A 72089-nucleotide genomic window follows, 5' to 3' on the forward strand; every position below is an offset into this window, starting at 1 on the left:
ATTGATTGCACAAGCATGGTGGGAAATTATACTGGGGTGAAATATTTCTCCACTACTGTTTATTCCACATTCATTCTTTGGTCATAAAACAGCATTCAGAGCATTTGGCTGTGATAAATAGATGTTTTTATTCCAATGGTTGGCCCCACCAATTAGTGTATTGTGCAGCATAGCAATATTTTGCAATATGCAACAGGTCACAATTATCTTGCACAGAAGTAGTGGCATGAAGAGTTGCATGCCATCTAAACCATGACTTCACACACTTTGTGTGCTCGCCCACACATATAATATCATAACCTTCATTGATCAAGCAGATATACCTACCTACGAGTAAGTAATACCTTGGTTGATGTAAGTATGTTTGGGGGGCATGTTCTTCTTTTGTCAATAGGCCACCTTAATGTCCTCTCTGACATCCTTCCTGCCACATTCCCAGTCACACTCTCCAAGCAGTCATGCCGCTGCTTGTCCTTGCCTGCCAATTTATTACAAGACTGGAAGCTCCTATTGGGCTCGTTTTTCTTGCAGCCAATATAAAAAACTATATTTCCCTTGCTTCTGGGAGAAAACTATCAATGAAGTCATAAAAGGCTTTAAACAAATAGCAAGCCAGCTAACCCATTAGTAATTCTGACTGGGATCATCAAGTCGTCTTTTCTTGCTGCTCATAGTCAAGACAAGTATTCAATTTTTTGTAATATTTTAACTTTATATTTTAATATCCTGTTTCAATTAATATTGTTCTCTTATACTTTAGCATGTCTTTTTTTCTCACTTTTAATTTGTATCTCTAGAATTCATCCTCCGAGATGGTGTGTCCAAAATAGTCTACGGAACTAACTCCTATTTAGCATTTGTTACATTTCAATGTGAAGCCTGCCTTACTCAATCTTGATAAAACTTCTGACAGTATTAGCTTGTGTTTGATTTCATTATCACTATAAATATGAATATGATGTGTTGGGTGTTGGGAACCCCTTTTAGTATCTTCTACATGACTTCCTAAAATGCAGCTGCAGCGGAGGCCAGTCCAAGGGTATCCTACAGAACATAGTTGCCCCTACTGATGTTAAAATGTCTGTTAAAGCTCTGGAGTCCGGGTGAAGATCAATTTGATGGTATACCATCAACAAGTCTATAACACTAAAACAAGTGACTTTACTCATCATACTTAACATTTCATTTGTACGAGGGAGGGATGTCTTTCGACCACATGTTCTCTTTCAAGTAGCGAAGGTGAACACATATGCACTAACCCTCACCACTACAATCTGGGCTACCCACTCAGAACATTCTATAGGCTGAATGATTCCCAAATCTGTGAGTATTTTAAAGTTCCATTTCCAATGGTTCCTATAAGAGATGGGATATGGGGCGTGGTTTGTGTGCTATGGGTTTGGCATTTGATTTTAGTTTTATTTTATGTTGGCATTCATGTAATAGTCCAAATGTGTCAGAAAATAATTCTGGAAACTTATTTTGTAGCTGCTGATGGATCTGTCCACCAGTAGGATTTTATACAGGATTATTAGGGTCAAGTGTAATTCCTAATTATTGTTGCTGCTGCCAACCCCAGAGACTGGAACTTTCTTTTCCAACATAAATCTTTCCTAAGGTTTAGCGAGCCTTGAATGAAATGCATATTTCTATCATCCCTACCATAGGAAAAGGGTCTTTGTTGTACACACTAGGAGATATGTCAGGGGCTTTAACCAAGGAATTGTGAGGCAAGGAAAACTATTTAAAGTGTTCTTTGTTGGTAAGAATAATGGGACGAGCACAAGTCTGTAAACATCTTTATGGATACCAATCCTATAATATATTGTGTTCAGGATAGATAGTGTTGATGCAATTGTCCACAGATTTGAATAAAAAAAAACTTTTTTGTTCACTTGAGGTCATCTTCTACCAATTTATTTTGGTTGTTCCCAAGATCTCTATACACTCCGGTAAGTGACCTTGTTTATTACATTTACAACATGTGACATTTCTGGCTTGACAAATCACATTGTTGGCTAAGTGATTGCACTGCCATATCAATACCATTTAAGCTTATGATAATCAGTTATTGGTATACATTAGTTAGGGAAGCCATTATTCCCTTGAATGTGGTCTTTACTAACCATATTATTTTTTATCTCAGAGATGGAGTCAATTGGTTTGTTTATCTCCTTCATACATTAAGCTGTATGTTCAACTGATTTAGCAATTATAATTTCGAGCAGATCAGGGTTTTTGGCTTGTAATTTTTCCTGATCCGATGTTTATTTGTGCATCCTACTAATTGATCTCTAACTAACGAATCAGATAAGACTCCAAAACCACATGATTTGTACAGACTCTTTAATACAGCAATGTAATCAGTAATGTGTTTTTCTTTTCCTTGTGCCCTAGTAAAGAACTTGTAGCCTTCTAAAACCACATTGATCTTGTCACCAAAAAGGCTTTCTAATTTCCTGAAGTCTATCTCTTTTCCTCTGCATTGTATGTCAGTATAACAGGTTCAGGAAGTGATTCATTCATTTTGTGACCATGTATGCCCAAATTATGTTACAAAATATGTTGTTTCCTATATGCGCTGAATTTTTTCCCCAGTTGCTATCAAATAGTGTGACCTATTCCTTCCATGCTAAGTTCAGCTCATCCATTTCATTCCGAAAGGGAGGTGGTTGTCATGCTAGCAGTGGCCATTGTGGGAAGGAAATGACAATTATACTAATGATAATAGAAGTGGTAACCCATGAGGTTGTGATGATTATTGCCTTAATTATTTAAGCACATATTGCTAGCAAATGACATTTTTAGAATATATATATTCTCCACCAATTGACTCTACTTACAGTGCACTGTCATGGTCGGTGCTGGCGTTTGGAATGAGAACCATGCCCCCGCACAAATCTTTTACCAAAAAGTGTATAAGCCACACTCCAGGAGTTTCTTTTGATAGATGATTTCTTTAAAACACCATCACAGAGATTTTGACAGCGCAGGTGGGGAAGGTGGGGAATATGAATTTTTAAACTGAATTTGCTCAGCACTACTTTTAAAAGCACAACGAGTCTTCTTGATTTTTAAATTCTACCAAGTTCTTGTGATTGCACTACTGCATGCGGGACTTGTGGACAGTGTTTCGGGTCCGCCGCGACCTACTTGGGCCGTTTGAGCGGAGAAACGCTGTCACAAATAAACGAGGCATTTCCACTCACTTCCGGGGCCACTGCAGGTCTAGTGATTGGCTTCCGGATCAGCATAAATACCGCCTGCCTCGCCGGACGCTCAGAAAACAGAGATCTTGACAGCGCAGTTGGGGAATATGAATTTTTTAACTGAATTTGCACAGCATTACTTTTAAAAGCACAACGAGTCTTTTTGATTTCTAAATTCTACCTGGTTTTCATGATTGAACTACTGCACGCAGCACTTGTGGACAGCGTTTCCGGTCCGCCGCGACCTTCTTGGGCCGTGTGAGCGGAGAAACGCTGTCACACATAAACAAGGCATTTCCACTCACTTCCGGGGCCACTGCAGGTCTAGTGGTTGGCTTCCGGATCAGCATAAATACCGCCTGCCTCGCCGGACGCACAGAAAACAGAGATCTTGACAGCGCAGGTGGGGAAGGGGGGGGGGGGGGGGAATATGAATTTTTAAACTGAATTTGCACAGCATTACTTTTAAAAGCACAACAAGTCTTTTTGATTTCTAAATTCTACCTGGTTTTCATGATTGCACTACTGCATGCAGGACTTGTGGACAGCGTTTCCGGTCCGCCGTGACCTTCTTGGGCCGTTTGAACGGGGAAACGCTGTCACACGTAAACAAGGCATTTTAACTCACTTCCGGGGCCACTGCAGGTCTAGTGGTTGGCTTCCGGATTAGCATAAATAACGCATGCCTCGCCGGGCATGCCGCTGGCACACCAAAGGCAAGCCTGTCTACGCCCTTTAGCGTCCGGACTGCGGCCAAGGCCAGAGAGGCTGCTGGTTTCTGTCCAAGAATACAATACACCAGCAGTGCGTTAGTGAAGTTAAACTGTAAGGAGGCCAAATGTAACGTCCAGCTCCACATTGAAGCTATGAAAGGACCACTAACCTGCTGTAGTTGTAGAAACACCCTTGACATCTCTAGCAGAAGCATCAGGCTTGTCCCTGTAGAAAAACTGAAATCATATAACAAACCTTTACATTGCGGCCTAATAAATGCAAGATCTGTAAGCAAAAACGCACTCTATATTTATGACCTCTTGAACACAGGAGAGCTAGAGTGTCTATTTATCACAGAAACATGGATGAATAAGAGCTCAAATCCAGACATTTTACAAGCTCTCCCACAAGGATACACATTGACTAGACAAGATAGAAGGGGACAAAGATGAGGAGGCCTTACTATAATCTATAAGCAGGACCAGAAATTCATTACTATCAACCCCATAGATCTAAAAGAGGCCGAGACCCTTTGTTTCTGCTTCCAATTAAACAGTAGTTCTATGTTTACGGGAGTTCTCCTCTATAGACCCCCTGGGCTCTACCCTAAAATTTCTCGACACACTAGGAGACAGTATTAGCCCCCTAGTAATGAGATACTCTAGCTTCACCATTTTGGGAGATTTCAATATACACCTAGAAGCCAAGGACACCCCCAACTCCAGACATTTCTGTGATATCTTTAGTACCATGGGTCTGGAACAGAAGAATGAGGGTCCCATGCATGACGTCGTACATACCCTTGACGGCATCTGCACCAATATGACTAGCCTATATGTGGACCCTCCCACCACCATTACCTGGTCAGACCATAAATTTATCCCATTTAAAATAGACCCAGAAAAGATTCAAGCAGGGAATCTACGAGGTCTACCAGATTCCACTGTGACCCGAAAGTGGAATAGGATGCTGGAACATCTGAGCTCTTGACAATGGCTGAAGCAAGCAAATCCACCTTTACTGGCATACCCTCTATTGACAATGATACATTTATTGGGTAGCTGACATCTCTGGCGGATAATTTAGCACCAGTTGTTCACACCAAGAAAGCCCAGTCTTATAAGAAAAAATGAGCCCCCTCGTTCTCCCCTCGATTAAAGGAATCACGGGGTAAATGCAGGAAACTGGAAAAAATTTTGAGAAGAAATTAAGATTCAGTTGATCTGATCCTTTTTAAAATAGCTCTTAGACAGTACCATCTCAATATTAAATTAGAAAAAAATACATTCTACTCCAATCAGATCAATCAAGCAGGAGAGAATCAAAAGACCATTTTTAATATTGTTCAAGCTTACACTAAGCCCAAAATACTTGACCAAGAAATCACACCCTCACAGGACTTGTATGAAAAAATTGCAGACTATTTTGAAAATAAAATCATTGATTTAAGGAAGGACTTCCCTGAGATCAGCCTCAACACGAATCAACCTGCCCCCTTAAGGACCACAGGGACATTCCCCTGTTTCCAAGAGGTCAGCATGGACCAATCAAGACAAGCTATTCTGGCCTGCAAATCTGGCTCCCCTTTCGATCCCTGCCCTCCCAGAGTACTTCAGTTACTTGTAGACATTATTAATCCACCCATTAACCAAATAATTAATTCATCCTTTGAAGCTGCCATTGTACCAGACACTTGGAAAATTGCAGCAGTAAAACCCCTCCCTAAAAAGAAAACCATGGATCCGGCCACACTCACCAATCCCAGACCAATTTCAATGTTACCCTGGTTGAGTAAATTGGTGGAAAAATTGGCTAACGCACAACTCAATGACTTCCTGTCAAAAGAAAACATCCTTCATTCAAAACAATAAGGTTTCAGACCCGGCCATTCAACAGAATCAGTACTGCTTCACACTACAGAAACATTAAAGCTAGCCTTAGATCAGGGCAAGGATGCAGTACTGGTTCTGTTGGATTTGTCGGCCGCGTTTGACACGATCTCTCACGCCATCTTACTTAACAGACTTCCTACTAGCGGCGTCACTATAAGGCGCTAGCCTGGTTTTCCTCTTTTATGGAAAATAGACGCAACATAGTTACCCTTGGTCAACACAAGTCCATAGAAAAACAGCTTCTTTCGGGGGTCCCCCAGGGCTCTTCCCTAAGCCTAACGCTTTTTAATCTTTATATGACACCATTACTCGGCCTGATTGATTCATTTGATGTCAGAGCTATTACCTATGCCGACGACACCCAGATCATCCTTACCCTTGATAAAAACTCTTCATCATCTGAAGAAAAGTTTTATCACTGCCTGACAGCTGTCATGAATTGGATGAATCTTAACCATCTAAAATGTAACAGGCAAAAAACCGAAATCATGCTTTTTGGGAAAACAAACCTCTTTGCTCCTAGCTTATGGTGGCCTGAAAACATGGTTCCACGGCAGAATACTGCAGACACTGCTCGTAACTCAGGGATCAAGTTTGACCATTCCCTATCATTTCACAGCCAAGCACTAACAGTGGCTGGCGTGTGCTTCCATACTATAAGAATCCTGAGGAAGTTTCTGGACCTATTACCTTAAATGCTTGAAAAACAGTTGCAGTGGCCTTTATTCTTTCAACTGGACTACTGCAACAGCCTGTATGCAGGATGAAATAAACTGACGTTAAAAAGGCTACAGGTAGTACAGAACACAGCGGCCAGGCTGGTACTTAGGTTACCAAGAGGATCTTCTACTAGAGAAGCACTCCAAAGATTACACTGGCAACCAATTCACAAAATAATTTTGTTTAAAGTATTAACGATCATTTATAAAGCAGCAAAATCATCCGACTTATCTCAGATCCAGAATCAGGCCATACATAACACAACGTCGGCTGCGATCCTCATCGGGCAACTATTTGACTGTTCCCAGCTACAGACTGAAAACAAAAGGAGGCAAAACCTTGGCGGTTCTAGGAACAAGAGCCTGGAACAGTCTACCATTACAGCTGAGAGTAGCAAAATGGGAACGCCTCTTCAGGAAGTTCCTAAAAACTTGGATGTTCGCTGCCCCAGACAGTACCGTGTTTCCCCTCATATGACACTAAATGGGAGCTCTGAGGCAAATCTTTCCTATGCTCAATTTCACTCCTGTTTCTGTTTTTGATACTTTGTTTTACAGCGCCAAGATGCTCCTTGGGATGATCGTAGCGCTTTATAAATACATTAATTAATTAATTAATTCACCAACGGGTTTTGACTAGCAAGTCATGATCACCGCGATCAAGACTTGTTAGTCGAAACGCGTTGTGATGGTGTGTTAATTCCTGGAGTGCGGCGCATAAACTTTTTGGCGTCCCAGGGCATCTGTGGGTTGAAGGTAGGAACTGGTTTAAAGGGGCTTTCCTCCCTATCCTGTTCAATTCCTCTTTCCAACGCCCTTTCCGCCATTGTCTTATTTCCGATAAGATGTTTATCACAATCTTCCCTCAAAGCATCAAGGGTTTCCAAACCCGGCAGGTCTTGCCCTGTCAAGATGTCTGTGGCTGTTAGTCTTTGGGGCAATAGTCTTGTGTCTTTGGTCGACGATCTTAATATAAAATATTTGTGAAGCTTGAGTTTCCTGACAAAGCAGAACAAGTCTATTCTAGTCTGAGTATACTCAAGCCGGTTACTCGGACAGAAGCTCAGGCTGAGACTTAGAAGTCTAATTTAGTATGAGTATACTCGAGCCGGTTACTCGGACAGAAGCTCAGGCTGAGACTTAGAAGTCTAATTTCAGTCTCAGATAGGTGTCTACTGGACAAATTGACCACTGTCAGATTTTCCGTTCCTGTTAGCGCCTGTTGGTTTTCTTCTTGCTTCTGTTCATCCAAGGTTGCCCTCTTCCTCTTTCTCCCCCCGCCTGCTCTGTGGGTTTTTCGGCGGGACTTTCTGGGGGTTTGTTCTTCCCTCCCCGTAGCCAGGACTGTCAGATGACCCTAAACTCGTCATGAAAATGGGGAGGGGGGACAGTGTTTCCTCTCCCTTTACTTCCACGTTGCCCCTGATCATCACTTGAGTCATTCTCTGTTATTTCTGATTCAGATGTCTCTACTCGCGGTCCCATAGCCTGCTGTGTCCTCCGATTCACTTCTTTCCTGGGGGCGTCACATTTTTTTGCGAATGTCAATACCCGCCCTTGCAGGTAGTCATTCTCATTGCGAGCATATTTCTCCTGTTTCCTGTTCTTAATCTTCTCTTCATACTTATTCAGCCTCAGCTTCATTTGTCCCTTCAGGGCCTCAACACGGCTCACATCTTCTTCCTTACTGAGTTCCTCTTCCCATGTTTTTATTTCAGCTAACGTATTATCCCGATCACTCCATGCATATTGGATCAAGATTTTTAGGGTCCCTTTACAGTATTGGGTGATATGTTCTGCCCAGTCAGTAAGGAGTTGGGGGTCCGGGTTTTCATAGGACGGTATTGTGTATACGCTCAATCCTCTAGGGACACGTTTATCCTATATGTAACTTTGCAGGCTAGTCGCCTCCCACCATTTCTGAACCTCACGTTTGTACAATCTCTCCATTTTGGATAAAATTTTGCTTAATTTATCATTCCGCTGTTGCGGTGCTGGTAATCCTTTGCTAGCTACCGCTCTTCCCTGTTTCTTAAAAATGTCCTTTGTCGCATCTCGGCATGTACTCTCACAAAACATGCTCTTACATGCGTTTTTATAACATATACCGAGTGTATGCTTTCTCCCCCCCCTGAGTGACGCCTAGCTGCCAATTCAGACTGCTGCCAATAGGCTCGGGCTCACCGCATTGATTTTCTATCAGGCCAGTGCTCCTCGATCCTTCTTCTAGTTTCTTCGGACTGCGGCCAAACGGTGTCATCTCTGTGCTCAGCAGTTGCAGTGGTGCTCCGTGTTAATATCAAAGCTCCAACACCACTCTTCACGGATCACTCCTTGGCGGGTGTAGTTGGCGGCAGTGGACAACCGCTAAATACAACCACTCCAATTCTCAACATTCGGTAAGAACTACCGCACTCGCAGAGGGAGGTACAGCATATTACTCTTTATTGTTCAACAAACGCGTTTCAGCTACAAGCCTTCGTCAGTGTCAATAACACTCCATGTGTCAGCACGTTAAATAAAGTTCCTTCGATTGCAAGCATGCATGTGTATAGAAAGGCGTGGCACCGCATTCCGCGTGCTCGCGGGGGAAATATCGCGCAAACTTACCCACGTGGTCGCAATGGGCGCGGCATTCTTGTTTTTCATTCATTGCTATGGTTCTGGGCATGCTTTTTCAATCATCTTTGTAATCCTTTGTTTGTTTGAACTTCTTTTTAATCTTTTTTACTCATTATCTATCTCTTTATTTTTGTACATCTATATTTTGTGTTTTTTCTACTTTTAGTCACTTTAAAACTACTTTTTTAAACTCTCTTTTCTTTTACTTACTTTCCCTATTTCCTATTTTATTTTTCTTTAACTGTCCAGGACCATGGAAAAGGGAGCTGGCAAAAACCTTAAGGGGAATGGTCCCGCACCCCGTAGCCGGCTCCCTTGCGGGCGCTTAAGGGGGGAGGCAGTAACTGCCAGGGAGATCTTCAGCGTGGTGGAGGTGGCCGCACTGGTTTTCTTTGTCCAGCGCCACCTCCTCAAGACCGTCGCGGCAGGCCCGGTACCGGTACCGGGTACGGGCTCCGGGAGCGTCACCAGCTATGGGGGAAGGTGTGCCGGGCCATGTATCGGGAGTCTGGGGTCCGGCGCACCTACAACCAGGCGACACACCGGTGGTCCGACATCCTGGACCGGGAACAAGATCTGCTCGACCTGCTTGGCGTCGAGATCCCTGGGCTTGGTGAGTAGTAGTAGCTATTTAACCCCTTCAGTGCTCATGACAAGGTCAACTCGTCATGGGTTTTACCTGCCCTGTGCTTATGACGAGTTGACCTTGTCATGAACAAAGGGGATTGAGTAAATGCAGCACAGGAGTGGAAAACCCCCTAGCAGCCAAGGTGTTAATCACTACTTTGTTTTCTCCTGCTCTGTGTTATGATATTGCAAATATTTGTTTTTTCCGAAGAGCAAGAATACTGCTGATTACATTGCAGGTAAATTATGTTTCAAAAGCTTCTGTGATTGCAGGTGCTCGCCTGCTCACTGGCGGTGCTACTATGCTTACTTGTTTTCCTATTTGTGCTTGTTTGGCCTGGGTGATTATGTATGAGTTTACTTTACGGAAGTGTGTAATGCTAGACACTAGAGATTACATTGCAGGTAAATTATGTTTCAAAAGCTTCTGTGAATGCAGGTGCTCGCCTGCTCACTGGCGGTGCTACTATGCTTACTTGTTTTCAATTTTGTGCTCATTTGTCCTGGGTGATTATGTATGAGTGTACTTTACAGAACTGCGTAATGCTAGGCACTAGAGACTCAAGTCCAGTCCTTCCTTTGTACTCCTGCCACTAAGAAGAAATAGTGTTGGCGGATTGATAGTTTGAGTATATTATGACTGGTTATTTAGTAGGATACTTTTTAATGGTCTGCATTCATGACGGACTGTGTCTGTCACTTCGCGTGCTGCGGAGTGCTGCCTGCCAGTCCTAGTAGAACCTTTTTGTAGTTGGTTTAATGAGTTACATAACTTTCCAAGTTGACGGTCCACAATACCAGCAATAATAATATCCTAGTAGACCACATCAGATAGGTCAATAAATTTAGTGCAATTGTTTTCTATTTCTCCGAAATAATTGTATTGTTTTTTTTAAATGTTTGATTTGGTTGACAGCAATCATCCATGTTTGCCTCTTTCTTTCATGTTGCACATCAGCTCCCCCCAGGGGCAAGAGGACAGAGGAGGAGGTAGCGGCGCCGACGGAGCAGGAACAGGAAGGCCAGGATAGGTCCGCTGAGGGCTCCTCTGCTGGCCCCAGTAAGTTTTCCTATTAATATTGTTAATTATACTTCCCTATCTTTTACAGCACCTATTTATTCCAAACGTTCCTCATAATTCTATTTTTTCCTAAATCGTCTTTGATCTTCTTGTAGACTGTTTCTAAATTCTTATCCTGCCTCTACTATGACCCTCAGTGCTACTACTAGATTATCAGTAGTCTGTCTGTGTAGCTAGCTAAGCTTGCATAGTTGGCAAAAGGTGTTAAACAAAACTCCTATTCAGTAACAGCTCTAGGCACTGGGTGCATTCCTCTGGGTTGTCCATAATGTCTATTGAAGTCTTCTCAATGTTTATGCTTTGACAATTCCCAACAATAAAATGTCAATGGCCACCAAGAATAAGATACTAGTTTACTTTTTGATTGGATAGGAGTACATACTACTACTGTTGCAGGGACTATTCTACACATACAGAACTATGGACAAGAAATAGGGCATTGGTGATAATAGACGCAGTTAGACTTTCCACATACCTCAGTCATAACAGAAGTTGAACCCCCAATCTCTTTACTGACGAGCTAGTGTGTCAGAGTCATTATTTAGCTCCCGAATGCAGCATTGATCCCCAATAATTATACAACCCAGAACATAAGACTACGGAGTCAGAGTCCCGACCTCTCAGAGTCACAGACTCATGCTTGCAAATTGCAAACATTTTCGCTCACTCACTCATGACCAAAAACCACAGAGTCTATGTAAGTTTTAAAGCTTTATTAAAAGTAAAACAACTAGCTCTGTGTGTACTCTGTACAAAATTGTGCATTAAAAACATTTATTAAAATTAACTTCATAGAAGATGAACGGTGAAGTCATGAAAACTCAATAGTGGCTGATTTACACAGTAATTTTAGGAGACCCCTCACCTGGTTGGAACTTAAAGTCTTGGTGGTGATGATGACGACTCTGACTAACATTCATATGATCTTGCTCTTGTTCATAGAAGGGAAGCTTCTGTCTGCTATGAGAAAAATGGTGCGTGTTAAAAAGCAAGCATTCATCAGTTGTGCCAAAAAGTTTAGCATCACATGTTATGGCTAAGAATAAATAAAAAACACCCTTCCCTGAAGAAAGGGAAATTTTTAGTTTAGACTAGAGAGTCACAAATTATTAAATTTGTTTATGTAGTACTAGTAACATATGTTTTCATTCCTAGACAAAATAGAGAGTGGTGTATATGGCATCTAAAAATATTAAATGTATTTTCTAGGCGTAACACCATCGGCACAGCCCACCACCAGTGTCGGGGCCAGCGCGTAGGTGGTCACTCCAAGTGCGGATGCGGTGCCACGGCCAGCAGGAACTGCTGTGGGGGATGCCACGGTAGTGGCGCGCTGTGGTAAGCTATTATATTCCTTACTTATTGAGATTGCAGAGTGGGATCTCTGCAGGGGTGTATATGTTGTACAGTACAAGTACACTTTACTGTTAAGAAGACTTACAAATTTAGAACTAAGTTTTTGTCAACCAGGTAGAAGACAGTCACCCTTGACTTTGCATTAGCAATAGCATTAGCGGTGGGAGTTGACGAGTAACCAATGGCCTCCTCTAAATTTGACTTCAACTCAGCTGTGAAAGTTTTATCGAGAAGCCATGTCAGATCAGAGATGAACTTGATGGATGGGATGAGCGAAAAGGGAAAGAAGGGTGTAAGGAAGGACGAGCGAGTTAATATTAATGACTGGCAAAGAATGATACGTGTTTTTGAATGCTGCCCGAGGTGGCTGGGAATCTGATGCATGGCCGGTTGAAGGCTGAAGCAAGGATGGGTGGAAGGAGAAAGAAAAGAGGACTGCCTGGGTGGGTGAAACGGAAACTGTATGTGTGCGCAATATATCCTTTGGTTCAAATTCAAATGCAAGTCAAGCACAGATGCATGGCTGGCACTTTACAAAATAAAAAAAAAAGGTTGTTTTTCGGTGACAAAAAGTAAGGTTTGTCCAGTTGAGACATTAAGAAGAATGATTGACATTTACTTTGAATGGATCGATGCCTGGATAGTATCTTCCTCATAGATAGCATAGGTGTATGTAGACAGAGTAGACGGTCACTGGATGAAGAGTGTTACTTTGAAGAGCATGTAACACCGCACATCTGTGCCAGAGTAGCAAAGCAGAGGAAAGAAGTTGTAATTTTTCAGAATACTACCATGACTAGTAACAGTAGTTTGCAAGCACAGCATATATCCGGCGATTACGAGGGCCACTCACTACCTTTGTTAATAATTTTTTTACAACTCTGTCATTCATGTGTGGCCTATCGGTGTTCACTCAATCAAAAACAAAGCACCTAAATTCACCTAATTTGTAAGCAATGTCCTGTGAAGGGATAGACGATCATATTATTTACCTTCTTCATTTTCCTTTTGTAGTAGTCAGGGGCAGGGCAGGGTGAAAGTTAAATTAATTGAGCAGTAGCCCTTGTAACAGAGTATGGCCAGTGCCACCCGTAACAGAAAAGTAAGAGCTTTACCACCTACATGTAATGGACTGGTAACAGTAAAGCAAGTCTGCGTCATCATGGCTTGCGTCTGTTTTTCTTGGGTGCAAGCTGACTGCGCTGGCATTATGCCGCCTTCCACAAGTTTACGTACTAATTTAGCTAAACAAGAGAGAAGACTGGTGTACTGTCTGAGTCTAATGTAGTGAATCCATATAGTGCTAGTAGAATTCCTGAAACTCCCACTAATATTAGAGCAGAGGCCGACAAAGTTGGAGGTTCGATAGATACATGCCACACAAATGTTATGTACTGTGCTTGCAAGTTGCTAGTGCTACTGTGACACAACTTTCTGTTGAATAACTTTGTGTTAATCTTAAGTATTGGACTTGGATACAGTATTTTTCTTTTTCTTCATCTAGATACTCCTTCTTCTAAACTATCTCGGAAGGAGTTGGCTATCGGGCCAGGCGCCAGAAGCTGTAGGCAATTGTCACTGAATATCGGTGGCTGGTGGCCCCGGAGTAGGAGGAATCGCAGTCAACATTGACAACAGCTGCATCCTCCTCCGCTGCCCCTGGGTCATACGGTCAGCGCAATCCTCCAGCGGTACGGCACCGTGGTCTGGCAGCCACCCGCCGCCACGGCTGAGCAGCGGCAACAACAGCTGCCCCCCACAGTGCCTGCAAGGCAAGGATGCACCGTTTGTCCCTGCGTGTGGTTTACCTTGAGCAGCAGGTGCCCAACTGTCGAGGCAGAAAGCCCTGCACAAGGCCCTCCGTCAAGAGCTCCGCGACCACCTGGCCACAGGACACCGCCAGCCGAAGTAGATCATGGAGAGAGACTGTCCCTTGCCCCTTTTTTAAAGACTTTTGGAGGGGTGGGAATTGGGCATTCGGGTTTTTGGACTTTTGATTTCATGGACATTAGTTGGGGTTAGGGAGGGGGGGTGGGTTGGGTCTTGCGGGATAGTTTATTTTTGTTAGGAACAAAATAAATATTTATTTTCTACTTAAACAAAGCATACGCGTTTTATGTTTTGCGGGGGAGGCAGGGTGGGGTTAACTCAACTGTACGTTTGTTTTCCTGAAACTTAACTGGCTGCTTGATTCTAATTGTCTAAGTAATCTCCCACATTTCTACAAAAGGGCCACTGACAGAGTTAGTGAATTCAATTGTCCTACTACTTTACTAGTACTACCGTCAGTCTCTCCTCTCCTCCTACTCCATTATTCTTCCTCCCACAAAATGCTTATCTTACCTGTCATTATTGTTTGAGAATAGGGCTAGGCACAGGGCTGGCTGCATGGCAAATGGCGATTAAGGTTAGCAATGGAATCCTGGATGGATGAAATGGCATCGTTGTGGTGGTAGTAGTAGTGGTACACACTGGCAGTAGCAGCATATGAAAAAAAGGAAATGAGACATTGAATGGCCTGAGAGGAGCATTAAAACAGTACGATAGTACAGTACACAAGAACAGTGCCATAAATTAAATTGTAGCCTAAGCAATGCTAAAGTATTCAATCAAAAGTTAAGTTAACTAGTAGTTGCGTGGATTATGGCTACTACAAAAACTAGTACTGAATGACACAGCAGTGTAAACTTTCGTCACATGTAGGAGGAGGATGTTGTTGATGAATCCACTCGATGGCGACATGAAATTCTGAAATGATTTTCAAATACTCATTGGTGTGTGTCAAGCAGAATAGGAATATATCCTCGGATTCCTTCGCATGCCTTTAAATTGATTTTCTGTTGCTTTGACCTTATCCTCCCCAGCAAGCGTGTGGAATTATTGCGGTCATTTACTCACACACTTCAATGAAAACCACACAGCACGGGGGAAGAGGGTTAGGGTTTGAAAATGGATGGGAATGGGAGTTTTTGGGAAAGTTTTTTGGAGAGAGAAAAAGAAAACACAGCATGGAGAAACAACAAATGAAGAAAAACAAATCTACGATATGACCATATCCATAAATCTTTTAAGGGACTTAAAGGAAGTGCATGCATTAAGTTGTTTGCTAAGTGGACGGTTAGGTTAATGAAAAGCAGTACAACTTATACTACAACTTACTAACTAGTACTAAACAATTAGACAGTACAGGGCTGCAAGAATTACGCAATTTCACTTGCATATCTGTCCTCAGAGAGAATAAACACTTAGTAGTACATTACACTAGTTTTACAAATAGCAAAGAAGCTTATCAAATAGCTTGAGGGATGAATTTGAAGCATAGAGCAAACGCACCGAGTCACACACTCATAGAAGTTCACAAGCAACAATAATAACATTATTTAAAAGATAAGGACAAGTGAAGTGGATACTGTAACTGTATGTTGTAGTTGTTCTGGTCAAATTGGGAAGGTGCATGCATCCAGCTATTCCTCTTATTCTCGGTACTCCTCCATTCCATCGGGCGCTCCGTCAATCAATCTTGGTGACCACACTGTCCACTGCCTGCCTGGCGGATGCGGAATTGCGGATTGCTATGGTAAGTAATGTGTTTCCCATCGCACTACTACTAGACAACATATTCCCTAGCATCAAAGCGAAGGCTGTAAGAGCCCATTCCGTTCCCCCTGCAAACCATTCTCCCACCACTCTGGCAGATTCTTCACCTGTCGCCCCTTCCCCCTTCCCTAGCCCCTTCACAATCTCCTCCATATCTACCTTGCCTATCACCCACATCACGTCACCCCTAGTTCTCCCTCATGCCCCCGCGACCCCCACTACCCCTATACATCTCAGCAACCGCATCGCCACCCACCTTACTGCGGGCGCTACCCCAATCGTATCCTCCCACACTATCACTCTAGATCCATCCGAGGGCATATCTTCTCCCTTTCCCTGCACTACAAATCTAAGTGTCCCTCCTCATATAGCTCATGCCAATAACCCCTCTCATCCCCTCCTCATCTCCCCTCTCCCTAGCTATCACTACTCCACAAATATGGCATACATTGAACTAGATCCCTTCAAAGTACACAGCAACACCCCCTCACATCCATTCTCCACCCAGCCCTCCGCCATAGACTACCACAAGGAAAAACCCACATGCCTCAAACCAGCTCACCTCTCGCCCCAGAACACCACACTAGAAATAACCCCTCCTCGTCGTAACACAGTTCAAGCCACCAGCATGGTAACTCCAACACCTAACCCTAGAATCGATGAGATACTTTAATCTCTTCAGCAAATAATAGGACATCCAAATGCTGCACGACCTGATCCGGCATCAGCCCAGCCCATTAACTAACCCTATGTACCGGAAATGCTCTAGCTCCCCACCGCAACTCCCCAAATGGAATACAGTACCTTACCCTAATGCCTCATCCCGCCCGATCAGGGAAAAGCGAACCCTTTCTACGAGTGAGCTCACTTCCCTGCTTCATTCCTACGAAGTCCCCTACCTTCCCTCTATTCCAACACACACAGAAAACACACACCGTCCCTAATCAAACCCATCCAGCCCAATGCTTCTAGAAGTGTAAGACATGCCCCCAGAGGTATTAACGAAAATAACCTCAAGAGAATACCCATCTCCCACGACCAGAGCTCCACTCTGACCAAGGCCCAGCTAAAATGTATCCTACTTAACTGTAGATCAGCATCGTGCCATGCCTCCGATATAGCTGACCTAATTTTAACTAATGAACCTGACCTTATCATCCTGACGGAAACTTGGCTAAAGGAATCATACTCACCCATCTTAGACATTTTAGTTCCCCCAAATAATTTCATCACAGGACTTGATCGCTCAGACAAGCTAGGGGGTGGCATAGCCTGCATTCATAGAAACAACCTCTCTGTTAACCGCTCCAACTCTCCGGTACTCTCCTCACGTGAATACCTCTGCCTTAACATCTTGAGCAATAACAAACCTATGTGCTCACTCCACTCTTTATACCATCCTCCTGGTGACAACCCTACCTTCATTGAGCACATCATGGATATTTTAGCATCAAATGTCGGTCAACAGATGACCCCGATCTTCCTAGGGGACTTTAACCTCCACTGGAACGATCTAAACAACCCTGAGGTCAATAGCCTCAAAGCTTTCCTGTCTGATCTCAACCTGTCCCAAATTTGTGATAGTCCCACTCATGATAAGGACTCAACACTTGATCTGGTGATCTCCAAAGCTGACTCTATTCAGCTTGAATCGATTCTCCCTTGCGGCTGGTCCGACCATCACATAATTACTTTCCATATCAAGGAAGTAGCGAAATTACTCTCTATCCAACCTATGAGAACAAAAATCTGTAGGAGAAACCTAGACAACATTAATCCTTCCACACTCACAGCCGCTAGCCACATCCTCTCGCCACCGCTGGAAGGACTTGATAATGTACAGGAGTTAACCAATCACTACTTTAAGTCTATGAACATGATACTCGACAACATAGCACCCCTTCAATTGAAAAGAGTCACCACTAAAGATTCAAACCCTTGGTTCGATGGTAGGCTAAATGAAGACCGAAGATCGCTGAGAGTAATTAGAAGACAATGGAGATCCGATCCATCGGTGGCCCACCTCAATTTACTAAGGAGCACCAGAAACTCATACTACAGAAAGATTAGACGCTCAAAAGCTGACTACATATGTAAACAAGTAGACCAAGCTAAGAATCGCCCCCAAAAACTTTTTGACATAATCAAGACTCAATCAAAGGGGGTATCCCACTCCCCCCAAGCCAGTCCGGAATCACTCTCCATTTATGAGGAGCTTGCTGCCTTTTTCACCACAAAGACTGAGAACTTAAAGACAGACCTATGTAACAACCCACTACCCCACACCCACACGCACTCTATTAACACGCTGACCACACCTGTGACCCTGACTAACTGTTCTTCAAAGTTTGACCTCAAGAACAATGCTTCCTGGGCCACCTTGAACCTCTACAGCAAAGAAGCCATCTTGAATACGCTCATGGCTCTGAATCCCTCTAAACATTTCACAGACCCTCTCCCAGCTACCCACTTAAAGGCCTTCATGCCACAGCTAGTGCCCCTATGGACTAGGATTATAAACGCCTCTCTTTTGCAAGGAACCATCCCCGACAACCTCAAAACTGGCCAGGTAACCCCCATTCTAAAGAAAGTTACAGCTGACCCATCAGACCTGAGCAACTATCGCTCCATTTCCAACATTTCGACCCTGGCGAAATTTCTCGAAAAATGCGTCCACATACAGCTCAGTAACCAAATCGATCACTTCAATCTGCTAGATCAATTCCAATCAGGCTTTTGATCTGGGCATAGTACTGAATCAGCTATGACCCACATCATAGGTGACGCCCTACAAATACTGGACCAAAATAAAGCTTGTTTGATAATCCTACTTGACTTATCCTCAGCCTTCGATACAGTCAAACACAGCAACCTACTAAAACTCCTAAAACATAGAATGGGCTTATCTGGAACAGTGTTAAACTGGTTTGCTTCCTTCATTCAAGACAGAACGCAGAGCTTCAAGATCAACCAATCCTTATCCAACCCCACCCCAGTCTCTTTGGGAGTTCCCCAGGGCTCTTCCCTTTCCCCCTACACTCTTCAATTTGTTTATGGAACCACTCACAGAGCTTCTCAACTCCTGAAACATCCAATATCACATCTACGCTGACGACACACAGCTCTACATTAAAGTTGACACTACTGAAGACATCAAGGGCCAGATATAGGTAAATCTGATTTACCGACTTTTAAATACCGAGTCATACCGATTCGGTATTTAAAAGTCGGTAAATTGGAAGGAGGCAGATGTAGGTAAAAAATTACCGAATCTGTAAGAGTCAGTATTTACCGATTCTGTAAATGCCGAATCTGTATTTCCCATTGATTCCTATGGGCCTTGAAGCCCATAGGAATCAATGTGAAATACAGATTTGTTATTTACAGAATCGGTAAATACCGAATCCTGCAAGGGTGCAGGGGGTGTCACTTTGACACCCTCTAGCACCCCAATTCTGGACTTGTGTGCAATGTGGCACACAGACATGCCCTAAGGGCATATCTGTGTGTCACATTGCACAGGTGTGCATGCACAGATGTGCATGCACACCTGAATTCGGTATTTTACCACCCAATAGGATTGGGTGGTAAAATACCGATTTTTAAGGGCCTGTGGCACTCTTAGGAGTGCCACCTACATGTGGTTTTTCCGAATCGGTAAATATACCGATTCGGGATTTTACAGATTCTGTAAATTTACCGATTCGGTAACTTTACAGAATCGGTAAAATATAGGCCCCCTACATCTGGAAACCCTAATACCGGTCGGTAACGGCTGAATTCGGCTGTTACCGACCGGTATTAGGGCTCCTACATCTGGCCCCAAATGCCTTAACTCAACGCTCCAAAAAACACAGATTTGGCTGGCAAACAACCATCTAAAACTTAACACACTAAAAACAGAATTCCTCCTCATCACTCCCCCCAAGCAAACAGACACGATCCGCGATTGAATGCAGCACCTAACTGCACTAGATGGTCAACCCTGCATTATTGATTCTGCGAAATCTTTAGGAATAACTCTGGACAATAATCTAAACATGCAGAAACACTTCAGCGCTGCAACTAAAGGAGCCAATTTTCAGATGAACACCCTGAGGAAACTGAAACGATTCATACCCGCAAAGGACTTCAAACAGGCAGTCCAAGCGCTAGTAATTCCCAGAGTGGATTATGGAAGTGTCGCTCTCTGCGGCCTACCCAGATCTACAACCGCTCCGCTAAGAGCCTCAATCAATACAGCCGCTAAACTCATCACAGGTTCCAGAAGAAATTGCCATATTTCTCCCGACCTTCGTGCACTCAACTGGTTACCTTTTGAGGCCAGAATCCACCTGAAAATCACCTGTATGACTCATAAAGCATTGCACCAAAAAACACCAAGATACCTAGCAGAGAAGAGAAACTAGTTCTATCAGGTGGTAGCAGAACAACCAGGAGTTCAGAGAACCTTCTACTTAAACCACAACGTTTCTCCAAGAAAAAACCTACAACCGTACCTTCTCAGGAATGGTCCCCAAGATTTCGAAAGCCTTACCGTTTGAAACTAGACTGATTCCGTCTGCTGCTTTCTTCAAAAAAGAAGTGAAAGCGATCCTCTTAGCGTGATTCACCTGAACTTTTTGAGATGTATACTTGTTGCTATGTTTAAGTCGCTAACTTTTACTCGGAATGTATATGCTTAAGTCACTATATTCGTATGAATTTATCATATCACCTTTTTGTGCCTTGTTCGCGCTATACAAAACTGTCAAAATAAATAAATAAATAAAATAGTTAAAAAATAACACTTTCTCTTTCAGAGGCGACACTATTACATACATGCATCATTTCTAAAGTGCCTACTCTGAGTCTCTGTTTCCAGGATATGAATTAGCACACAGCAGGCCAGGGCCATGCAGACTGTCAAGGCAGGCACCAATGAGTGAACCAACCTCCATGTAGCATACCTCTTGACACAGACTAGACAGAATTGTAGTTCTGCTGTGTTTGTTGTTGACTTGTTTACCTGTTTGCCACCCACGGAATGGCCATAGTTCTTCTGTAAACCGACGATGATGATCCATCCATCCGAGTGAGTGACTGTAAAGATATTATGTACCTTTGATCATCAAGACTTATCATCATTATCATGGTATTTGCAAACTCAATGTTGTTCATGCAGTCACAGTCTACACACATTGAGTCCAAGGACCTTTTCCATATTAAAAAATACGACGTAGTTGCCCCTGCAGTAGAAGTACAATTTGCATTAAACAAGGTAAAAACAGAGTAGACTTGAGTTACATTCAGTGTGTAAAAGATTAAATAATAACAGAACACATAGGATTCATTTAATACACAACAAACAAACAGCAATTGCTTTCATCAGAGCCAGACAGCCAATCTTGTCCAGTGCATGCCATCTCACCATTCATTCATACATTACCTGTTCCACTTTTTGTCAGCATTTTATTCTTAAGTGAAAGGCCACAGGGCAGCCTCTCGTGTCAATTTCAGAAGTAACAGTCAGCATAGTCAGTAATTCCAGTCCCACTTCTTTTGAGGGGACTCGTCTATGAAGCGACAGTTACTTCATTCTGCGTAATCCGGCCATCTGCCTTGAGGGAAATGGATAGGGGGAGTCTGGAGGAGGAGGATAGAGGAGCATGACTGAGTTGTGAACTTGTGAACTTCAGGAATGCAGACAGCAGCACCTTCAATTTGGAAATAAGACGAAGACAGTGCTGCTGATGGATTTGTTGTGATTAAAGTTTGTTGTGCTAAAAGTTGCAAATCAAAGAAAGACACACAGAAATAAAAGTCAATAAGGACGGAAAAAAAAAAAGTAAGTATTTCAAGCCTAGTTGTCAGGGAAGTAGAGCTCGTCCTCAAACTCTGTGAACTGAACATGGAGTAGGTCAGCTAACAGAGAAGAACTTCCATCACCTAAGTCGGTGTCCTCTTCTTCCTGCGTAGATTCACGTATTTTGTAATCTGGTGGTATGAAGCTGATTCATCTTGATCATTGTTAACCTCTCCACATTTTTGGGCGAGAGGTGGGTCCTTTTTGAAGTGACAATGGCATGAGCAGCACTGAAAACACGTTCAGAAGACACTTTTGTGAGTGGGCAAGCCAAATAATTTATAGCCAGCCTGGTGATCAGTGGCCATTGAGGCCTTTTCCCATACCAATACACCAATGGGTTATGATCAATGAAGACCTCTGTTGGGTCATCCAGATAGGCCTGCCCCATCCGCTCAAGGTCCTCCAGGGGTGCTCCAGTTTGCGTACCATCTGTTGCCTTTGCATCAACACTGGAACAAGCAAACGCTTGATGAGTTATCCAATCTGCTTCCGACAATATTATGGCTGGGCCTGGTGCAGGTGATGATCCGGTTGCTGGTGTCTTTAAATACTCTGAGGGAAAGTGACTGCCTTCGGCCACAGAAGTGGACCTTGACACCGGATGGCCTGCTGCTTCAGTAGTACTTGTGGTGGTTCCTTCAATTTCCTGATGCTCTTTTTCGAACCGAGTGGCTTACAGAGCTAGCCAATGTTTGTACTTTGAAACATCTTCTTCAGAAAAAGGAATGAATGCATTGCTGGCCAGTGCCTTTTTGTACAGTGGATCCAGAATAGTGGCACAAATGTAATGTTGTTGTGAATGTATGCCTTTAAGCCTTACATTGTCAACGAGGCGGCTTATTAAGCTCTCCGCCAACAGATATGCGCCTTGTTTTTCAGCATCAACGCAGAACGTTGAAGACACCGAATTCAGTTGGTGCTCTAGCATGCGCAACAATGGGATAGCTTTGCCCAGACTACAGTCCTCCCTGCTGACTTCACGGGTTAAGACCTCAAAAGGACGAAGCATGTCTGTCAGGCTTTTAACTAGGTTCCATTCCTCCAACTATAGCCTCATGTCTTTTATAGCAGCAGCCCGTGCGTTAAAGACATACTCATTGATTACCAAGTACTGCTCAAACCGACGCTCAAGCATGTAGAAGGTTGAGTTCCAACGTGGTGCAACCTCCTGGATGAGTCCTCTGACTGGCACTCTACGGTTACGTTGAATGATCCTCAGGTGCTTCCGGGCCTTAAAAGAATGGCTGAAATATGTGCAGATTCTTCGGCAGGTGGTCAGTAAGTTGCTGACTGTGTTTTCTTTTTTCAAGAAATCTTGAACAATAATGTTAATGCTGTGCGCTAAATACGGCACTCTGAAATAGCCACCATCATTCATGACCGTAACTATATTACTGCCATTATCCTTGGAAACATAACCAATCATGAGCCTTCTCGGCAGCAGCCATTTAAAGACCTTACTGTTAAACTCCTCCAAAATGTTTACTGCAGTATGAGATTTCTCCATGGCTGCTGTTGCATGTTTCCGAGTAGCTTGAAAAATTGTGACACTGTCATTACCTGCAGCTATCTTATCTCTAACCCCCGCAAAAGAGACCCAGTGTGCAGTGATGCACATGTAATCAACTGCTTGGCAACTGGTCCACATGTCTGTTGTCAGGTGGATAGTGTGAACAGCACTCTTCTGCAAAGCTGCCCCAATCACTTCCAGCACAACTTCATGTAGTGCTGGAACCGCAACTCTGGCAAAATAGGACTGGCTAGGAACCTTCCATTTAGGGCAGACTGTTGCCACAAATTCTAGAAAACTCACCCCTTCCACGAAAGAAAAAGGGAGAAGGTCCAGCGCTAGCATTTTAGCCAGCATTGCATTATACAGAAGTGCCGTTGGGTGGTTGCGTTCAAATGGCGCCTCTGACCAAAACATGCTTTTAATGGTAGTCTGGACTGTTTTCATATGTCATGATGATGATCCAGACTTCTTCAACCCAGTTAGGCTCATTGATGTACTTTTTCACATTGGTGTCTCTACCAGACTCTTACTGTGCCTCATAGATGTTGCTGGGGTAGAGGGTGTGGGCGCTACCACTGCAGTGCTGCTGCCAGGGATACTGTGTGTACCAGAAAAAATGTCAGTCGCTTCTTCACCTCCCCCTGAACTATCAGCCCCTCGTCATCATCAGATGCAATGTCAAAGGATACATTTGGATTTGTTGTACTTTTGGCTTCCGGGATCTTACTTAGTTGCATCTCCCACTGGATAATGTGGTGTTTTTTCAGATGACCTCTCTGGCCTCCTGTACCATAGTTGGTACCAAGTTTACCCCGACTAACTACTTGTTTACAAATCGAACAAATGACTAGGTTTTCTACCTTTTTGCTAATACTAAAGAAGTCCCAAACTGGGGAGTTGAGATTTCTGGTGGTGGTGGTGGAGGTGCTACTTTCAATGCCAGATGAAGTGGAGGATGGGTGTGGCCGAATTTGACTCTGTTGTGTACTTACAGTTACAGCAACACTACTTGAGGTAAGGGAGGTCGAGCAGGATGGAGGTCCCTGCCGGCCCTTCTGAAGAGAAAATATGGCAGCTGTAGGTTGTGTTGGTGTAGTAGTTACCTGTGTTGGAGTGGTAACAGTGCCATGCCCCCCACATCCTGCACAGCAGCATTTCGGGATAGGGTATAAATGTCTGTCTGCTGCATGCCCGCTGGGGCTGGAGTGATGACTGTGATGACTGGGTCGTCATCGTCAGACTCTTCATCAGCAGCAGAATACACCACTTCTACTGCTTCTTCATCATCACCCATAAGTAGAAGCCTTGCGGGAACCTTCCTTTTACCTAGCTTTGTTGGCTCATGGCGTGCCTCCCTCTCAGACTAAATTGGTGGCTGCCAATCAAGATCTAGATCATCAGAAGGAAGGGTGCTTGAAGAAGAAATTGTACTAGCCCTCCTTTTCCTTGCAGGGGATCTGGAAGACAATGGATCATCAGGACTCAGAGTAGCTTGCTCGGCTGATACCTCCGCATGAATCATGATTTCCTCATGTGCCGCTACTTCTGGAGGAACAAGCATTGTGGGCAGTTGTGCCTCTCCATGCGCCTCTCCATGCGCCTCTCCATGTGCCTCTACTTGCACCTCTACTTGCGCCTATACTTGCGCCTCTCCATGCGCCTCTCCTTGTTGCACCTGTGGTTGTCGTTGCAGCTGTGGTTGAACACTCGTCAGATGAGTTACACCCTGCGTTGATTGGATGCTACTTTGTGATGAGTCAATGCCAACATCACTGGTCGATGGTCAAAGAGCAATGAAAGTAGCTGCCTCTGAGGCACTCATGGGCTTGGGCCTAACTTGCCGTGGTGTCACTGAGACCAATGAAGCAGAGGTACTGCTCCCAGCTTGGTCCCCGGCGGACACCGCTTCTGCAGGCGTAGTTTCTTTTTCCCCCAAAAAGTGTCTGTCGGCAGACCAGTCTCCGTGGTAAGTGGCGCCACTTACTTCTTCTGCTCCTTCTTACTGGCAGTGGCACTGGCAACTTTCTTGGTAGAGGAGCTACGGCCACCTTTCTTTGGGCCCATCTTCTTCAGATGTCAGAACAGCAGGACGCAGTTGCACGAGTTGCAGAGTTGTCTGTGGCCAATCGTGATGTTGTGCACACACCGCAGCAGGACTTCTTCCTGGCACTACAACAAGTGATCATGATGAGGATGATTCCTGGTTCTTCTCAGTCTTTGTGCACCTAAAAGCAAAGGAAGCCAGAGGAACATCAGTTAAATAAATGTTGCATATGTCGTGCTTCAATTAATATTTGGAACTAGGCATTTATTATTATTAACACAACACACCCAAAAACGGAGAGACCCAAAATTAAAATTGCAATTCTAATCCAAAATGGATGTTTCAATTAATAGAAGAGAGACCACACAGAGAGAGTTGTTTCATGCACCACTAAGTACTCCTGGGCATAATGGATGAAAGCAAGGCAGACTGGGATGCAGGCCTATGCCACAAAGCACACTGGCTGGCTTCTAGACCCCCACCCACATGGCCAGGCCCTGGACCAGACCTCAAATGGCCCCCACCCACATGGCCAGGTCCTGGACCAGGCCCCAACAACACCCAAAAAATCAAGGACCCTCGACGCCACCTTACGGTGCACCAAAAAAATGACTAACTGTTGAACTTTGAAAGTTAACAAATCGCTGTGCATTTATCCAATTCTAATATTGTATTACTTTAGTGTCCCAAGGATTAATAGCACGCACCAAAAATCAGTATAACTTGAAACATGAGTAATTACGAGGACATCTCTAAAACTACTGAGGCCAGAGCCTCCACTTTTGCGTTTGAATCAAAGGATGTTGATCAAATTTACTCCCTAATCAGGGATGAACTCACACAGGAAACCACGAGCCGGTCAAAAGAGCAAAACATAAGACAACTAATTTATCTACTAAAAAGGAAAACCAATCAGCAACTCCACGCTAGTACTCTCATAAAATATCACCGGAATTCACGCATACCTAGGGGGCTAAGAATTGCACTCAAACCATCCCTTTGTAAACATTCCAAAAAATTCCAGGAGCGCTGGTATGAAATATTGAATAAATGCTCTTTAGACTTGATTCTCCTGATCATACAAGAATTATCCTCTATTCTGGAAGAATTAAGTATGGAAATTGAGGAAACACAGTCTGAATTATCCAAGATGCTGACGGAAGATGAATTAAAAACCACCTTAGAGGATATCAAAAGTCAAATAGATCGACATTCCAAAGAAATTAATGAACGGAAAATCCGGAAATTTAAAAGAGACACACTGGACTACCGCTTAGGAGAAGTATACACTTGGGCGGAGGTATATGCACAAAAACGTAAAAATCGTCCTTACAATTCAAATACTACGACATCTTCCTCAGACAGTGATACTAGTCAAAGACCACGGAAACCTCAATCGACCCCGGCACCACAGGAGCAAACAACTACTGACCAACCCACTACCAGCAAAACCACAGACACTAGTCCTTTTTTAGACCAGGGCCAAGCCCAAAAAGGAGACCCAGGAGAGGGTCAGGAAAAGGAACAGGAAAAGGACAAAGAAAGGGATGCGCCGACGACACGGAGCACGTCAGCTATAGCCAAGGAGAAGGAGAAAGAGAAGAAACTCAAAAAGACTCAGCCTCAGAACAATTAGTAATCAACATCAGTGACCAACCTTTGAGCCCGTATGAGTTAAGCCTATTGCAAAAAGGAACATCATTTGTCCCAACTACCACTACAAATAGTCTGGAACTTGAAGTCAGTTTTTTTAAACTGATGCGGAAACTTAGACTCAGACATTTTTTTGACAACACAATACCGGACCGACCGAGCATCGAGAAAGACCAACTGTTAGGCCTAAGACCCCACAGTACTTTTCAAGCTCCAACTAGCCACAAGACGCTAGACCTATTTGAAAACTTGGTGAAACAAGACCTCCGCAAGCTCAAACATTATAAACCCAAAAGAAGGAACACCACACAAAAGGATCTTGATACCTTGCAGAAATTGGCTTCTAATGACAAAATTATGTTTACGAAAGCTGATAAAGGCGGTGCGATCGTCATAATGAACATGGATATGTATAACAACAAAGTGACAGAGCATATCAATGATACAAACACGTATTGTAAATTGGATCACAATCCTACACTGGAGTACTCCAAAGTGTTAAAAAATATCATTGACGGCGCACATAAACAAGGTACCATTTCAGACCGGACAAAGAATTTCTTGGTGACACTCAATCCCAAGAGTCCCACATTGCGGATGACACCAAAAATACACAAGAATACCTATGACCCCCCGATGCGACCTATAGTATCGACGAGAGGGAGCTTACATGAACCGATTGGCCAACTTATCGATAGGTATCTACAGCCGATAGTACAATCGATGCAAACTTATGTTAGAGATACATCTCAGTTTTTGCAAATACTTCAACAAATTAAGCTGGATCCATCAGAAAAACTAATTATGTGTACTGCAGACGTTTGCAGTTTATACACCAGCATACCCCATGACATGGGTTTAGAGGCAATAGAGTCTGCTCTTTTTTTTTTTTTTTTTTTTTTTTTTTGGTGTAAAAACTTTTATTGATGTTCATCATCCATTTTACAACAAGACAATTACACAGTAATCATGACAGGAGAAAGGAACAGGATGTCCCGTAGTAATACACAGCTATTTAGCCGACAACCCTCCGGTCCGGCAGCAAAGGATGAGGACGATACGGCAGACCATTAGGAGAGAAGCATCGGAGTCATGAAGTTTTACTTTTTTTTTTTTTTTTAAATAGCATTTTTGTTAACTGTTTCATGTATAAAACGTTGAAAAACAAACCAAACAAAGTGGCTCAATAATAGTGCTTAGATGCGAAGCAATATAGAACAAAGACGCTAGTGGAACACACCGACCCCCCACCCAGGCCTAACCCCTCCACCCCCCGCAGAACGTGAGCAGGAGTTCCCATGATATGAGTACAGTATTAGTCTTGCCCCGTGGCAGCCCACAGGTTAGCCAATCATCTCCTCTTCATCTTCCGAGTCTTCGTCTTCAGCCTCCTGAAGCGGGTCGCACAGGTCCCCTCTATATCTATTCCAGGCCTCCCACACCCTGTTCCATTTCCTTGGGTTCGCTCTCACTTTGTAGACAGTTCGTTCAGTTAACATCAGTTTGTCCATATTTTGACACCATAGCGACAAGGTAGGTAACTCAGCCACCCCCCACCTCTGTGCCATATCACGCTTAGCCATCATTGTTCCAATTGTAACCCACTGCTGTTGTCTGAGGTTAAGATCAGTGCCCTCCCAAACATTCAAAAGACAGAGGCGCGGTTCGGGTGTGAGGGAGGTGTCAAGGGCCTGGGAAATCGTGCGCATGACCTGTTGCCAGTATCGGGCAATGAGAGGGCAGCCCCACAACGTGTGCAGTAGTGTGCCATCCTCCCCACATCCTCTAAGACAACGAGGGGAGTCAGCCCTGTGCATTTTGTGTAGGGTGGTCCTCGTGTAATACGTTCTGTGCAGTATTTTCAATTGTATGAGTCTGAACCTTGCGGAAACCCCAGCCTCTCTCGGGGATGCCACAGCAGCGTTCCAGTCCGTCTCATCCATAGCGCCCAACTCATCCTCCCATTTTTCTCGCAGGGTCTGTAGGGGGTCAGAGAGATTGTTCAGCAATTTACGGTAGGTGAGTGAGGCGGCTTTCGTTTGCATGTATTCCGTGAGGAGCCGGTCTTCTAGGGGCGAGGATTCCGGGATTGTGGTTCCCGGCTCCAACACCGCCAGGAGAGCGTGCCTGATTTGGACGTACCTATATGTTTCCGTGGGGCCCAGCTCATATTGTTGTTGAAGTTGCTCGAATGGTATCACCCCAGTGGACGTCCAGAGGTCCCCCACTGTAGAAATGCCTATGTTGTCCCATTGGGTGAACCCTTTGCTGGTCCTCAGGCAGCCCAGCTTTTTAGTGTCCCAAAGCGGGGTAAGCTTCGTAATGACTCCCTTCCACTGTAGCTTGGTGAGTGCCCTGTACCATAGGGTGATCGTGTGTTTAGTGGGGCCAATCAGGTTCTTGAGTAGACTGTGGTTATAGAGGGGGGCCAGAAGACTCTGTGTCCCGAGTTGGGCCCTATCCGCCATGTACGCCGGGTCAGTGTGTGGTGCATGGATCCATTGGTTAAGTACCTTATGTTGGGATGCCCAATAATAAAGCTGTACGTTCGGTAGCGCAATGCCACCATCGTACCAGCCGCGGTTCAGTTTGAGGTGCGCTATCCTCGGGGGACGCCCACCCCAAAGTAGAGTGGTAACCATCGCGGTAATCTTCTGGAAGTAGGAGGGCGGAATCACGACAGGCGCATTCTCAAAGACATATAGGAGGCGCGGGAGCGCCATCATTTTGAACAGCGCAGCGCGGCCTAAAAGTGTGAGCGGCAGGGACGACCAGTGCCGCACGTCTGCCTTCAAACGGAGGAGGGGGGGTGCTAGATTTCGATTGGTGAAGACGGTCATATCGTTAGTGACATGGATACCCAAATATTTGAAAGAAACATCTGTCACCACCAACGGACAATGTTCCGGGAGGACTGGTCGAGGGCCCTTCAGTACATAAAGGACCGACTTCGTCCAGTTAATTGTGTAACCAGAGGCCACACCGTGTTTGTCACAAAGCGCCAATAAAATCGGGACACTCAGTTCGGGTGCTGATACGTACACCAGCATATCATCCGCATATAATGATATCCTATCTTCCCAGGTCTCCGTCCACCTGATGCCCTTCAACAGTGGTGTCGTTCTGAGGATGATCGCGAGGGGTTCAAGGACCAACGCGAACAGCAATGGGGAGAGGGGGCAGCCCTGGCGGGTTCCACGCGCCAAAGAGATCGCACGAGAGATATGGCCATTGGCCGCTACGTGAGCTACTGGGCCTGTGTAGAGTAGTCGGATCCAGGATAGGAACTTCGGACCGAAGCCCATCCGGTGCAGGACTGCGAACAGGTACTGCCACTCCACCATGTCGAAGGCCATCCTGGCGTCCAGCGACAAGATGGCTGCTGGCTCTGTCAAGGAGTGTGCACGCGCCAACGCGCCGTGTACTCTACGGAGATTTAATGCTGTACTCCTGTGGGGCATAAAGCCGGATTGGTCCTGGTGGATCAGTTGGCCAAGGTGTGGGGTCAGTCGATTAGCGATCACCTTCGCCAGGATCTTCGCCTCTGCATTGAGTAGCGAGATCGGGCGGTAGGATGCACAACATTCTGGAGGTTTCTCAGGTTTTGGGATAGCTACTATCGTTGCCAGGCGCTGATCCAATGGCAGCGTTCCTGACTCACGACAGTTCTCGAACATGGCCAGTAGCGGTGGGCCCAGTGTGTCGGACATCGTTTGGAACCATTCGATTGGGATCCCGTTTGGGCCCAGCGCTCTGCCCGTATGCAGTGCGCCTATCGCCATACGGAGTTCCTCCACTGTGAGATCCGCTTCCAGCTCGGTTTGCGCCTCCGGCGTTAGCCCCTCCACCTCAATCTCTTGGAGCGCCAGTTCTGCCTGTTCCGGCGTGACCGCCACTTCTGGGGTGTATACTGATTGAAAGTGGTCTGCCAGGAGGTCAACTATCTTGGGAGGGTGCGTGTGAAGCGTCCCCGCGTGGTCTTGCAACTGTAGGATTTGCCTGCCTCCATCCCGTTTTTTGTCCAACCAAGCCAGCAACTTGTTGGCTTTGTCGCCTACATCATAAACTCTGCATGCCGTTGATTCGATCCGCTCTAACACCCTTCGGCGGAGAAAGTCGTCGTGTTTTAGCTGGCAGAGAGTCAGCGCGTGCCTGGTGGCCTCTGACGGTGTGGCCATGTGAGTCGCATTTGCTTGTTCCAATTGCAGTTCCAGTTCGACCATTTCCAATTTTTGTTTGCGTTTATGGTCGGCTATGGTCGAAATGGCCTGGCCCCTGAGTACCGTCTTGTATGCTTCCCAGAGAACCGTCGGCGAGGACACCGACCCGGAGTTCTCCTGGAAGTAAAGTTTAGTGGCAGTTTTAAGGGATTTTCGGATCGGGGGAGTTTTAAGATAGCTAGGGTAGATGGGAAAGAGACGCATGCGGGCCGTGGTAGAGCAGGACAGTGTAGCGAGCAGGGGAGAGTGATCTGAAATACCCCGTGGTGCGATGTGTACATTGTCAAAAGTGAGTTTACCGCCCCCCAGTGTGAGGAAATAGTCTATGCGCGACAGGCAAGCATGAGTGGAGGAATAGTACGAGTAGTGGCGATCAGTAGGGTGAAGCTGCCTCCAAATGTCTACCAGACCCTGTGCCTCTAAGAAGTCCCTGAATTTCGTTGGGCCAGTAGGAAGGGGGCGAGCCGGGAACCTGTCCATATCAGAATCAGCCAATGCATTGAAATCTCCGCCCACTAACAAATCCCCTTCCGGGAGTTCCAAAAGAAATTTACCCAGGGCCGAAAGTGCCGATGAATGTAGCGCCGGCGGGATGTACGCAGACACCACGTTGACGGGCACGCCCTCCCATTGTCCACACACCGCCGCGAAGCGGCCATGTTGATCTGTTTTTGTGGAGTGGTGAATGAAACGTGACGTTCTTTTAACCCATATCCCCGTTCCCCGGGATCCCGAAGTAAAGTCTGAGTGTATCAGCATGCGGTATCCTCGCCTATCCAGGGCTTTGGAGGCAACCCCCACTAAATGTGTCTCTTGGAGGAGGGCGATATCACAGTTCAGTCTCTTAATACATTGTAGGACCAGCCCTCTCTTCACTTTATCACCCAACCCCCGCACATTCCAGGACACAACCCGAAGCGGCGGTACCGCCCCCACCCCAGTGTCATGCGTTACTACAGCAGGTCGCGGGGGATCCGCCATATTGTGGTCAATCGTACAGTTGAGTGCCCTAGAGGGCGGGGCGGAGGCATAACAGATAGGGAAAACCCCAAGCCATTGTAACTAAGCGTGTGAGTGTACCGATACAGTGATCGAGGAGCAGAGGCAATATACCCGGTGTAAGGAGTACGGTCAAGCGTGAACACCAGCAGTTCCAAGACAAGAAGCTGAGCCAAACATTTCAAACTAAATAACCAACACAACCCCCCCATTCCCAACAACCCCACCCTCCCTGCTTCCCTGCTACACGGACTCCAAACTGCCCGCCACCCCAATCTAGCAGAGTGCTTCAACCCGCCCCAAAGAAAACACACAGTTACTTGCTCGTTGGGGGTGAGGAGCGCTCCGGAATCAGCGGCCCCTCATTCCCTCCACGGAGGCCCTCGGCCCAGTGTCCATGACGGTTCCAGCCACAGTACCAAACTTTTTACAGTGCACACACGTGGTCAAGGGTCCACCTCCAGACTCAAAGCAGTTTCATCGCGTATCGGAGAGCTTCTGCCACTGTTCGTACCCTCGGCCCCTGCAGCGGCGGAATCAGAGTGAGGCGAGCCGGTCTTAGTCCGTCCAGGGCGACGAGAGTGAGAAGCCGGACGCCAGCCGTCCAGCCAGTCTCGCGCAGTGCTTGGGTCATCAAAAAACCATGTCCTGTTTTCCGCCACCACCCGAAGCCTGGCTGGGAAGATCATAGAATATGGGAGTTCCCGTTTCCTAAGTTCTCTTTTAATGTCCAAGAATGTCTTTCGCCGCCTGGCCACTTCCGCCGTGTAATCCGGGAAGAAAGCCACCGTTGAGTTAAGAATTTTCACCGGCGGCGAGACACGTGCCGCCTGCAGGATGATGTCCCGGTCACGGAAGTTAAAAAGTCTCGCTAGGATAGGCCGCGGCGTGACCCCTGGTTTCGGTTGACCACCCGGGACTCTATGGGCTCGCTCCACAGAAAAGAAGGCCGACAGGCCCTTGGGTTGAAGATGGGTCTTAATGAGTTCCTCCACATAGAGATCCGTAGCCCTCACACCTTCTGACTCCGGAACGCCAAGAATGCGTACGTTGTTTCGCCTGGAGCGGCCCTCCTGGTCGTCGAGCTTGTCCTTAAGGTGCTTGTTTTCGGCCATGACCGCTTCCATGGCCGTCTGCAGTTCCGAGACATCCTCCACCAGCGACTTCGTGACGAGCTCCAGAGAGCCTACCTTTTCCGCCATTTTATGAAAGTTAGCGCGGATTAGGGTGATTTCTGTTGAGATGCAGCCCACCGTTGCCTGGACCTGTGTGAGAGCCTTCATGATATCGTCCAGTGTCGCCTTCTTCGGCCCCCCGGACTCGCCTGGTTTCACAGGGGGAGTTTTTCCTTCCGCCGGAGGGGAAGCGGTCCTGTCGTTGGTGAAGCGGTCAATACGAGTCTGGGTTGTGCCGCCTTTCACACCTTTCCCGGCCATCGTTCGGTCACGGAGGGAATACAGTTCGTCGGTCCGGTGGGGTGCCAGGTAGACGGGCAGTTGCCGCGCTGCTCCCGGTGCCGGATGGAAGGACCTCCGTCGTTGAGAGTTAAACTCCTGCACGGTGTGTCGGGCAAAGTATGGTCGGTGGCTTCGGTAGTTTGCGGCCACCCTTCCAATGAGACGTCGCTGGAGAGGACGAGTCGAATGACGCAGGACAGGACCGTTACTGGGCGTGGGGCTCCTGCACCGACCACTTCCTGTCTGCGGCTGCCAGGCAGGCTGCACTTCCGGTCGGACTCAGCTAGCACTTGAGGGCCCGGAGGTGGGCCTAGGCTCCGGTCGATTCAACTTTCGACGATAACTCCGGCATTCAATGCTCGATTATCGTCTGGAGACCTGCCGCCAGTCCCGCCCGGTCCCGGGCGTTCGGTGCCGCCGTTGGAGGTAACAAATAGTCACGGATTATCGTGCGGATAGATGGAGAGGTCGCTTCCCCGCCGGAGCTAGTCCTCTATGCTGCCGCCATGTTCGGCTGCCAGCCAGAGTCTGCTCTTTTAAACACAGATCTTGATCAACAATTCCAAACTTTCCTCATGGAGCTGATGTGTTTCATTCTATATCACAGCTATTTCAAGGTCAATGAAGCTTGGTACCAACAATTAACCGGCATGGCTATGGGCAATTCGGCAGCACCCTCGTATGCCAACATATTCATGCAGTGGTATGAAAATCAACACATCTTTTTGAACACAGAATGGTCTCTCAATCTCAAAACAATGATCAGATACATTGATGACCTTTTCATTCTTTGGTCTAACACTGAGGAGAAACTAATAACGGAACTCACTAAATTCAACAATCTGGACGCACGAATCCAACTGACATGGACCACATCAGAAACCTCAGTAAATTTCTTGGATGTTAAAGTCACTAGAACTCCAGCAGGCTTTAAAACAGATGTTTACACCAAACCAACGGACAGGAACAACATGTTGTTATACTCGAGTTTTCATCAACCTAACTTGATTAATAATCTGCCGTTTTCACAAATGGCAAGAGTAAAGAGAATTACCTCAGATGAAAATGCATTAGGTGTGAAACTAAGAGAAGTCAAAAAGAAATTCTTGGATAGAGGTTACCCTGAATCTCTACTAGAGGAATCAAAGAAAAAGGTTGAAACATTGGATAGAGAGAAACTCCTAACCATCAAAACTAAATCTGAACAAACACGTACAGTGGTGGTATCCAGATATTCCACATCCAGCAAGAAATACAAACAAACCATTTTAAAACATTGGTCCATCCTGAATCTTGAACCCGATTTCAAACAGTCGTTTAATCAACCTCCTATCTTTGCTTACACTAGATCAAAGAATCTTGGAGAAATTCTTCAACAAAAAACATCTACAACCTCAACACCTGCAACGAAATTCTCTGGTACGAAACCTTGCCTTAACTGTGGAAGTTGCAACAACATAATCCGTGGCAACACATTTTGTCATCCTTCAAAAGGTTACCCCATCAAACTAAAGGTAAATGCCACCTGTGAATCGAGTAATGTCATCTATGGAATCAGATGTCCTTGTGGCAAAATGTATGTTGGTAAGACGGAACGTCGAATCAAAGTACGTCTAACCGAACACAAGTCCAACATTCGTTTGAAAAATATGAAATCTGCATTATCCTCCCATTTTGTTGAAGAACATCATAACATCTCCCAGATCAAATTCATCATCCTTGAAACGGTCCAGAAAGTAGAAGGCAGAGACAATTCTAAATACCTTCTGCAGAGAGAGAACTTTTGGATACAAAATTTATCCTGCCAGAAACCATTGGGGTTAAATGAAAGAATTGAATTTGCATGTTACCTATAATTAATTGCTCCCCTGACTGTTCCTTGTGTATACTATGTGAGTTCATATACACATCTGACACTTACACCTTCTTATATTCTTTTCCATATCTTCACATTCCATGATAGCACTAACCAGAGAACAGCTCATTTAACACCCCAGTAGTGATTAGTTCAATTCCCGGTATTTCTTTCTAACCATTTTCATTTTCTTAACCTAATTTTTTTAACCTATTTTTCTTAATCGTGTTAGCTTATATATATCTTCTTCTATATTTTCTAGCATTTTTTCGCAACCGGCTCTCCAGGCCACCCATCACGATAATCAGTAGTTAGATAATGCTCAGTGAATCGGGTATTACTTAGAACCCTCGATTTTGAGTCTTTCTTCCATGGCCATGCCATGTGACTTGTCACATGACCAGAATCCAGGTTAAATAGGTGAACGCGAGTGGCATTTCATTGAGCCATCGCGGAGTACGAGGAGAGAAGGACGCTATTGCGCACCTATTCTTGAACAAGGTTAGTTGTGAGGGACTTTATAGACCACCAGCCTGGTTGTTAGTATGTTTTTTTACCTTATGAACTGCCCCACTAGTTGAGGCTGTTTTTATAACACTGCCTTATTTTTGATTTGCAGAACTACAAGTATTGTTAGAGACCCAGCCATGTGAGTTAGAGCATTTTTTCTTTGAGAAGATTCTTTCTTTTTTCACTAATACTAACCACAGCATGTGAATCACTAAACTCTTGAATTCACACACAGCTCATACTGATTTATATGCATATATTTAGCAGATCCTGCATTGTTTATGTTATGATTGATGTTACGAAGACTCACACAGAACCTTTTGATTATATGATTTTATTATTCCTTGTTTTACAGTGTCTATTTCCCTGATGAAGGGCATGCTATATAATGCCCGAAATGCATTGGATGCCTTATTATGACAATGTCTGATTTACAAATATAAGAATGTTATCGAATGAACAACATAAAAGATGATGATGATAAATTCTTCTACAAATATAAAATAAATTTCATGAACAATTGAAACATTGGATTGAAAGTCTTCTTTGTGTGGGAAGACAAATACTTGTGTGCCCGTTAAGGGATGACACTAGAGATCCTCTAGTGCCACATCTGTGTTGTAAATTTAAGAGACCCCACAGAAAGACTTAGCCCATGCACCACTGAGTACCCCTGGGCATAATGGATGAAAGCAAGGCAGACTGGGTGCAGGCCTATGGCACAAAGCACACTGCCTGGCTTCAAAATGGCCCCTAGACCCCCACCCACATGGCCAGGCCCTGGATCAGGCCTCGAAATGGCCCCCACCCACATGGCCAGGCCCTGGACCAGGCCCCAACAACACCCAAAAAATCGAAATACACACAAAAATCACCCCAATCCAATGCCACCCGTGCTCTAAATGATGTATAAATTCAAGAGACCCCACAGAAAGACATGGCCCATGCACCACTGACTACTCCTGGGCCTACTGGATAGTATGGCTTTAACACGCACCCCAAAATGAAAAAAAACTTCCACATATTGAAATATTACTAAACTCCCCCATGCATACAAATCTCACTACTCGTTCCGGTATGTTTAAATCATGGAAAGATATAGATAATAAACTACTTGCTGAAACCCTGTCATCCACCCAACCAGTAACCTCCAAGGACACTAACATTGCTGCCAACGATTATACCCACTGGCTCACTACAGCCCTGGATAAACTAGTCCCTATAAAATCCATTTCTAAAAACCGTACCCTTCCCTCAGCCCCCTGGTTCACTAATGCCCTTAGACTCCAAAAACAGAAATGTTGAAATCGAGAACGACACTGGAGAAAGGCCTACACTACCTAGGACAAACTTCTCTATAAAAAAAAAGAACTTACAAACTATAAAAAAATGATCTTGCGAGAAAAGAGTACCTACTATTCTGCTCAAATCGAGCAAGCGAAACATTTTAATAAACAACTGTATCAGGTTGTAACCAAACTTTCAAAGTTACCCCCTCAATCACTGCCTATCCCTTCTCAATCATTTTCCAACAATCTTGCAAATTTGTTTTATGACAAAGTTAACAACATCTATACCAATTTTTCCTATGAGAAGATAGACCACTCAAGTTCCTCCCAAATGATCTCCTCTAAACCTGTTCATCCCATTTTTGATCCGTTTTTAGCCACCAATATAGACGAGGTCTCCAGGATCATGTCTACCATTAAATCAGGCTCTCCCTATGACCCTTGCCCCCCCAATTCTGCTTTCAGTAGTCAACATAGTAGCTCCCCAACTTACAGAAATTTTTAATTTCATGTTTTCCACAGGGGTCTATCCTGCCATTTGGAAAGACACCCTTCTCAAACCTCTTTTGAAAAAACCTCACCTCAATGCCGAAGACCCCAACAACTATAGGCCTATTGCCAGCTTGCCTTATGCAGCAAAACTAGTAGAAAAACTGATGAACATACAACTATCACAGTACATTGAAGCCCACCTCCTATTAGACGACACCCAGTTTGGCTTTCGTAAACACCACAGCACCGAGACAGCACTTATCAAGGCCACAGACGAGATAAGAACAATCCTAGATCAACGAGGGACGGCAGTACTTATCCTGCTCGATCTGTCTGCGGCCTTTGACACGGTCGATCATAACATCCTGATCGACCGTGTCAATGCCATAGGTGTTCGCAATAAGGCCAAGGATCTTCTCACCTCCTTTCTCTCCAACCGCACACAAATGGTGCAATTAGGAAATTTCAGCTCTGCCCGGATGACACTTCCCTGTGGCGTCCTCCAAGGCTCATCCCTAAGTCCAACGCTATTTAATGTCTACGTGACAGATCTAGCTAGGGTCATCAAGCACTTTGGGATGAGCCTAACATCTTACGCAGATGATACCCAACTGATACTAGCCATAAAAAATAACGGAGATAAAATTGCGGCTCATTTTCAACAAGGAATGCTGACTATCAGCAACTGCATGACGGCCAACTGTCTTAAGTTAAACTCTAATAAGACGGAGGTAATGATCTTTGGAAATCTGTCCCCCAATTGGCCAGGAGCATGGTGGCCCAATGAATTAGGCTCCCCACCTATACCTACCACTAAAGTTAAAAACCTGGGGGTACTACTAGATGACAAATTAACATTTGCTGCTCATGCAAACTCCATAGTTTCAACTGCTTTCTATAAACTTAAATCTATCAAAAAGATTCTTCCTTTTCTCCCTCCCGACTCAGGTAAAACATTAGTTACGGCTTTTGTTATGTCAACCCTGGACTACTGTAATGGACTTTTCATTAATGCTCAAAGGAAAGTAATTCGCAAACTACAGTCTCTGCAAAATGCAGCTGCTAGAATGCTCTCTGGGACCCCAAAATTTAAATCTATCACCCAAGTGATTAAAAATTATCACTGGTTGGCAGTAAACATTCAAATCAAATTTAAGGCACTTTGTATAGCCTATAAAGCCTCCCGTAAGCTAGGGCCTCGCTTCCTCATCAACTCTTTGGCATTCTATGCCCCTAACAGAACACTACGCTCCATGAATGCCCTGTTGATGACTGTGCCCCGAACCAAAACAGCTTCATGGGGTGACCGCCGTTTTATTTTTGCCACATCCAAACTATGGAACTCACTTGATGCGGACATCAGATCCTGCCCTACTCTTACTCTCTTTAGAAGGAAAATAAAGACCTGGCTTTTTAACCAATGAACCTTTGTTATCTTCCCGTTTTGAGCTGTCATTATCTAGCGCCGAGACGCCTTCGGGCAATTGCCTGCGCTTAACAAATTTCATTAATAAATAAATAATAAATAATAAATATAATAGTGAGCTACTCAATAACATGCCATAAATTATATTTAAGTTCAACAAAACTCACAGAAACATTTTATCATGCACCCATGACAACCCTGGGCCTACTGGATACTGTGGGTACCCACAATATATTTTTTTTAAAGTTGTGAAAAAGTTTATAAATTGTACTTGCAGCAACTGCAATGCCCCAAACAAACAACACCAACTTACCTGTAAAATCTCAAATCCAAAAGTGATCCCCCAAAAAAGTCCTCAAATAAAAATATCCAGCACAGCAGCCACAAAGAGTAATCCTTCCAGCTCCAGATCCAAATGAAAAGTGACCAGGACATGGACAAAGCACTAGGAGGAACCTGCTGGACAGGAACAGGAAGTTGGAGACTGTGGGGCACTTCCTCCCTCCCACCCCCACAAACATGGACTCATTGCACAAAAAAATGCAGCCAAATATCAATCTGAGAAGTTATTCTGATCCAAATCATCATTTTTTCAGGAGGTTTATGCTACCAGCGATAGATTTCTTGTGCAGAATTGCAATTTGTGCAATTTCGGGAAAGCGAGCTGTTCAAATCTCCCGCCAGATGTCACCTGCGCGTCGCATCTACATCTTCGCAATTTTTTTCTCTTGCGGTGCGTGATCGCGGGCCCTTATGACGTATTCGCGTTCAACAAGTCTCGCAGTGCAAGATGGCGGGACGCTATGACGTAGTCGCGGTCAAAAAGTCTCACACAATCACGCAGCAAGATCAAAAATGGCGCAGTGCATGCAAACCAGGGGGAAAACAACTCGACGAACTCAGAATCACAGTAAATCAACGCCTCGCGCGCAAGATTGTATTTTTGAAGCGCGACCAAGAAAAAAGAATCCCCCAACTCGCGAATTGCGAATTCTTTGACAATTTCGCGCGATTTGCGGACCGTGAAATTGGCAAAAATTCGCAAATTCCAAGAACGAAACGGATTTTCAGCCCATGCTTACAAATGTGTGTTACACGATGCCCCTGGTGTGCGTGTGTGTGTGCACATTATTGTGCTCCCTTTCGACCTGGGTATTGGTGGCTCTAAGAAGTACCAGAAGCCACTGGAAGAGTGCACATCCTAGATCAGATGTGACAAACAGTAAACCGCAATGTGTATATTTCTTTTGCTGTATGCTCTGTTGTCAAGTGTTACCAGTATAGTAGTGTGTTATATGTGAGACTTTCAGATTCACGTTTGACATACATTGCTTGACTGTAATGAGCATTATCACTGTGTATCACGTAGCCTCACTGCTGATCCTCCCTCCATCCGAGGACATTCACATGTGTACGCTTCACGATACCAACACTTTCAATAATACCACACACCATTAACATGCGTGTCTGCTCATATCCACAACCTTGACAAAAACATGTGAGGTTCACCATCCAATCTTTTCGAACAGCATCTCATTAGCGATAGTTGCCACCCTCCCGACACATGCTACATTAATGTAAATTGCGCATTCTGCGATGTCAAAACTACAAAAGAAACACGCATAAGTACACTTCCTGACCAGGCAGGAATTGAATAACGCCCAGGTCCCCAGAAAAAATATTCACACCCCTACGCTGGCCTGGCGTACGCAAGCCCAGCCCACTTTGCATACGTATAAATAGGATAACGACGAAGCCACATGTCCCACTTCATCCACACTGCCTCAGGTGACATGGCCGCATCCACCTCGCATATCACAATGTGCAATAAAAAAAGGGATCCATGAGGTGTACACCATCCTGCAATTAACACTCCATCTGAATTGTGAGCACTGTTGCCCGTAGTGTTTGCACACACAACAATGACAGCAGGTGAGCAGTGGGGCCTGGGTGCACAGGGGCTCTAATTGAGCTCAGTGCGGCGGGAGGGATGGAGTGCATCAGCCCGGTTGCGCAGGTGCAAACAAGCGATGTTGCCGCACTTAATGTTGTGAATTCTCTAACCTGATTCAGTCTCATCTCTGTCTCATTTTAAAGACCTGCTGCACCGTACTGTAGGCCTGGGCCAGTGGGCATCGCTGCCCTACAGACACGTGTTGAGTGCGGTGCAGTGTGAGGGGTGGGATGCATCAACCTGAGTGCGCACGTACGAATAAACGATGTTGCTGTGCGTAATGATGTGATCTCTGACCTCTTTCAGTCACATCTCTGTCTCATTTTAAGGACCTGCTGGACCGTACTGCCCTCTAATAGTAAACACACATGTCCCACGGAGGCACACCCCGGGACATTGTATGAGCTGCGCTTGGGAAGTCGGGCTCCCTAGGACCATGATACATTGGTTAGTATAAACACATACTAACACTACTTACACACGTGTAGTACAGAGACCAGAGTGTAGTGAAGAGGCAGAGGAAGCGCAAAATCTAAAAATATAAATCCTACCAGAGGTCAGATGACATAGTTCAATGAGCCGACGACCCTGGGATGAGTAGAAACAGCTACACGAAGAAAGCTGGTCTTTAGCACAAGGCAAGCAATTTTTAAATATTGGTGAGTGCTGTCTTCTTTTCACATTCTCCCACTCCTCGCTAAATTTATGTAGTGAAGAGGCAGAGAGCAGTGGATCTTCAGCCCGGCTTGCTTGAATCCAGTGGTGTGGAGTGCATGGGACTCACGTCTGAGCATACCCATCCCACTCGGGGTGACAAATGCAAAAACGACAGTTGATGGACAGAATGCAAAACAATGTCATACATTCACCCCAGTACAGAGATCTGGGCCTAAATCCATCGTTTTTTTGCACTCCACACCACCCCAGTTCAGACATGGCCATATGCAAATAGTCAAGTCAAGTCAAGTCATAGGATTTATATAGCGCACTACATACCCAGAGGGTTTCAAGGCGCTTAGGAAGGGGAGGAGGATTATTTGTCAAATATCCACGTTTTAAGCTGCTTTCTGAACGCTAGGTGATTCTGGGTGAGGCGGAGGTAAGCGGGGAGTGAGTTCCATGTTTTGGCAGCCAGGTAAGAGAAGGATCTGCCTCCCATGGTGGTCTTGTTGATGCGAGGTACAGTGGCGAAGGCTTGGCTGGAAGAGCGAAGTTGGCGGGAGGGGGAGTAGAAGGACAGTCGAGAGTTGAGGCAATCTGGTCCGATGTCGTAGAGTGATTTGTGTGCGTGGGTGAGCAGTCGGAAAGTGATCCTCTTATTGACGGGTAGCCAGTGGAGATCTTTAAGGTGACCAGAGATGTGTTCGTTGCGTGGGATGTCTAATATGAGCCTGGCTGAGGCGTTTTGGATTCGTTGTAGTTTCTTCTGGAGTTTAGCGGTGGTACCTGCGTAGAGGGTGTTTCCGTAGTCCAGTCGGCTCGTGACCAGAGCGTGGGTGACTGTTTTCCTTGTTTCGGTGGGGATCCAGCGAAATGTTTTTCTGAGCATGCGAAGAATGTTAAAGCAGGAAGAGGATACGGCGCTGACTTGTCTGTTCATTGATAGTGAGGAATCCAGGATGACGCCAAGGTTCCGTGCGTGGTCTGTCGGGATGGGTGCATTTCCGAGGGCTTCCGGCCACCAGGAGTTGTCCCATGCAGAGGGGGATTTACCTAAGATGAGGACTTCTGTTTTGTCTGAATTCAGTTTCAGTCGGCTTTGTTTCATCCAATCGGCGACTTCTTTCATTCCTTCGTGAAGGTTAGTTTTGGCGGTGCTGGGGTCCTTGGTGAGAGATAGGATCAGTTGAGTGTCATCCGCGTAAGAGATGATGTTGAGGTTGTGTTGGCGGGCGATGGCCGCGAGGGGGCTCATGTATACGTTGAAGAGGGTGGGACTGAGTGAGGATCCTTGCGGTACGCCGCAGATGATTTCAGAGGCCTCGGACTTGAATGGTGGGAGGCGGACTCTCTGGGTTCTTCCGGTGAGGAACGAGGTTATCCATTCCAGTGCCTTTCCTTGGATTCCGATGTTTCTGAGGCGTTGTAAAAGGGTGCTGTGGCAGACTGTGTCGAAGGCTGCAGAAAGGTCGAGGAGGATGAGGGCGACTGTGTCTCCATTGTCCAATAGAGTTCGAATGTCGTCTGTTGCTGCGATGAGGGCGGTCTCAGTACTGTGTTTGGCTCGGAAGCCAGATTGTGAAGGGTCGAGTGAATTGTTGGCTTCGAGGAAGGCGGCGAGCTGGTTGTTGACAGCTTTCTCGATGACTTTGGCTGGGAATGGAAGAAGCGAGATGAGGCGGTAGTTTTTGAGTTCGGTGGGGTCTGCTGTTGGTTTTTTCAGAAGGGCGGTGAGTTCAGCGTGTTTCCAATCTTCTGGGAAGGTAGCGGAGTTGAAGGAACAGTTGATGACGTCTCGGAGGTGAGGAGCTATGACGGAGTCTGCTTTGTTGAAGATGTGGTGAGGGCATGGGTCTGTGGGGGATCCAGAGTGGATGGAATTCATCAGGCGGATGGTGTCCTCAGTGGAGATAGGGTTCCAGGCGTTAAGGGTGTTAACGGGGGGCAGATGGTCAGCTGATGGTAGGGTGGGTTGGCTTCCGGGTTGGTTGTCAAAGCTGTTGTGGATGTCAGCAATCTTGTTGTGGAAAAAAGAGGCTAGGGAGTCGCAGAGGGCTTGAGAGGGGGTGATGTCGTTGGAGTTGGCCGAGGGGTTGGAAAATTCCTTGACGATGTTGAAAAGTTCCTTGCTGTTGTGGGCGTTGTTGTCCAGTCGATCTTTGAATGCTGTTTTCTTGGCTATTCGGATCAGTTGGTGGTGAGTACGGATGGCGCTTTTGAAGGCGTCCTTGTTGCTGGTGGATGGGTCTTTTTTCCAGGCCTTTTCACGGGAGCGGCACAGTTTCTTGGACCTCTTGAGGTCATCGTTGAACCATGAGGCCTTCTTGATGCCAAGTTTGTGTTGGCGTTTTTTCAGTGGTGCTAAGGTGTCGGCGGTGTTGGATAACCAAAGGGTGAGGTTAGATGCGGCTTCGTTGGCGTTAGAAGAGAGGGCTGGGGAGGTTTGAAGGAGCGATGTGGAGATCTGCTCCGTGGTGATTTTGTTCCAGTTTCTTTGAAGAGTTGGTTGGAGGTGGACGATGGGTTTCGGTTTGTTGTAGGTGAAGTGAACGCAGCTGTGGTCAGTCCAGAGGAGATCCGTAGTGTGGTTGAAGGAGACATGGTTGCTGGAGGTGAAGATGGGGTCGAGTGTGTGACCTGCGATGTGGGTGGGGGAAGTGACCAGTTGTTTAAGTCCGAGGTTGGCGAGGTTGTCTAAGAGGGTGGCGGTGTTGCGGTCGTTGATCTTTTCAAGGTGGAAGTTGAGGTCTCCCAGAAGGATGTAGTCTTTGGAGGGGAGCGCGTGTGGGGTGATGAAGTCCGTGATGTCTTCACTGAATTGAATCAGTCTGACCCTGTGCCTCATGGGAACAGTCCAGCCCGAACTGCCAAGGCATGCCTTCCCTGGACCGGAAACAAGCTTCCGAGGACCGGTTTCTGGCATTCCAGCCATCTTCAGCCCGGCTTGCTTGAATCCAGTGGTGTGGAGAGCATGGTACTCACATCTGAGCATACCCATCCCACTCGGGTGGTAAATGCAAAAACCACAGTTGATGGACAGAATGCAGAACAATGTCATACATTCACCCCAGTACAGTGATCTGGGCCTATCTCCATCGTTTGTTTGCACTCCACACCACCCCAGTTCATCACCACCCCCTTTTCTGAATCATTTTTGTCCACCATAAGCGTGGAAGGGTATACTCAGATGTGAGTCCCTAGCTCATTGCACCATCAGGATTCAAGCAAGCCGGGCCGAAGACGGCTGAAATGCCAGAAACCGGTCCCCGGTAGCTTGTTTCCTTCCCAGTATAAGAATTGGCTTGGTAGTTTGGTCTGCCCTGTTCCCATGATGCACTCGGCCAGGGTTAGACTAATTTGCAAATAGCCAAGTTCTGAGCTGGGATGGTGCAGTGAGCTAAAAAACGGTGATGGATCAAGCCCTGATCTTTGGACTGGGTAAGAGTGGTCTGCTTAATTCAGACACTCTGTTCATCACCACCCCCTTTTCTGAATCATTTTTGTCAACCATAAGCGTGGAAGGGTATACTCAGATGTGAGTCCCTAGCTCATTGCACCATCAGGATTCAAGAAAGCCGGGCCGAAGACGGCTGAAATGCCAGAAACCGGTCCCCGGTAGCTTGTTTCCTTCCCAGTATAAGAATTGGCTTGGGAGTTTGGTCTGCCCTGTTCCCATGATGCACTGGGCCAGGGTTAGACTAATTTGCATATAGCCAAGTTCTGAGCTGGGATGGTGCAGTGAGCTAAAAAACGGTGATGGATCAAGCCCTGATCTTTGGACTGGGTAAGAGTGATCTGCTTAATTCAGACATTCTGTTCATCACCACCCCCTTTTTTTCTGAATCATTTTTGTCCACCATAAGCATGGAAGGGTATACTCAGATGTGAGTCCCTAGCTCATTGCACCATCAGGATTCAAGCAAGCCGGGCCGAAGACGGCTGAAATGCCAGAAACCGGTCCCCTGTAGCTTGTTTCCTTCCCAGTATAAGAATTGGCTTGGTAGTTTGGTCTGCCCTGTTCCCATGATGCACTGGGCCAGGGTTAGACTAATTTGCATATAGCCAAGTTCTGAGCTGGAATGGTGCAGTGAGCTAAAAAACTGTGATGGATCAAGCCCTGATCTTTGGACTGGGTAAGAGTGGTCTGCTTAATTCAGACACTCTGTTCATCACCACCCCCTTTTCTGAATCATTTTTGTCCACCATAAGCGTGGAAGGGTATACTCAGATGTGAGTCCCTAGCTCATTGCACCATCAGGATTCAAGCAAGCCAGGCCGAAGACGGCTGAAATGCCAGAAACCGGTCCCCGGTAGCTTGTTTCCTTCCCAGTATAAGAATTGGCTTGGTAGTTTGGTCTGCCCTGTTCCCATGATGCACTGGGCCAGGGTTAGACTAATTTGCATATAGCCAAGTTCTGAGCTGGGATGGTGCAGTGAGATAAATAACGGTGATGGATCAAGCCCTGATCTTTGGACTGGGTAAGAGTGGTCTGCTTAATTCAGACACTCTGTTCATCACCACCCACATTTCTGAATCGTTTTTGGCCACTATAGGTGTGGCAGGGTATACTCAGACATGAGTCCCTTTCTCACTGCACCATCAGGATTCAAGCAAGCCGGGCCGATGACGGCTGAAATGCCAGAAACCGGTCCCTGGTAGCTTGTCTCCTTTCTGGTGAAGAATTGGCTTGATAGTTTAGTCTGCCCTGTTCCCATGATGCACTGGGCCAGGGACAGACTGATTTGCATATAGCCAGGTTCTGAACTGGGATGGTGCAGTGAGATAAATAACGGTGATGGATCAAGCCCTGATCTTTGGACTGGGTAAGAGTGGTCTGCTTAATTCAGACACTCTGTTCATCACCAACCCCATTTCTGAATCGTTTTTGGCCACTATAGGTGTGGCGGGGTATACTCAGACATGAGTCCCTTTCTCACTGCACCATCAGGATTCAAGCAAGCCGGGCCGACGACGGCTGAAATGCCAGAAACCGGTCCCCGGTAGCTTGTCTCCTTTCTGGTGAAGTATTGGCTTGGTAGTTTAGTCTGCCCTGTTCCCATGATGCACTGGGCCAGGGACAGACTGATTTGCATATAGCCAGGTTCTGAACTGGGATGGTGCAGTGAGATAAATAACGGTGATGGATCAAGCCCTGATCTTTGGCCTGGGTAAGAGTGGTCTGCTTAATTCAGACACTCTGTTCATCACCACCCCCATTTCTGAATCGTTTTTGGCCACTATAGGTGTGGCAGGGTATACTCAGACATGAGTCCCTATATCACTGCGCCATCAGGATTCAAGCAAGCCGGGCCGACGACGGCTGAAATGCCAGAAACCGGTCCCCGGTAGCTTGTCTCCTTTCTGGTGAAGAATTGGCTTGGTAGTTTAGTCTGCCCTGTTCCCATGATGCACTGGGCCAGGGACAGACTGATTTGCATATAGCCAGGTTCTGAACTGGGATAGTGCAGTGAGATAAATAACGGTGATGGATCAAGCCCTGATCTTTGGACTGGGTAAGAGTGGTCTGCTTAATTCAGACACTCTGTTCATCACCACCCCCATTTCTGAATCGTTTTTGGCCACTATAGGTGTGGCAGGGTATACTCAGACATGAGTCCCTTTCTCACTGCACCATCAGGATTCAAGCAAGCCGGGCCGACGACGGCTGAAATGCCAGAAACCGGTCCTCGGTAGCTTGTCTCCTTTCTGGTGAAGAATTGGCTTGGTAGTTTAGTCTGCCCTGTTCCCATGATGCACTGGGCCAGGGACAGACTGATTTGCATATAGCCAGGTTCTGTACTGGGATGGTGCAGTGAGATAAATAACGGTGATGGATCAAGCCCTGATCTTTGGACTGGGTAAGAGTGGTCTGCTTAATTCAGACACTCTGTTCATCACCACCCCCATTTCTGAATCACCCGAGGTTGCATAGCTGCCAAGGTTTTAGATCGCCATGTGTAATTATGAGAGACATTTCAAAGACTTTGAGTGACACTTTCTCACAAGCAAAATGAAGCAGTGAAGACGAAGGAAACATATATATATTAGAAATTACACCGGAGAGTGAGGCTGAGACACACATAGGTAACAGCCAAGCTGTGTTGTATTATGTAATACAAGTTCAGCTCTCTAAAACCCAGGGGTTTAAGTGGGATGAAAAAACTGGGGCGGCGAGTGTCTCTCAAAGGGGTGTGGCCGATGTAATTAAGGGTGTAAGTTAAAAACATGCATAACAAAAACTGTGTTGGCATACTGTGCCACCCGACTGGTATTTTGATGCTTCTGTCATTGCATCCAGATATATAATACAACAAGTAACATTACTGCTACAACAAGCCAGGTCTATTTAGCTTTGTCAATGCTCATTATTTGCATAAGATAAATAAGCAACAACTATATATTCGTTGTAAATAACATTGAAAACGCTTCCGTTGTGACATGATGAGACTGTGAAAGAAACATAACGAGTATCTTTGGGGTTACATCAATGTCAGTGAAGGGTGTTATTGCTGTAGAATTAAGATTTTTTTTCATGCTGACGGTAAGGGCAAAAATGGAGAGGCCGATACAGACTCGTCTCGGCATCTGCTTTTCAGAACTGCTGGTGCTGAGCACCGGCTGGATCCGGCCCTCCTAAAGCCTTGCTAAACCCTAATAAACATTACCCCGAGCTGAGAGGTCTTCCCAAGGCGGCAAGTGGAGCCGCTATCTTCGCAGCCCTGCAGCAGGCACCAGCTCACACCAGCCACAGGCAGGCTGTCACAGAGCTACAAACAGGCAATGCTAATGGTGATGCTCCTGCTCAGTGCTGAAAGCCCAGGCGACTGGCACAAACATCACTGAAAACAAAGAGGAGGGTTAGGGAACCTGCACGAGGGCCTCGGACTCCAGATGCTGTCCCTCACAGCACCATATTGACAATTGTATTAACACTGACACCATATTGTGGTAACACCGACAAACAGGGTGGCAAGTGGCTGAAATAACTGTCTACTTACTGTGATAATTTTCTGTCAGGGTATTTCTGAACAGCTCATGCAGGATGAGGATCCCTCAGAGTCTTTATCCATGTTGGAACAACATTAGCGTTTCATGGCAGATTTGTCCTTCAACTCCCTTAGCGCTGCAGTGGCAGCTGCTGGTGCCTCGTTTGCTGCTAGGAGGAGGTTGTGGCTTAAGTCTTGGAAGGCGGAGGCTGCTCGGAAGGCGGTTGTGATGAAGATTCCCTTCACAGGCTCTAAGCTGTTTGGGGAGCTGTTGGAGACTTTGATAAAGAAAACAGCAAAGGACAAGAAATTGTTTGCTCCGATCCGATCCGCTCTTCTCAGAAGGGGAAGTTTGCGATTTATAAGCGGGCTTTTGGGCAGGCGTTTCAATCTAGGTTGGCAGCCCAGCCCTTTCGTGATAGGGGACGTGGCCGGGGTATCCCTTCCTTCCATAAGCCCTGGGGTCAACAGGGTGCTTCCTCTTCTGCAGGTCAGTCCAAGTCATGACTATGTGATGAGTTCCTTGAGGGTGCCTCACCTCTTTTTTTCCAACCTGGGAGGAGTTCGTTCGGGACCAATGGGTCCTGCAGGTGGTCCGGCTGGGCTACAGAATAGAATTTGGGACTCCTCCGGTGGATGTGCTCAGGGCTACCCCTGTTCCCAGGTCTCAGGCAAGATGTTGTGCTCTATTGGACAGAGTTTGGGACTTGGTGCCAAAGGGGACTGTGGTGAGGGTGCCTGTGAGTCAATTGGGGAATTCTTACCTCTGGGTTCACTGGTTCCTGGGGCGGGGGCTTCCAGGTTCCTTCGTATCCTTACAGTTGGGCCCTGTTCAGTCTTTTCCTTTTGTAGGTTTGTAGTTGTTTCTGATTGGGCGGTTTGGAGGCCGGCCTTCAGTCCTGTTTGGGGATTGGCTCTGAGTCCGGGTGGCATATCCTGGTTGGCCCTTGGGGATTTTTTGCTTTGATTGGTCTGGGTATATCTTGGGGTCTGGGTTTTTGTTCTCCTATTCACAACATGGAGGGTGGAGGTGCGGACGTGCGTGAGCTCGACTGTGAGGATGAGGTGGTGGTTGCTGGTTCTTCCACTATTCCTTCCATGGCAGATATGCAAAAGATGATTGAGGCTGCTGTGGTGGCGTCCTTTGTGGCTCGTGATCCCAAGGGGCCTAAGAGCCAGAAATGGGATGCCTCGACGGAGTTCAATCCAGACGTTGACTCTGATGAGGAGGTGAAGGGTCGTTTTGACCAGGGGCTGACCTTCGCTGTGTTCTGCAGCATGTTTGAGACAATTTGGGGTTCCCTGGTTCAGTGAAGGAGGGAAAGTCTGAAGACTTCTTCGCAAATTACCTAAAGAAGGATCCTGAAAGCCTCCCCATTCATACGTCTGTGAGGAAGGTGATGGAGGGGGAGTGGAAGGATGTTGACAAACATGCCTTTCCCCGGTTTCTAGCTAAGTGGTATCCCTTGCAAGGATTCACAGAGGAATTTCCGGCCGTTGTGAAGGTGGATTCCCTGCTGGCTGGTATGGCGTCTCAGAGCCTGGTGGTGTCTGAGGATGCGGTGCCTTCTGATTCTGGGGACAAGCAAGTTGAGGGGGCCTTGAAGCGGTCCTTTGCAGCCTCTAATCTGGCAGTTCGGTCTGCAGCTTACACCAGCTATCTTGTTCAGTCCCTTCTTAAGGACTGTCAGGGTATTTCTGAACAGCTCATGCAGGATGAGGATCCCTCAGAGTCTTTATCCATGTTGGAACAACATTAGCGTTTCATGGCAGATGTGTCCTTCAACTCCCTTAGCGCTGCAGTGGCGGCTGCTGGTGCCTCGTTTGCTGCTAGGCGGCAGTTCTGGCTTAAGTCTTGGAAGGCGGAGGCTGCTCGGAAGGCGGTTGTGATGAAGATTCCCTTCACAGGCTCTAAGCTGTTTGGGGAGCCGTTGGAGACTTTGATAAAGAAAACAGCAGAGGACAAGAAATTGTTTGCTCCGATCCGATCCGCTCTTCTCAGAAGGGGAAGTTTGCGGGTTATAAGCGGGCTTTTGGGCAGGCGTTTCAATCTAGGTTGGCAGCCCAGCCCTTTTGTGATTGGGGACGTGGCCGGGGTATCCCTTCCTTCCATAAGTCCTGGGGTCAACAGGGTGCTTCCTCTTCTGCAGGTCCGTCCAAGTCATGACTATGTGATGAGTTCCTTGAGGGTGCCTCACCTCTTTTTTTCCAGCCTGGGAGGAGTTCGTTCGGGACCAATGGGTCCTGCAGGTGGCCTGCCTGGGCTACAGAATAGAATTTGGGACTCCTCCGGTGGATGTGCTCAGCGCTACCCCTGTTCCCAGGTTTCAGGCAAGATGTTGTGCTCTATTGGACGGAGTTCGGGACTTGGTGCCAAAGGGGACTGTGGTTAGGGTGCCTGTGAGTCAACAGGGTCAGGAGGTTTACTCAATCCTATTTTTGATCCAGAAGCCAAATGGGGACTTCCGTCCTGTCCTGGATCTGAAGGCGGTGAACTTGTGTATCCCTCATTGGTCCTTCAAAATGGTGACTTTACAGTTGATTCTTCCCTTCCTGTCGGTGGGGGATTTCCTGACTTCTCTCGATCTCCGGGACGTCTATTTTCATGTGCCAGTGATGCAGATTCACAGAGGTTCCTGCGTTTCTGTGTAGGGGTGGATCACTACCAGTTCCAGGTATTACCGTTTGGCCTGTCTGCCTCTCCGAGGGTGTTTGTTAAAGTGTTGGCACCCTTGGTGGGTTTGTTGCATGCTCGGGGTATACAGGTTTTACATTACTTGGACGATTGGTTGATTTCTTCCTCTTCTTTCCTTCAGGCTCAGGCACATTCCAGGGAGGTTTGCAGTCTCCTTCAACGGTTCGGGTGGACTCTGAACTTGGAGAAGTCCCATCTTCGCCCCACTCAGGTACTGCTGTTCATTGGGGGGTTGTTCAACACCAGGTTTGGAAAGGTCTTCCTGTTGGAGTCCCTCAGACTGACTCTTGTGCACAAACTGAGGAAGGTGTTGGAGGCTCAGTCTTCCACGGCTCCCCAGTGGTTGCATGTTCAGGGGCGGATGTCAGCTACTGTAATGATTGTTCCTTGGGTCCGTTTACACTTATACCCCCTGGTGAATCATCTTCTGGGGCATTGGGACCCGGCCTCTCTGAATTACAAGCTGTTGATTACGGGGAGTGTGTCCATCGCCCTGGAGTTGTCCTGGTGGCTGGTTGATCGGAACCTCTTACAGGGCTCCCCCTTTGTGTCCCAGGAGAGGTTGGTCCTGATGACCGATGCCAACGAACTGGGTTGGGGTGCAGTCTTGGGTCAGGAGTTGGTGCAGGGTCTTTGGTCTGTGCCGGAGGTGGAAATGTCCTTGAATTTGAGGAAATTGAAGGCGGTTCAGTTACCGTTGACTCATTTTCTGCCTTGGGTCCTCCAGAGGGATGCGTTCAGACAACACAGTGGTAGTGTGTTATATCAACCGCCAGGGGAGCGCGAAGGTGTCTTCCCTCAATTTGTTGGCTCAACATATCGGCCTGTGGGCGGAGTCAAACTTGTTGTCTCTGAGGGCTTTACATCTGCCAGGGATTTTGAACTCGGAGGCAGATTACCTGAGCAGGGTGTTTCCCTCCATATCGGACATGTGCCTGTCTCAGGAAGTGGTTGCCTGATGGCCTGGTTCGGGGTCCCGGTGGTGGACCTGTTTGCAGCCCCAGGGAACGCCTTGAGGGAGACATTTTGTTCTCTGGTTCGGTCTGCCGCGGTTTGGAGGGTGAATGCCCTGTCCTTCCGGTGAGAGGGGGGCCTGATGTATGCCTTTCCCTCTATTACTCTGCTGCCGCGTGTTCTGCTGAAGGTGAAACTGGATCGGGCTTCAGTGATCCTGGTGGCTCCGGATTGGTTTAGGCGGCCTTGGTTCCCTCTGTTATTGAAGTTGGCAGTGGGGCCTTGCTGGAGGTTGCCGGTGGTCCCTTGTCCCTCGTCGTTTCCCCCTCTGTCTCGGGAGTGCCTGGTCCACCTGAGACTGTTGGTTTGGCTGTTGGGAGGACGAACCTTGTGGCATTGGGGTGTGCTCCTTCAGTGGCGAAATGTATTCAGAGGTCCAGGCTCCCTTCGACTCTCAAGTCCTATGCCAGGCATTGGGTTTCTTTTCAGTCTTGGTGTACAGTGCGAGGGTGGTCTGTGTTGGAGGTGGATCCTGTGCATGTCTTGGAGTTTTTGAAGAACAGGTTTGACTTGGGTCTGGCTGTGTCCTCCCTGAAGGCTCAATGGGCTGCTGTTCGGGCCTTTCGGGGTTCGGTCTGTGACCCAGTGGTTCCCCTGGTGTCCCAATTGTTGAGGAGTTGCTTCATTCAGAAGTCTGTCATTCGGTCCTTTGCTTCTAGTTGGGATCTGCCTCTGGTTTTGGGGGCTTTGCAGGGGGCTCCCTTTGAGCCTCTGCAGGAGGTGTCTTTGAGGTTTCTGACGATCAAGGTGCTGTTCCTTGTGGCTATTAAGTCGGCTCGGCAGATTGGGGAGTTGGGCTCCTTGCTTTGTTCGGTCCCTTTCTTACATTTTTTTCCTGATCGGGTGGTACTGCGGCCTGATCTTTCCCTTGTTTCCAAGGTCCCTTCCTCTTTTCACTGCTATGCAGATCTGGTTTTGCCTGTTTTCTGTCCTGCTCCTCTTTCGGAGGTTGAGGTGCGCCTGCGCTGTTTGAACGTTCGGAGGGCTCTGGAGATCTATTTGATGCGTACTGAGCTGTTTCGTAAGGTAGAATCCCTTTTTGTGACCTTTGGACTAGCTGGTCAAGGTCTGAAGCCTTCTGGGGCTACCCTCAGTCGTTGGCTGCGATGGGCTGTGGGTGCTGCTTATGAGGCCTGTGGTGTGTTGGCGCCTGGGTCTGTTCAGTGGAGATCGACTCGGGGGTGGCGGCTTCCTGGGCTTGTTTTCAGGGGGCTTCCATGGCTGAGATCTGCAGGGCTGCTACATGGAGTTCTCCACACACCTTTATGTCCCATTATCGTTTGGTGGTTGGGAAACGGATTCTGTTGGGTTTGGGGACGCTGTGTTGCGCTCTCCTCCAGTGGTGTGACTTTTTATGTGCTTTAATAAAGTCTGTTTTTTCTACTTAGTGAAGCCGATTATTGCTTTGGTATCTGCTCATGTAGTTAAGACTGGGACGGGAGGGCTGACGAGGAGGTAATGACCGGTTACTCACTGGTAATATTCATTACTCCGAGTCGTAGCCCTTCCCGTCCCAGTCCAAGATCCTATCCCTCCCTCCCTGTGCGGCTTCTTGTGCTTGTTAGGTACAGGTTGTTGATTGGCAGGTCACAGGGTTATATGCCTCAGGGTATGGGTGTGGCCTGGAGGAAAGGGATGGGTTTTAAGTTGCTTGGGAGTTTCTGGTGGGAGGAGCTATGGTCATGTAGTTAGGACTGGGACGGGGAGGGCTACGACTCGGAGTAATGAATATTACCGGTAAGCAGTAGCGGTCGGCAGTAGGTGTTTCTATAGGGCGGTGACGTGGGCAGGAGGAGGGGCAGGGTGGGGGGAAATAATGTATGGATTACGGAGTTTTACAGGTAAGTAAACATTTAAATACATAAAACGAATTTCGTTGCGCGCACTGCATCACATTTGGTGATGCAATGTACGCAACGAAATTCGTTTTATGTATTTAAATGTTTACTTACCTGTAAAACTCCGTAATCCATACATTATTTACCCCCACCCTGCCCCTCCTCCTGCCCACGTCACCGCCCTATAGAAACACCTACTGCCGACCGCTACTGCCGGTAAGTAACCGGTCATTATGCATGACAATGCATTTTAGTGCGGTGATGTGGAGCACCACACTGAAATGCGCTAGAGTCACGCCTAATGCGTTATACTTGGCAGTACTGAGGTTAGATATTCAGGGGCACATGTCACATGGCATTGTAATGCTAATAAAGTGTCTTAGATAGTAGGTAATTTATCTGTTTTTCTAAGGCAGCACCACAGATGGGAGGAGGGTAGCCATTAACCTATGGAAGTTTAAGTCTGGCATGATGGTGCATCTCTCACACACCTTTTAACCTACACCAATATTATTCTACAGTTATTTGCTTCCACACAAATACACACCAATTCCCATGCTATTTACTATTTACTATTTACTGGCAATCCTTCACATTACCATACAACATTCCTTGAAAGTCAGACCTATTGGTATTTCCAGTACTTGTTTGATTTTTTTCAAACTGGAATTAGTTAAGTAGTTCATTGATAACAATGTATCATAAACGTAAAACGGTCAATTATGCACAGATTTAAAAAAACATATTTTAATGGTAATTTAAAGCATTGCATTTTTAGGTTCATACCCCGGGTTCTTTGTTCCTTCCGTTACAAATATCACATCTTTATAGTGAAACTTAGATGTGTTCAGAAAGCCTTTTTGCGGGAAGGTCGAACTATAAATAAAAATGCTCCTACATAGCACGGCACGCACTTAGCAGAAATCCATTCCTGTTCAGATGAAATATGGCCTAATTTCAGTGTCTCGTTTCTCAGCATGATACTGTCTCTAAAATGACCATCAAAACTTTCTATTTTTTTTTTTATACATTTCGTATTTACTGTGGATGACATTTTAACAAAAAAGCCTGTTGAAGTCAATTGTTTGCTCGTCACTTACCGACAATCTCGGGTAAAATTGTTACATAAAAAACACTTTCTCTAACTGGCCGAAGACAATTGCCGTTTGTTGCTGTTTGCCACATGCACTCGGGCTCTCACAGGAAAATGCGAAGGGTCGGCATGAAAGTTCAAATCCATCAAAATGGCGGAAAGTCTTCCAGTGTTCTGGTCCAGTGTTGGGTGTTGTAATAAAGCATCATGGAGAATCTAACGACAGGAAAGAATTTCGCTAAGAGGTTTCTTTAAATGTGGCGACGTCTTTAAAAGTGATGTTATTTGGAAGGGGGGGGGGGGGTGGGGGGTGGAGGGGTGGCACATAAGGGGCCACAGGTAAAAATGTTGTGGCCACCTACAATGGGTAATCATGAAGTCTGGGCGCACGTTTGTAATGTATACGGAATAAATTACCCTCTGCTGTTTTAAATTAATATTGCAAGTCACTAAAGAGTTCTGTGCTAATATAGAGAAAAAAAAGCCTAAGAACAAGCTCCTTTATATGGTCAGGGAACTCCAAGATGACTTTCATTATCCTTATAATGTAAATCATGGTACATTATTCCGTAAAATACATGGTCACAGCATACCCTTTCCACAAACCACTTAATTCCTTGGTGCATTGCTCTTTCATGTAAAATAGATAGTATGTTTGCTAATGTGAAGAAAAAAAAATCAATCTCTAGTTAAAGATTAAACACACCAAAAAAGCGTAAGACATTTGTTGCAAAATATATTAGAAATCAATTTTATAAAAACAAGGTTTAAAAAAAGATTATAACTAGAAACGTGTATCAACATGCAGAGATTCTATATTGTCTATCATTATCTAAGACATGTAAAAAATACACATGTTGCCATAACTAGCTGCTTGTCATCTAGAAAAACAGAGCAGAAAAAAGGAAAAGCCAACTTTCATTTTCATGTTTTTTAAACTGTAGCGTTAATTATGCTTGTGTCCAGCCTTTCACCATCGCTGCTGGCCAAGAGAGCAGCCAGAAAAATATAACACCCCAGCTTGCACAGTATTCCATTGGCACCAAGTGAGTAAGCAGGTAAACACGCCTGGCACTGGTCTGTTCTTTCCCTTCTTTCTTTGCTTTTTTTTCCTTCATATTTTTCTTTAATTCCAACGTTCATATCTAGTAACGGTTACAGTTAGGACCAAGTATTCATAGGAAAGAGATTTTTTGATTTGTTAATACCTTTTCACAGTTTGACGAATCTTCACAAAACTTTCCACCATTTTTTTAAAACCAACTCAGTTCCTTCCTGGAACGTTTTAGGGTGATCCATCAAGTGGGGGGTCCAAAAAACAAGAGTGCCAAAACACATTTTCCCCTTTACAACTTTCCTCAGGAAACAGTGATACAGCAAAAGTCGATAAACAGAATTACACCAAATTTGGCAGAAAGCTAGATTCTTATCTAGAAAGAGTGCTTTTGTGATTTGGTGTAAATCTGTTCTGCAGTTTTTTAGAAAATAATGTTCAAAATGTATGTATATATTGAGATCCAATAGTACCGTGCATGGGCAGATCAAAAGATAATGATCTCATTGGCTGCCTTAACATCAACAAAAATGAAGCCGCAGTCATCTTAACCCCTTTAGCGCTGATGACAAAGCCAGCTCGTCATGGGCGTTACCTGCGCTACGCGCATGACGAGCTGGCTTTGTCACGTAACGCGCGATTTTCGAATTTTCAGCGCGCAGCGGGAAAACCGCTAGCGCGCATGCGGTTAAGATTCGGAGACTCAGTCCCAAGTCCTGAAATAAAAGTAAAAAAATATAAAGGGGTCTGGGAAAGGGTACCCTATTTCCGGGGTCCACTCTTTTGTATTTTGTGGAGTGTCTGAAACACTCCTTCTGAGTTTTGCACACCTTATCTCTTTCCTCTTCACGGCCCTGTTTTCGCTCTCTCCAGCACGTACTTCCTTACATCTCTCACACACAAACACAAAAACACACACACACACACACCCTCATTCACCTCTAAACACTGCATTTTCAATATTAATATGAGCTGAGTATGTCCTTTACACACTTTAACATAGAATCACAATTGGTACACCTAACCATTGCTCTGTCCACTCTGCATAGAGGCTAAGGATGGTATGAGAATGTATTCTGAAACCAATGATTACCCACTGACAGGCACTGTGAGAAATTAGCTCTGCCCTATTGGAAATTGGGTTACTGGTTGGCAGAGGTATGCACCCTGTCAAAAGTAGGAACCACAATCCTACTCAAACACACCTTAAATTATCCTGTGTTCACCGTCTGGTAGCTTGGCAAAGAGCAGTCAGGCTTAATTTAAGAGGAAACTTGTAAAGTATTTGTTCAACACTTCAAACAGTAACACAATGAAAACAGCACAAAAATAATCCACACCAGGTTAGAAAAATAGAAACAAGACCAAACCTACAAAAATCCAACAAGCAGAAGTCGAGATATGATTTTTTAAAGAATAAATGTAAATAGCGCTTAGATGCAATAAGCACATAAATGAGGTATCTGGTCATGCTGGACTGGACAAAGTCAAAAGTTCAGGCCGACCGCGATGGAGCGCAGGCCGGATAAAGGGACTCACTTGAGCCAGCTGAACCAAAGTTCCTTGATCCGGGCTTGGTTGGCGTTGAAGTAGATGCAAAGTGCAGGTGAAGCGATGAGTTGGTGTCGAGCCATGTAGAGGGCTAGATGCTTTGAGATTCTCCACCGAATGGCAGTGAAGCGTCAGTTCCATGTAAGAGGTGCCAGTTCTGAAGTCAATGCACAGCTACTGCTCCTGCAGCAGAAGATGGTTCAATTCTGAAGGCGATGCACTGGTTTCGTTCCATGCTTTGACAAGGATGCGCTAGTTCTAACCCACAGAGAGGGGAAGATGTGCCGGTTCCAATGAGGATGCATGGGTTCTGGTTTTAGAAGCACCTTAGGCCTCACTTCCAAGAGTCCAGGACTTAGTTGGCACCACTTGGTAGGGCAGACTCACAGTTTGTAGAGTCCAGATGCAGATAGTTGAAGTTTTTGATATCTCTGGGACTTAGAACAGGAGGCAAGCCAGCAAGCCCTTGAAGTCATTCTGGGTTCAAGTGATGCATGTCTAGTCCTTCTCACTCAGTCTCAGGCTGGAAACCAACAGGCAACATGGCAACTCAGCAAGGCTAGAGCATAGCAAGGCAGAAGGCCAGCAAAGCAGCAGTCAAGCAAATTAGGAGTCCTTTCAGCAGCACAGAAGCTCTTCTTCCTGGCAGAGTAGTCACAGGTCCAGAAGTGTACTGAAGCTATGAGGTTAGAGGACTGAACAGAGACAGGCAGCAGGCACCAAATGACTAAAGTAAGTAAATGCCAACTTTAAGTGGCATTTGCCAAACTGTGATTTAAAATCCAACTTCACCATAAGTTGTGATTTTAAATTGTGAGTACTGTACACCAAACCTGAAAGATCTATGTCTTCACAATTGGAAATTTCACTTAAAAGATTTAATATGGTAATCCCAATATTATCCTATGGGAGAGATAAATCTAGCAGTAGTGAAAAGCGAAATTGAGAGTTTTTCACTACCAAGACATGTAAAACTGTCTTGCCTTTTAAATACAGTGCACCATGCCCTGTGGATCATACAGGACATACCTTACAGGTGACTCAAGTGTATAAAAAGATAAGGTTTAGTCCTGGCAAGAGGATTGCTTTGCCAGGTCGAAGTGGCAGTGTAAACTGCACATGCAGGCTCTTCAATAGCAGGCCTGAGCCATTGTTACAGGGCTACCAAAGTGGGTGGTACAATGAGTGCTGCAGTCCCAATAGTAATGGAAAAAGAACAAATGATGGATGGAATGATGAACAACATCAAAAACTCACCCCAGTACAGAGATCTCGGCCTAAATCTATCGATTTCTTGCTCACCACTCCATTCCAGTTTGGAGGCAGCCATATCTAAATCAGTCTTGACCTTGCTCCCTGTGGTAACAGTCCACCCCGAACTGCCAGGCGAGGTCCTCCCTGATCCGGAAACAATAATCCTCGGACCAGTTTCAGGGTATCACCCCTTATCAGCCAGGATAGCTTGACTCTGGTGGCATGGTGAGCACGGGATCCACATCTACTCATAACTATCCTGATTAGGGTGACAAATGCAAAAAGAAGAAATGACGTACGTGATCATACAGGGCCTACCTTGCGGGTGACTTAAGTGTATAAAAAGGTAAGGTTTAGTCTTGGCAAGAGGTTTTCTTTTCCAGGTCGAAGTGGCAATGTAAACTGCACATGCAGGCTTTGCATTGGCAGGCCTGAGTCATGGTTAGAGGGCTACCAAAGTAGGTAGAAGCAATGAGTGCTGCAGGCCAAATAGTAATGGAAAAAGAACAAAGGATGGACGGAATGCTGAACAATGTCAAACACTAACCCCAGATCAGAGATCTGGGCCTAATTCTATCATTTGTTTGCTCAACACACCGCTCCAGTTTGGACCCAGCCATATGCAAATCAATCTTGACCCTGCTACCCAGGGGAACAGTCCAGCCCGAACTGCCAGGCGAGGTCCTCCCCGGTCCGGAAACAAGCATCTTAGAACCAGTTTTGAGGTATCATCCCTCATCAGGCAGGATAGCTTTACTCTGGCGGCATGGTGAGAACGGGACCCATATCTGGGCATACTCATCCCACTTAGGGCAATAAATGCAAAAAGAACAAATGATGGATAGAATGCTGAACAATGCCAAACACTCACCACCATTACAGAGATCTGGGCCTAAATCCATCAACCTTATAGTATCATTTAATTTACAGGCCAAGGGCACATGAATTGCACTTTAATAAGGACTTATAGGTAAATTAAATATGCCAATTGGGTATGAGATAATGTTACCATATTAAGGTGAGAGAGTACAAGCCCTTTAGCACTGGTTAGCAGTGGTAACGTGCACAGAGTCCTAAAGTAAGCAAAAACAAGGTCCGAGGGAGGCAAGCAAAAAGTTGGGTGAAGGCCACCCTAAAGCTGTCAGGTCTAACATGCCCTCAGCCGAACCCCACAGCTCCCAATTGTGGCCCGTTATACACTCACCCACAACCTGATCTCACAGAGACAGAAGCAACTCTTCACAGTATGCACTATACACAAGTAATAAGTTGTATGAACAACTACGGAAACACAACATCCTGGTAAAACCAAATACTCTTAGGGAATGCAAGTGAAGTAAACTGTGAAATGGAAAACATCTTTGTTTCCAGGCTGAGAGGGGTGTTCCTTTTTTTTTTCAACTGCAGCTGTTTCCCAGTGGGGGTGGGGGGGCACAAGGAGAGGCAATGGGTGGGTGGGTAAAAGGATGAGTGGGTAAAAGGGTGGATAGTGAGATGGGTGGGTGGATGGATGGATGGATGGGTTGGTGAATGTATGAATGTGTGAAAGGATGGGCAGGTGAGTGGGTAAAAGGAAGGGGGATGAGTGGGTAAGAGAATGGGTGTGTAAATGGATTGGTGGATGAGTGGGTGAGATGATAGATGGGTGGATGATAGGATTGCACTGTACATGGGAATCTTAAATCATGGATGGGTGGATGAATGAATAGGTTGGGGGTGACTGGGTGAAAGGGTGGCAGGTTAAATGGAAATCTAGGTAGATGAATGGTTGGATGAATAAAAGGATGGTAGAGTGAATGGAAAACATGATGGATGGGTGGATGGAAGGGAGGGTAAAAGGATGGCAAATTGAATGGAAATCTGAGAGGATGGAAGGATGTCAAAGTAAATAGAAATCTAAGATAATGCATGGATGGGTGGGTGAAAGGATGGCAGAGTAAATGGAAATATGAGAGGATGGATGAGCGGGTGAAAGGATGGCAGAGGAAATGGAATTCTGAGAGAATGTCTGGCTGGCTGGGTGGGTGAAAGTATGGCAGAGTAAATGGAAATCTAAGAGTATGGGTCAATGGATGGTATAGTAAATGGAAATCTGAGCGTATGGATGGATGGCAAAGTAAATTCAAATCTGAGAGGATGCATGGATGGATTAATGGATGGCCAAAAGGATCAAATTATGGATGAAAGGCTTTATTGATGGATGGGCAAGTCAGTTGATGTATTGGTGGATGGAAGCATGCATGCGTAGATGATGGATGTATGAAAGGACGGAGGGGTGAAATAGCCAATGGATGGATGGAATGGTTGAAGGCTGAATAATGGATGAAAGAATGCATGGATGTCAGAATGTTAAGGTGAAACATGAATATCAACAGGTAGATGAAAGGCTGAAAGGATGTATGGATAGATGTTTGAATGGAAGAGAAAAAGGGGGCTGTACTAGGAAAGTTCAAGCTCATTCGCTTTGCTTACTTGGTGCCATCAGAGATTTGGTTCCAAGTGGGAGTTATTTTAATTTTCTGGCTTCTCCCTTGCTTACCAGGATGCACAGATTGTGGTACGGTGAGAACCAAATTATTCATGTTACATAATGTTCAAACCTCACAATAGGGCTAATTATAGCATTTTGATCAATTTTGAGCACTTTGATGTCAGAGTTTCATCTCTGACAATGCTACAGCCACTGAGAAACTATATGTATTTGCTGACCTGCACGTCCAATCCATTGTCCAGGAACTTTCATAATTTGCTAAGGATACCAGTCACTTTCTTCTAATTAATGAATATCCCTTGCTAATCTGACATCAAACTTGACTTTTATTTTTCAAATTGACCTCTGATTTTTACTTGCCCATTGTTGATTTTTCCTACGTTTCATTTATACCTTCTGGCTTTTTGCACCTGGGATTTTTGAAATATGAGAAGTGGACCTGAGTGACAATGAGAGCCTCAATGTGCCAGAGCTGAAAAAGCTGTGCAATGAAAGAGAGCTGAAGTTGGCAAATGGAGCTAGGAATGTGGAGTAGTAGATAGCCCTCCAAGCCTGCAAGGAGGTCCATTAGCTACAGGCCCACACACAGGAGCAAGAAGATGATGAGGCAGAGGAGGAAGCAGAATTTGAGGAACAGAAAAAGGAAACTAAATCTGCAGAAACTACAGTGCAAGGAAAGAATGAGCCTACAGGAGTCAGATCTCCTTCATTGTACAGAGCAAGGAACCTAACATCCACCCCCAGCCGGACCCAGCTAGAGTTGGAGAACTGATAAGCCAAGAGGGGCCTTAAGCTGCAACTGGTCACCCTGGCCACAGAGAAGAAAAAACGGCAATAAAAGCAATTGACCATGGACGAATGGACAACTGAAGCAGCAGCAGCAAGGGGCCTGTAGGAGGAAAATTGGCTCTGGAGCCAAAGACTATGTTGTTGGCTCATGAGGTGAGACAGAAAGAGATGGATCTGTAAGCCAGAAGGGCCAATGAGTCAAACGAAGATGGTGGCAGTGACATCTAAGTGCCTAGAGTAGGAGTGTGGCTCAATGGTTAGAGCGGCAGACCCTGATGCAGAGCTCTGGGCAGGGACCAGGGTTCAATTCCTGCCTCAGCGGGTCTTGGGCTCAATTTCCTCTGACCTGACAATTCTCGCCTCGGTGCCTATTCTAATCATGGGCCCCACGCTGCAACTCTGGGCAATAGCTTGCTTAACCTCCACACCGGCCCCAACAGCGCTAGGATGCCTGGCTTCACCCTGGGGGTGCCCAGGAGTGGACACTTCACAGGGAAAGCCAGGATGGGTTCCTCAGCGGTATGAGTAATAGCGCCAGGAAACCGCTTGGTGACAGTGCGCTCTACAAATACCTTGACATATACATTTACATTTAGAGTAGGTGAGAGGGTCCACATCCTCAAAGACCTTGTGCCTAGCTATATCATGAAGGATGACATTGATGGTGGTGTTTTGCTGCATGTGATGTGTCCCTGTTTATGGCTAGAGTTCCAGAGGAGAACTGGGGGTTTAGTCTTTGAAAGTGCATGCCAAGTTGTGGGAGAAGTACTCTTTTTGCTCTATAGGTAGCTGAGGAGATGACCTATGCCCCATAAAGGTAGCCATTTTCACTAAGTTTGACTTGACCCCTGGAGCTCACCTATAGCTAGGAGCCTTCACACACCAGTCATTGGCAGTTTTATGGAATCATCAAGTAAGGCACTGGATATTTGTGTTAAGGGCAGTTAGTGAATGATGAAAAATTACTTTAGAATTTCATCATGGAAGAGCACATACTGAGTCATCGTTGAGAGTTGAACCAGCACCTAATTGATTCTAAACTCACTGTACCTAAAGAGCTTGAAAAGGAGGTGTACCTCTGAATGAGCACCAGAGTGTCCAGGAAGGTACCTCAGGTCCCCCTCAACAGAAGGTTGAGGGGAACAGGGAAAACCAAAAGGAGGTTTAGAAAGGTCCCTTAAAGAGTTTTCAGGGGAAGCCTTCCCATTCTTCCTCTGATCATAAGAAAGTATGTTTCTTGCTGAAGAGGCCCACGGGGTCCTTCCAGACAAAGTGTTGTATGTGCTAGCAGCCGGAGCTCAAGAAGGGGGATGCTATTTACCTCTGCAGGAAACCTCACCCCACTGGTGAGCCAACCCCAGGTATTGTATGTGTAGTGCTAGAGAGGCGGACAAAGCCCCCAATAGTTTGGGGGGGACTGTGCAGGTTACACTAGTATCCCTGGGTGGCAGAGAGATGGTTTCTACAGATCAAATCCCTGACAACACTAAAAAGTAGTACATGCATTAGCTCCCCATGGGCAAAGGGTGGAGGCTCTGAAAGACACAGGAGCCAGCCTGACTATTGTTAGGTGCCCTTTGCTGTCTTCAGAACAAGTTATCTCTAATGCAGTCCACCAGCTCGCGACAGTTGATAAGAAGTGAGACACTTCCATGTGGCTTTGGTTCCCGTATAGTGAAGGGGGTAGTTTCAGGTATTCTCAATGTAGCTAAAAGTCCAGAAATGCCTGTTGATTGCCTGCTTGGGAATGACTTAGAGCACACTATCTGGAAGAAAGTGGCGCTCAGGTCTCATCTGGAGATATTGGGATTGCCCTATTGGATGTTTCTGACCCTGTGGCCCATAGCAGCTCGTCAGGGGAATCAGAAGGATCTGGAGCCTGAAACAGTGGCTCAGGTGCCTGCCAGGAAGAAGAGGGGATAGGGGCGTGAGAAACCTGCCTTGTAAATTTCCATGGCACAGGAGGGGCTAAGCCTGAGGATGGCACCCTGTAATCTACAGGGAAATCGATTGCTGCTCTGGCATACCTGCCTGAGCTAGTTGGGTCGCAAGCTGCAGGTAACCCATCCCAGGGAGAGTTCTTCAAGGCATAGAGGGGGTGCTCCACTCTTGAGGGACTATGGTGACAGGCAGAGGCCCAGGCTAATGACAACACCTCTGGCGATCACCACATTTATTAGGTGAATGATCTCCTGTTTAGTGAGCCTAAGGTCCCTGGGCCTGGGTAAACCAAAATGTTGGAGGTCTCCCCGGACTATGGGGCCTTCTTACTGGAGTTGGCTCATGAGATACCTTTGACATGCCATCTGGTGCAGGCCAAAACAGTTGATTGCCTGGTCACCCACTTCTATTGGCCCCAGATGAGGACCAAAACAGATGTGTTCTGTAGGTCCTGTGTTACCTGCCTAACCAGTGGTATGGTAAGGGTAAAGTATAAGGTTCCCATGCAACCTTCCTCCATAGTGGAAACCCCCTTAAAGTGATTGTGGATTGGTATTGGTGGACATCTGGCCTAGGCAACAACTTCATCCCTGTCTTGGTGGACCATGCCACCTGGTACACCAAGACAAGGATGACCTTGGTGAGGATGGTGACTGCACCTTTGGTGGCCAGGACACTGATGGGGATCTTTACCAGAGTGGGGTTCCCAAAGCAAGTGGTGTCTGACAGGAGCATCAACTTCATGTATGCCTACGTGAAGGCCATATAGAATGAGTGTGAGGTAACCTACAAGTTCTCCACACCATACCACCCTCAGCAAATGGGCTTATTAAAAGATTCAACAAGACACTGAAAGGCATGATAATGGGCCTGCCAGAGCCTATGAAGCACAAGTGGGGCGTCTTTCTACCATGTCTATTGATCGCAAGCAAGGAGATGCCTCCGAAAGGAGTGGAGGTTAGCCCCATTGAGCTTATGTTTGGCCACCTTGTGGAACGACCTCTCATCATTGTCAAGGAGGAGTGGGAGCAAGCTCCCAAAAAAATCCACTCAAGATGTACGGAGCTACATGTTAGCCATCTGGTCTCAGATGAAGCACTTCTGCAAAGAGGCCACTGAAAATCTAGAGGCAAGCCAGAAGTAATGAAACAGTGGTATGACCAGAAGGCCACTCTGGAGGCATACCAACCTGGCCAAAATTTGCAGGTCATGAAGCCTGTGGAGCACCCGAGCCTTGCAGAACTGGTGGCCCCCATTGGACGCCAACCCAGAACTAAAATTCTTTGTGGATATTGGGGCCTCAGTTCAGTCACCAAGACCGATGCTCATCTCATCCCCAGAGCTTATTGATCAGTTGGGCTCTACCTAGTTCCTGAGTACAGTAATTTTGATGTGACTTCAGGGTACTGACAGATTAGGATAACCGAGGGATTAAAGGAGAGATCTCCATTCTCCGCCCCAGAGGGGCACTTTCAATTTAAAGTATTGTCTTTTGAATAAAAAATGCCCGTGCCCCTTTCCAGTGGTTGGTTAACTGGGTTCTAGTTGGGCTGAAGAACTTCAGTTTAGCCTACCTGGATGACACTGCGTCTTCACCTGCAACTGGGATGACCATCTACACCACTTCAGAGAAGTGCTTCAGGTCCTCCAACAGGCAGGGCTGTGTATCCAAGCCAATTCCCAGATGGATCGTGATTCTGTGGTGAACCTGCACCACCAAGTTGGTGGAGGCCACGTACAACCTCTCCAGCCCAAGATACAAACCATCCTGATATAGGGACCTCAAAAGACTCAAACTGAAGTTAGAGCCTTCATGGGCCTCACCTGATACTACAGGAGATTTGCAAGGGGTATGGCATCATTTTTGCCCCTTGATACAGGTGACTTCCAAGAAGCATCCCAAAAAGATGATCTACAATGAGATGTGTCAAAAACCCTTTGACACCCTGTAGGAAGCAATGTGTACTACCCACTACTCAAAGCACCTGACTTCTCAAAAGAGGTCTTCTTACAGATAGATGCTTCAGAGCATGGACTGGGGATGGTCCTCTCAGCTGAATGATGAGGGCCTGGACCAAACTGTAGCCTTCATCAGTAGATGGGTACATCCCAGGGAACAAAGGTAGAGTGTGATTGAAGGAAGGCATTTGTAGTTGTCTGGGCACTGAAGAAGTTGAGATAATACCTTTTTGGGGCTCACTTCCCGGTTCATACAGACCATTCATTTGGCTAATGCAATGTGGGGTGAGAATCCTCAATTGTTGAGATTGTCCATCTCCCTACAGGGGAGAGGGGTCTTCAACCTTTTCTGTAACACAAGCTACTTAGGTGCAATGAAAATCATCCCAATCTACTAATATTATTAGTGTTGTATTAGGGACCACACCAGGCAAGATTCTATTAGTGGTCATCATATGCAAGATTACTAGCTGTTATCACCTCAGTACATCAGGCAGGATTGCCAGCAGCATTGTAAAAAAGATGTTATCAATTTTAAATGCCTCAACCGGAGTATGACATAGCAGTGTTAGCTGAAATGCCCCGGTACCAAGGTTATTAGATTAATAATAGGTCTGTCAATACCATATTATTTATTACTCACATATCAGCTTTAAATATGTTATGAAAATTTATCCATTTTAAGTCAAGCATTAAAGACCTTTTGTATATATTTTAGTATATACTTTAGTTTATACTTATATGTGTATGTACTTTGTGGTTTCTAGAGATCAGTCCTAGGACTTGTCTCCTGCTGCTTAGGGACTTTTTTTCTGTTCAACTGCCTCTATTTAACTATCTTGATAGAAAACGACCAGCAGAGGTCAGTAAAGTACCAGAATTGCTGTCTGCTGAGGGACTTTCTTTTTTAAAATGTTTCTGGCAACTGCCTCTATTTAACTTTCTTGATAGAAAACGACCAACAGAGGTCAGTAAAATACCAGAATCACTTTAGCATTCTCTAGATTCCAGTCCATAGAAATTGTCTTCCACGAGCACCCGTAGACAATAATATTTTTTTCAAATCTTGTATTTCAGTGCTATGACCCCCTCATGCCCTGGTTTTATATTAAAAATGAACTTTGGACTATACCATTTCCAGCTGAAAGGCAATATTTCTCTCCATGTGTTCCCACACCTGGCGTGTCACGCAGTGTGGTGCTTACTTTCCCTCCATGTTAAAGAACAGTAGATGTTTCAGCACCCAGGCTAATGTGCTGCATAGCTAAATACATATAAGGTCCCAAAGGCAAGACTGATTGCTAATGAGTTCTATTATACACACATTTTTATTTGAAATACCCTCTTAATGTTGGTATACATATGATAATTCTATCAAGTTAAAGTGTCTTATTAATCGCGTTGCACTCAGGAGAGCTACTCATAGGCAGGTGGAGGGCTAACAGTAGCTCACAAGCTACTCGTTGGAGAAGCCTGCTGTAGACCAAGAGAAGGGTACCTTGGAGGGTGTATTACATAGCTAAGTGTCTGTAAGTGTGATTGTTGGCCTTGAAGCTGTATTCCTAATTGTCTAGTATTCCATCATCTCAGATTCTACAGAAACCTCAACAATCTCTTTTGTTCCTCTCGTATTTAGCCTGCAGTGATTTAGTCGGCTCTCACTCTTCTTTTATTTGCTTTCTGAGCGACAGGCCACCCTGCTCCTGGGTAGCAGTTACTCACAAAAAATTAATTAAGTGCATAAATAAAATAAAGCTGCCTTATAATCTATTTTAAAATCAGTCATAGAAAGCTACATTGTCCCTGTTTTGGAACCTGCTGGTAAACAATATAAGAGTACTTCAAAATGCAAGGTCTAAACTAACCAGCTAGAGCAGGGGTCTTCAAACTGTGGGGCGCGACCCCCAGGGGGGCCGTGGAGCGATGCAAAGGGGGTCGCGCCTTCACAGTTTCACTTCTGCCCTGGCCTCCAGGGCTTCAGCCCCCTCCTCCCCCATCCTGTGTCTCAGCCCGGGCTGCTGCAGGGCAGCTCGCGCTCCTGGGGCCTCGGCTGGGCAGTGTATGATCTCCGGCCAGAGTTTTCACAGGTCTTTAAAGACCATTAGCATATTTACATGCCTTTGTTAACTGTTTACTGAAGCTTAGTTTCTTTATGGTTCCAGTACCCCCTGGGCCCCCACTCTGCCTATTCCTTACATTTGTATTTTTACACTTACTGCTGTAGTGTGAGAATGCATTTAATGAAAAGAAATATAAAGTTGGGTTGCCAAAAGAAACATGCCTGCTATGTGTTGTTTAAAGATCCTGCAGAGACCTGCTCGACACTAAATTGAGTTATAAATAAAAAAGTATGTATTAATTAGTTATGTGATTCTTCTGTCTATATTCTCTTTAATTATTAGTCATGGATCATTGAGGCTTCCCTAGAACACATTTAAAGTGCTTTCTATGTATATTTGCTGTTCTAAGTATTCACAGATAAGTGCAAAAAATACAGCTGTAGGTGACTGCTTATTTCTGGGCCATCAAAATAATGAGCTGGTAGCCCTAATCATTAGTCTGGACGTTTGTTGCAGGATCAGCACAATATTTATTTCCTCCACCCTCGAAACCTGATTAATGCCATTATAGCAATAGTTTAACTTATATCTGAAACCCTACGCTTCAAGTTTCTGGGAATGCACCCTGCTTTCAGACTACTCACTTCTCATTCTCGCCTTCACTTTCACGTTCACCCTGCACTCCCAGCGATCACAATGCACTCATAGTGTTCACCATGCACTCACAGCTATCACCATGCACTCACACTGATCACCATGCACTCACACTGATCACCATGCACTCACACCATTCACCCGCTCACCCTGCACTCAGTGATCACAATGCACTCACACTGATCACCATGCACTCGCACTGATCACAATGCACTCACATCATTCACCCACTCACCCTGCACCTACAGTGATCACAATGCACTCACACTGATCACAATGCACTTACATCATTCACCCGCTCGCCCTGCACTCTCAGTGATCACCATGCACTCACACCATTCACCCGCTCACCCTGCTCTCACAGTGATCACTCTACCCTAAAAATTCGCTTGCATTGTTCACTCTGTACCTCACCCTGCAGTCACACGAGCACACTTCTTACCCTGCACTCATGTGACACTTCACTCACTTGTCCTCCCCCCCCTTACTGCTCAATCTGTAGCTCACTCAAACAAGGCCATCACTAACCATGCACTAATTCGTCCCACTCTGCACTTACAGCCGAACCCAAATTCATATGGTCACCTCACTCACCCTGCAGTCACTCCTTTTACCCCACTCTCACACTGTTGCATTGCTCACCGTGCAGTCACATGGGCACTCTTGTCACCCACACAGTGCAGAAGGTTAAAGTGCCTTGTACAAAGAAGATGTACCATGCACATCACAGAACTGAGTGAGAGTAAACTATGAGTAGCGCTGTAAAAAAATGAAATGTTTGTCAGACAGGTGCTATAGAGAGATGAGGTGTATTGTTGGTGAGTGGTAGTGAGGGAATTCATGGAGAAGGTGGAAAGACTGTTGCACCGTGTGCGACCAGTGCTTGGACAAGCCCTGGCTGGGAGTGTTAACCCAAACCCCCCGAAGTTTGGGTCTAGTGGATCCCCTGCTTCTGCCTATTATTTACATTTGTAGTGCGCTACTGTTACCAAAAGGAGTCCTGGGGCTAATAACCATCTGCCTGCAATGGGAGAGAGGGATCCGGGGCTGGGAGAGGAGAGAAGAGAGGGATGGAAGGAAGGGGGTAAGAGGAAAGGGGCATGGGTAAACTGCTTAACTCTGCACAAGACCGCCACTGTTTGAATGCACCCTTGCTGCTCGCCGCCATGGCCAGGTGAGCTTCTAATGTGGCAGCGTATATTCCAGCGGATTGGGAGGCCCTTCACAGAGGTTGACTAGATATCTTTCTGAGGTTAATTGCTGTATTTTGGTTGTATGGGGTGACATCTTCCCTCAGTATTACTGTGTTTAAAAAATTCTAAATATTAAAGCAATGCTACCCCAAAATACGCAGCATCACAGAACATTATTTACATTTTCTACTCACACAATTTAGTCAAGCCTGTCGCAAAATTTGGTCCTCACCTTCCTCATAACCTAGAGGTTTCGAAATTGTTGTCATGAGGGGGTCCTTACGCTTAAAAATGTTGACAGGGGGGTCTCGACATCCAAAAGTTTGAAGACCTCTGAGCTAGAAGGACAGGAAGTGCATGGGGCAGGTGGTCTCACGTTTACCATGGCTTTATTTGGGCATCTGCACTCTCCGTCAATGTAGCAACACATAAATTGGCATACTGCGCCAGACGTTGTGAGTCTGATCTGTGAGTGATAAAAAAACATTTGTATGTAATCACATGGTTTCAACCTGAGCGGTCTTCACAAGCCTCCTGAAGACTCCCGTAGCAAATCCCATTGTTGCAGGAAGCGCGCTCCCATCTTCTCAAGGTGAATTTGGACTTCCGGGTCATCTTTTTATGCAGCTATAGTGCGGTTTTTCCAGATGTGCAGGAATCCATAGGTCTGTCTGTTTCAGAAGGCCATTGGAACAGTTGTGTCCTCTCAGTAATACTACTTTTTCCTCATTTTTTCAATTATCAGATGATAGAAGTCCCACACAGTTTTGTGAAATATTATGACTGCCCTAGAAATGTCCTTGGAAACACGTTGCTTAAACTGAACAATGTAACATACACTCAAATGTTTTTATACCTAATTCACGTTCAGGCATGCTTTTTACACACTGAAATAAATTCCATAAGGGCAAGATGTCTCATGGAGTTGAACGCTCGGGCTGAAATATGTAGATATCTGCAAGTCTTGAGTGCATTCCAGACTTGGACTATCCGCCCTTCTGAGGTCAATAAACTACCATTAAATTAAGTAGTAACACTCTACTTCACTCAGGAATGACAGAAGTGAGCTACACGTGGTATAACGATGTCATTAATATTTAACCGTACATCTTAATGTGAGTTCAGCTTATTGGCGACTGCCCCTGACAGGTGAATAGAACACTGACGGATTATTGCCGTGGTTGCATAGTCAGCCTACGTCTGCAGAGTCTTTGTATTGTGCAGGTCCACTGGTGACATGGGTAGATTGAAATGCAGTCAGCAGCGCACACTTTAACATTGCAAAGCACTGGATCACAAACACCAGCTCCAACTCTCAGATGGATCATGCATATTCATCAGGCTCTTTGGGCTGCTCTGAGGTGTATTTCAATGACCTGTCTGTACAACTTGTGAATTCCATCTTTCACAGTCGTGCATGGCATTTACCTCTCTTGCTATATCCGGACTGAGCAAAATTCTGGATCGCACCCACAGAGGGATTTGAGCCAAGCTGACCTAAAATCCCTCTTTCACATAGCTGGCTCTGTGGAATTTACATGTCCCACTGCACTGGGAGTATTGGGGCAGATTTCTGGAAAAGGGTGGAAGTTCACCCTTATGTAGGCATATGCCTAATAATGGCATAGATCTCCAAATTTTAAAAGATTAATTGCATCCCCAGGTGTATTGGAAAGAACCCCCTGCTTTTGTTCTTTCTGGCAGCCCACCATACCTAGATGCATAATGCCAAAAGTTCTTCAGACCCCATAACCCTCAACCCCCAGCCCAAATTCCCCA

The sequence above is a fragment of the Lissotriton vulgaris genome, chromosome 4_1, assembly GCF_964263255.1.
Source record: "Lissotriton vulgaris chromosome 4_1, aLisVul1.2, whole genome shotgun sequence".
Taxonomy (NCBI): Eukaryota; Metazoa; Chordata; class Amphibia; order Caudata; family Salamandridae; genus Lissotriton; species Lissotriton vulgaris.